Source organism: Thermobia domestica, chromosome 12 (assembly GCF_964235325.1).
Source record: "Thermobia domestica chromosome 12, izTheDome1.hap1.1, whole genome shotgun sequence".
In the NCBI taxonomy this organism is placed as follows: Eukaryota; Metazoa; Arthropoda; class Insecta; order Zygentoma; family Lepismatidae; genus Thermobia; species Thermobia domestica.
This window is the reverse complement of record NC_137465.1, coordinates 130743208-130815296: the sequence shown is the minus strand read 5'-3', so window position 1 is coordinate 130815296 and position 72089 is coordinate 130743208. Positions and strand designations below refer to the sequence as shown.

General features: G+C 35.5%; 1 protein-coding gene across 1 annotated transcript; it reads right to left on the bottom strand.

Moving 5' to 3' along the window:
- Window positions 1–15549: 15549 nt before the first annotated feature.
- LOC145666658 (uncharacterized) lies at window positions 15550–56579 on the bottom strand. The gene is made up of 4 exons (XM_081734115.1): window positions 56443–56579; window positions 52574–52942; window positions 45348–45452; window positions 15550–22361 (listed from the first exon to the last, which is right to left on the bottom strand). The coding sequence occupies exons 2-4, from the start codon at window positions 52870–52872 to the stop codon at window positions 15590–15592; spliced, it is 7176 nt and encodes a 2391-aa protein (XP_081590241.1). The 5' UTR covers window positions 52873–52942; window positions 56443–56579; the 3' UTR covers window positions 15550–15589.
- Between the last annotated feature and the right edge of the window lie 15510 nt (window positions 56580–72089).

The following is a 72089-nucleotide window of genomic DNA, read 5'->3' as shown; positions in this document are numbered from 1 at the left end:
AAGTGGTTGAATTTAGACATATGACGATTGTGAGGTGCAGGTAGCTATAGAGATAATCTATGCATACCAAAGAAACACCACCACAATAAAGGTAAATAATATACAGTGGAGTGGCTAGGGATATTCAAATGTTATAATGTAAATTACTGAAAAATGCAAATTAAAAAACTTTTGCATAAGTAATCCCTGCTTGGAGTGATAATGGTGATCTCCGTCTGAAGCCGCCACTGCCACATATGATAGTCGGTAGAGCAAATAAAAACAAAATATAGCAAAACAAACAAACATCTAAGGGTATGTCTGACAACAGTTACGGTCTTGCAGCTACTTATAAAGAGTTTTAGATGCAATAAGGTTAAAAAAAATAATTTCAATACAAACAGGTAGCAAACTGTTAATCACTCTTTATACTCATAACTGTGTCTTTTGTTCTTTGGGCGTACTTCTCCCTGGGCCCCATTCAGGAAGATGGTCAGATGTACTAGAGACAAGGAGAAATGTTTCCTTGACTCTCACCCCTGAAAATAAAACATAGGGATTAGCATTTGGGTACTTACCAAGCAGGAAAACAGACACCCTCGCTATACTTTTTTCAGATGGAGATTTATTCCGTCTCATAGAACCATAGATGATGGCAGAACACACTCAACACTTTCATATTTACAATGCACTTTATACTACTTTTCTTATTATGGTGCACCCCTCTCACTACTTAGAATCTACACACAATTTCACACTTTTAAAAGATTGGATATGAATATATATATTGACACTAGAGGTCTGTCTGACCTCTTAATAAATCTGCCAAGCAGATACACAAACAAATTTCACTCCTCATGATAACAAGTTCAGCGTCTCTGACTGTTCATTTCAGAGAGGAGGATAAAAAAGAAAGAAAAAAATATACAAAATTTATAGGTAAAAATTCATGATTATCTCAAATCAATGCAGTGTCCTGGTGACTCGATTTTCCTTATTGTCCACTTACTGGTAGTCTATATAAAATAGAGGCTGACACAATGTCGGTGATGGAATCACATCAAAAGCAGTTTCCCACATTACAATTCCACTGAACCGGAAATGTTCTTGAAGAGCAGACCAACTGGATGGTCGCTATGATGAAATAACTGACCCAAGGTATGTCAGTATAGTAGCAATACTAAAATGTCTTGCTAGTATCCTTGTTTAAAGAGTTCAAGGATGGCACTGCCGTAAGCTTGACAGGCCTGGTGTTTTCAACTAGAGATGGGAACAACGATTTTCCATTCCGTAACAGGAATAATGATTAGTGCGACGGCACTGTTGATAAAGCTTCCGCAGAATAGCTACTGCTTGGAACTGCTAACAAAGTCATAGCCAACTAGCTATGGTTTCAAAAAAAATCTTGTCAAAGATTGAAAAAAATGAACATGACGTGGTTAACATGTTTCTGGAAATTCACTGTTCTGCAGCACTGATTGTATTCACTATAAAATTAATAGTTACAAGCACTGTCCACAATCGTTGCCCGATACATGACTATTCATGTATGTATTACACAGGACTCCATGGGAAGAAAACGGTCTTCGCACTGTCCCGGGTTGATACCTCTCAATTCTCGAGAAGTTAAAAACTTCACACACGCTAGTTCGAAGTAAACTCTTCAGCGTCTAAGAAACAACTAGTCCCAACTAAGAACATGAACGGGTTATTAAACTGCACAATTCCAGGAAACTAGCCGACTCGCTCTTCTCAGAATTCTATGACAAAAGGTTTGATGCCTCCGGCAAATATCGTGGGTGGTCTTTACATCCAGCAACACCGAAAGCTAGCTTGTGCCTGCAAAACTAACAGACACCTCTTGGTAGGTGCTGCCATCACTTTTGAGAGCGGCCGGTTCAAAAGCTTCTGCTCAAAACAGAAGTCCATCACAATAGCACTGTAAACATTGGCTATTTTCACCGAAATCAACACTTTGAATGATAGATACACATGATTAAATATACATAAATAAAGTAAACTATATACAGAATACAATGGTAATAATATACGCAACTGTCATCTCTCTGAGTATTTGTAGGAAGTCTCTTTTCCTTTGGATTCCCTCAAAACTGTCTGCTACCAACCCCAGTAGCTATTTTTCAAGAGAGAGAGAGAAGAAACATCTTAGGTTATGATTAATTTTGAAAATATACAAGATCTAAGTGTCTTCAACGATGGGAAACACGTTGACAAATATAGTCATGAATTTTAAACGGTCTTTCCAAGAACTAGTGAGCGTAATACGTTAATATTAATATTTCACACATAAAATAAGTCAAATTAAAATACATGTTTTCAAAAGTGCAGTGCATCATGGGAGAAATACTTAGATCCGCTTGCTATCGGGTAACGAACTTTGGGTGACGCCAAGCCAAGAGCTTGAGAGGCGAGAGATTCTTTTAAAAGGTGTGAAAACACCACCTTTAGAAATTCAAAATCTATCAAGTTGACGCTAAAAATTTTACGACTTTTGAAACAAAGCCTGGAGAGCGTCTGTAAGCAATGTATCCATCTCGTCATTGCTATACAAGAGGAAGTTAGCAGTATACTTCCTATACTGAATGAGTCATCCTTCCTTGGTCATTCAGGGATTTCTTCACTCGTTAGTTGTCATAAACCTCACATGCAGTTTCAGTGCAGACTAACGTCGCCAAGAAGAAAGAAAAAATCTCTGTTCACGCTATCTCCGTAGCCCCAAAGTTCAAACTTCTATACAAGAATCCAATGCATATTGATATGATTTCTCGTTTAATTAATCATATGTAGAATAGTATGTTGACTATATAACTCCATTAACGCATGTAATATATACAATATAAAGTCCCATTAATGAGATGCACGCAAATAATAAATGATTCATAGCCTATAAAGGAATAAAGTACATACATGAAATACAATATACACTAAAATTGTATTAATACTCTCGTATTACGCTCGGTGTTTACCCAATAATATTCATCATAATAAGATAATCATTAACATGAACGCTAATTAATAAGCAATAAATTTGACCACAAATTACCATACATTTAAATATCGATATGCAAATGTGCACTCATCTGCATTTTGATATGCAGATGAAGAAGGCACTCGGCCGTCAACACAATTCATAGCTAAATATTCTTTTATATGCTGACAACAGGTGGCCTACTAAATATGTAGCCTAAGATATATATATATATATATATATATATATATATATATATATATATATATATATATGTATGTATATATATATATATATATATATATATATATATATATATATATATATACAAGTGCGTGACAAGTCCGCGCCCACAATGGGATTTTCATAAAGATAAGGGCTTTATGGAAATCCCACTACCCACCGTATCCGGTCATCGCCATTGAAGACTCCGGCCCTACTGGAAGGTCAGTGTTGTCTCTAATTTAGAATTTATAAATAAAAAAAATTATCCGACCCCTCAGAAACTGAGAAGAGTTACGAGTAAAGTATGGAAAACTAGAATAAAATCAATAAATAGAAATAAATCTAACAGAGATTTGCCAAAAAATAAATTTCGTACTAGTAAGTTGTCTGCCAAATCTTACTAGTAGCTCCCAATCCGCAAGATTTGCTACATGTTGAGGTGTCTTTTAATTTTAATCACTACCTGGGTTAAAAAACTAATCAAAAGAAAATATTTAAGGAGGGAAGGATCGACATCTTGGTACGGAAATACGAGATTCTACTGTAATAAATTTATTATATTATTCAATACTATCCACTTCGGCACCTCTGCGAACAATAATGAACTTGGCTTAATCAGGTGACGTGGGAAAAATTTCAAAGTTGCAGAGTAGTATCGCAAATGTAAGCTGAACGCATATATTTAAACTATACTATGTGGAGAAACGATTATTCTGTTCTGTAATTACTTGAAAACTATCCGGAATCATTTGCTACATTACCACTATTCGCATCGTCAGACCAGATGAGCAGTTAGTATGTACGCTTACTATTAAATGTCGAGCCACGAAGTGAAAATACAATCCGTCATTTTCACACGACACACTATCTTCACACAAAATTCTGACGTAATGGTCAGTGCACGAAACATTTATTTTTATATATATAAATACAAGCAATACTTTGTGGCAAAAACTACAACTAGGCTCATATATACACGGGTGTCCTACTTTTTATTCACACTCACTATATATATAAAATCACTATCTTTATTGTTTATATTTATTCTCATTTATAACATAAATTCCTTTATAGGCACCCTATTCCATCATTCTGCCCTAGACTGTTCAAAGCAGTCTCATTACATATATATTAAAATCAACAAGCCACTACATGAACTACAGTACACTGATCAATACGCGAGAATTTGTATGTACTAATACTAGATTCTTTCAATACAAACCAAAATATATTTACTCTCCACGGCTTCATATTATTTTTATATACAATGAGAATTCAATATCATTGACTATCCTCTTAACTAAATGCAATTATATTTTTAAAAAACGACAACAATGAGATCGTTCACAGAACGTAACGAAGAGAGAGAATTTGAAACTGCAGTCTGACGACAGAATAGTGTTATATAGTCAAACTTTAGTTTAAGGATAAACGCGAAGTTTATTTTTATTAATCATTTAATTATGAAACTACATATTGTACAAAATATGCTTTTCAGAGAAGCTAATTTATAATGTAATTTATAATTAATTTGTTGGTCCATTAGTCATATGGACCAGAACTAATATTTATGCATCAATAAATACAAAAAAGGGTAATTTTCGAGTTGACTAGATTCTTAAGTCTCGGAGGAACAAAACACTAATGGTGAGTAGTTCTTCGCCTGACACGAGATGGCGTTGGTAGTATGAAAACAAACTTTGCACTACTACTTTGTATTCTATTATCGGTTAACTATAAGTAGTATGCTATGGAATAGCACTGTGGAATTACCATAAATTTGCATTATGGACTAATTTATTTATTTGATCCGTCCAAAAGAGAATAATCCAACAACAATACACTGTCCTTAAATAGATTAATTTTACATGCACACACACGCATCACTGCTACCATACTAAATCACACATATACATGCTATATCAGACATCAACTAAAAAAAGTTACACATGCCAACGCATATCACTAGACATATTAATCCATATTATCACACAAACTAACTATATGTAAATCAAACAAATCACTAACATTACCCCATTCTAAATCGGCTCGGGAACTGAAAAGGAAAGAAATAGTCAGAGCCGAATGGCCTTTCTATCAAACTAATTCATTTTTTTTCAATTACAGACGCATATTAATGCCTGGGAGGGACATATTAAAACTATTAAGGAAAAGAAAGATAGGTCCCTCTCCTGAGGGGAAAAGAACCCTTTTTGATTTTTTAAACTCATTTTCGTTGGAAGCTTTTGTCAATTTAGGAATAAATGAGCGTCCCTATGCTAACTTAACTGATCTAATGGTAATTAATTCTACTACAAAGAAACCTACACCTACGGCCATGTTAAAAAATCACATATACTAGTACACATATAGAACTATACGTGGACAGGCTATCGTACCCTAAATGAATTCCAAAGGGTAAAAGGTATATCCTAAATGTTTTAAATCACTTTATCTTAATCTGGGGAGCTCACGACCCCAGATTACCAAGACACTATTGTTTCACTCCTGTGCACAGCAACTTGTTGATGTAAACATGGCGTCCTTGACTTGAGATTCCATATCTCACCGATTTTCTGACTGTTTTAGAGTGAAATTTCGCTCAGTTGAGACTCTCAGATACTTCCCCACTATTTATTCCTTAACTAAAACAACTTTTTACCTTGATAATACTGCTTTTTCCGTTCAAAATCCAAAATTTTTGAGAGTGGAATTAGTGTGGTCTGGCTTCAAGCTCGTCCCAAGTAAATAACTGAAGGAAGACGCATCATAATACTAAGGCGTCAGAAATATAGTTCCAATCAGAGCAAAGAATTTTGGCGGCGGAAAATACAAAGCGAGTGACAAATAGTAAAAGCTGGATGAAACCGGATTTTGGGAGGATATGGTCATCTCAGAGGGACGAAGGGGGTTTAAATTATTCTGCCAAATATCAGATTGGTGGACAAATTCAGAAAATCCTGTCCAATTACTGACCTATGTTTTTGTATCGCATTAAGATGTATAATTTCAATACTCATCCATTTGAAATGCCCATATACAGAGTTTATAATGAAATAATATATAAATAAAGAAATTATTCCCCGAAATGTAATTCTTCCTAGATTATTCCGAAGCTTCCACATTAATTTTGATTTGAATAAAGAACAAATGAAATTAATACATAGACCGAAAATTATACGTTGGAAAATTTACAATATGCGGTACATTCGAAAAGTATTGGGTCCCCCCAAACAAAAATTTCATTACCTTGACTGTAATGGTACATTACAAAGGTTTAAATGTGAAGGAGTCATGTGATATATGACACAAAGCTAGAATTTTAAGAAAACTCAATGGCGTAATCAGATTTGAGATAACTGTAATACTTTGAAGTTATAATTACATGAAACTCAAATTTATCTCTTGTTTCCTGGTGTTGAACCATGTCATTAGCCGAAACTGACCGCAGCGAGATCGTCAAAATGTGGGGTGGTAGAAGTGCATGTGCTGTAGCTCGTGATTTTAATGAAAAGCGTTCTAATCGTGCTCCAGTTTTTCACGTTGCAGTGACACAGTTACTAACCAAGTTCGAAGAGACAGGTACATTCGAGGATAGCCCACAATCAGGTAGACCCAGAATTTCCACTGACGAAGGCACAGCTACGGCAGTGCTCTCTTCGTTTGTTAAGTCTCCACAGAGCAGCACACATAGATTATTATCACTGAGATTTCACGTCAGCGAAACCTCCACTTGAAGAGTGTTACAGACGCATAAGTGGCATCCTTACAAGCTGTAGCTGCAGCAACATCTTTCTGAGGATGGCCCAGATCGGAGAGTGCAATTTTGTGAGTGGGCAATGGAACAATTGCAACGGAACCCAACTTTACAATGCAAATTTTATACACGGTGTGAGCAGGGATCTAGGGGACATATATCATTGGCCTATTTGATATCCCTGGCACCTTAACTGCAGAGCGTTACTTGGACATGTTAGAACAACTCATTCTTCTCTCAGTGTCCTGGATGGCAACTTTCCCTTATTTTATCAACATGATAGGATACCACCTCGTTATAGACTGTAGATTCGTCAGTATTTGGATGAACAACTTTTGTGGTCTATGAATTGGTTGACGTGGCCTGTGGAATGGCCTGTCAGATCACCTGATTTATCACAATTGGACGTTTATCTGTGGGATCACTTAAAGGCAATTATATATATATATATATATATATATATATATATATATATATATATATATATATATATATATATAATATGGTGGCCGTTCACGTGAGACGTACCATAAAGGTTCCCCCTGGGTCTAACAATTATCAATTCTGACTAACTACACTTGCTTTCCTTTACCTGGTAAGGGTTTTTTGACTTACCCTGTACATGCATTATTGTACATGCATTATTGGACATTGGAGATAGTTGGACATGATATTTTAATTCTCTTCCTCCGTATTCCCCCAGATATTACCCCATTAGACCTGTATCTTACTGGGTCATTTCCATGTGGCACATACAATATTTTAAATAACATTTCTTCCATATTGTGTAAAGGCCAGCAATATACATAAAGTATTGGAAAGTTATGGTTGACACTACAAATTTGTTTTATTTTGTATAAGGATAATACAACGTAATATTTAATAAAATAAAAATAATAGGAAATTTAGAACATTCTCTGAATTATTATTTATATGTAAAACATTTTACAACAGATTTGTTAAGCAAATTACAGATAGTACTATTTTAAATATACGATAGGAGAAAATGTTTCACAATTTTAATTATTTCATATAAGAATATTATATATATTTTTCTTTCTACGAACGAATATTACATAGTCCCAATATTACTATGAGGCATTATTTGTTTGCTGGTCGGGTGAATCAGGTAGATGGAATAATGTGAATATTATGCATAAATTCCTGAGAACTGTGAAATACTTTGATAAACTTTCGAATCAAACAATATTAATCGGAGTGTATCCTGTGGATACTACATCCAATCATTTCATTTCATTTTCATCCATAAATCATACATGAAGCTCGAAGCAAGACGAGCGAATGAATCGGACACGCTCGAATAAATGAGATACGAAGAAATAGTTATTACATATATACTAAAAAACAATAACGCTATGGAGTTATGTAAGACAAAATTACACTATACAATCTACAAGCCGCATTTGACAGACAGGTATTCATCTACTAAATAAAAACAATTCTCCATAGATACTTCTTTGTAACTGATTTAAATATATTCATTGACTCAATGTTCAGAATATCTTTAGAGAGGTTCTTATATAATGTTGGACCTAAGTATATGGGACCGTTTTGAAACAATGCTGTATGGTGATTTTGAATGTGGAGATTTTCCCTATATCTAGTATTATGACAGTGAAAGTTTCCTTTATTTGCAAAGGATGTATTATTTTTAACTTAAGAATAACAAGTTGACCTATGTAAACAAATTAAATAAAACATCACAATATTTAATCTAGCTCAGTTTGACTCCTTCGGGTAATGTCTTTCAGGATACATTGCAATGTATTCGGTATAAATCATTGAAAAGTTAAAGGGGAATCTGTGAACTCTCTTTTAATCCTTCTCATGGAACCTAATTGCATTAAGTGAAACATTGAGATAGTTTTGACAATTAATTTAGAACGTTGAATTTGTTCAGTGATGTTCTACGTATTTTATCTGTTATACGTATTGCCTGTTCTATACCATTTTGTACAATTGTAAATATAGGTCTAATTTGCTCCAAAGAATAAGCATAATAAGAAGTATTACAAATTCTTCTAATCAAATCAAAAATAAAAACTATATTATAAAAATTAAAGTGACTTTGTTTGTAACTTAATAACTCTTGAACCATCCGTTCGATCTCGATCAAATTTTCGACATAGATGAGGTTCGGACCTGGGATATTATTTATCATATCACTTTGACGGGTGTAACTTAGGAAAGAGGGAGAAGTAAATATTTAAAAACGATCGAAAATCACCGATATTAGTGTCTAATCCATACTTTGCGGGATCTCTGAGATGAACACTAACATTTCTGATACTATTTAAATTAATGCCACTAAAAACAAAAACAGTACATTTCACCGATAGCAAACGCATGAGATGAGGAGTTGTGTATTTAAATTTTTTATTTTAACTCGGCGAAGTGGCTAATCGATGCTAGTCTATATTATAAAACCGAAAGTAACTGTATTTGTGACTTAATATCTTGGACCACCCAACTGATCTCGATCAAATTTTCAACATAGATGAGGTACGGCCTGGGATGATTTTTATGTATTCACTTTAACGGGAGAACTTAGGGGAGGGGTATATATGTACTACCCGACCGAACTCGGTCAAGTTTTCAATATAGGTGAGGTTCGGCCCTGGGATGGTTTTTATCATTTCACTTTGAATGTGCAACTTAGGGGAGGGAGAAATATTTAAAAATGATCGAAAATGACCGATATTAATGTAGAGTTCATAGTTTTCGAGACCGCTGAGGTGAACAGTGACACTTCCGATGCTGTTTAAATCCAAATTCAGTTCTACAACTTGGAGGAGGGGGAAGTATATAAAAATGATCGAAAATGACCGATATTAGTGTCGAGTCCATAGTTTTCGATGTCTCTGAGATGAATAGTGATACTTTCGATGCCTCTTAAATTCATCCACTAAAAACAAAAACAGCATATTTTACGGGTGCCAAACACATTTGATAAGAATTTGTGCATTTGAAATTTGTATTTTAACCCAGCTAAGCAGATAATCGATGCTAGTTATTTTATAAATGATACATAGCTGAAGAGACGCAGATTGATTATCATACATTTGTATGGATATTCTCAGTATTATAAGTATATAAACATAGTGTTTCCATGGAACTAGCATCATTACGGTTGTTGAGATATCATTACTATATATCTGCTATATGTTTACTCTTTTTTTCTCTTGTAATCTTTTTTAGCTCTTAGCGATATCTCACCTTGAGATACAAAATAATTTCTGGACTGACAGAGAATTGAATTGTAGTTTTCCTTTTTTTTTTTTTTTTTTTTTTTTTAATGGTTGTTACTGTTATATGTGAACATTACTGTAGAACAAACAAATCCAAACAGCAACACATTATCACTTATATGGATCTCATGAACGTTTACCTTTTAATACTTTCTAAATAAGATTATAAATACTAGCATTGTTTCCTTGTGTAATACAAAACCACCTTATTTTAAGTCGCAGAAGTGTAACGAGTGTAATTTTATTCGAAAAACTTAACCATCAACTTTTCTCTCTAAAACTGTTCTCTCATTTATATATGAAAATGAACCAAACAGGGGCTATTTATTTATTTACATTTTGTAAGTCTTTGATGCAAGTATATGTATACGTTAATTGTAGATGTAAGTGAAAACATCTTAAAAGCTAAGCGACAATTCTCCCATAACTTTCATGATCGTACTATTCGTTTTATAACTCGATGTGATATAAAAGGACAGAAGTACTTATCAATTGTTTTTTTAATTCTTTCTGCGACAGAATTACAGCGCCATTGATGAGTATTTCAATTCTTTAATTTGTTATGTGTTGCGTAAAAATGCAAACTTTAACTTATTTTTGGTGTAATACATCTGTCTATTTTTTTAAATAAAAAAACGTTAGTTTTATACATTAAAATAAATTTGTTCTAATGAAGAAATAATTAATAATAAACAAAATAAGTTGTATTCGAATATCACATTAAGTAGCATGAAGCAAAAAGAATATTGAAATAAGACCGAAACTGAGTCTATTTCTATAACAGGTTAAACTGCTTATGCTAGAAACTTCAAATTTGGACTGCGCATAAGATTTGTGTAATAAGGTATCACTAAAGAAAGAATTTTGAAAATTTGACGAGAAAGGGAGAATAGGGGGTGACAGTTATTATATTAGGATGTCCGTACCTCAGAATCTTTCAAGATTAGAGACATGAAATTTTATATATAGATTTATCATTAGAGATAATTCGACATATATTTGAGCGATTCTTTATTATATATTTTACCTAGAAGGACAGAAACTGGACTAGAAGCAAAAAGAAGTAGAAATTGCAATTGTTATTATAAGATGTCTATATCTCGGAATCTCTTGATGGTTAGAGACATGAAATTTGGTATTTTGACCTTTGATTTAAATTAATCAGGACACATGTTTCAGCGTTTCTTTAAATATTTTACCTGGAAGGGAAGAAAAGTGAGTAGGAAGAGGAAGGGAGAGGCTCATAATATGATATTCATATTTCGCAATCTCCTAAAATTAGCGACATGGAAGTTGGTATTTATACTTACTTAAAATAGTTAAACATGTGTTTTAGCGTTTTTAGATGTTTTATCAGAAAAAATAAAGTAAAAGGGGTGAGGTGGTTTACTAAGATACCCATAGGAGCCTAGTGAAAGGCTATATATTATAAATATATGTTAATCTGTGACTCATATTTATGAACTGATTGAATATTAATTGGCTATCATGTATTAACAATAATCAATTACCAGAGAACTATAACACGGAAAGAGTGTATTTTTGTTTGGTTTTATTAGTTACTGTGAACATTATCTATTGATAGTGATCTAACCTTGTCTATTGATTAATCATTGATCAGAACCAATAAGGACAGAAAACTCAACTGTTCTCTTTGCTTTTTCTCTGTATGTTAATTCCTATGTACAATAACATTGAGGTGAACAATGAACTTTCTTCATTTGGGAACTACAGACACTAATGTGTTTTATGTTGATTCATTCTTTTTTTCTCTTTTATGTAACTTTATGTAATACACTGTTATAATCATGAATAATTTGAAAGACCATCCATAACTTCACTTTCCTCACTCACTTAATCTCACGTGTTCGCCATTTCTTGATAAAACCACTGTCCATCGAGCCCAGATGAATCCTGCTTTCAGACTGGGCAATTCTCTGTTGAGGCTAGGACCTGTTAGATTCATTCTTTATCGAATTAACTGAGCTGGAAGGCGGAATTCCGGCATTATTACTGAGGCTCTGGGGAGATTTAGTTTGATTCCTGGCAGATACACTTATTATCTAGTCGACGAAATCATCATTGAAACTTGGAAGCGACGAGATACCGATATAGCTGAAGCGTATGGCCAAAGTATGACTTCTACAAAATCTGAATTTTCTATCTTTCCCTAACCGAAAACCAGTCTCTCTTTCTCGAAGAATTCTTTCTACCATTTTCATTTCATATCTACAAGAAATCTTGTTCGCAGCTCAAAGATCCCAAGAGGATATACCGTCTGATCTTAGTACACGCTCTTCTCAGCCGAATCCTCAAACCTCAAACTGACGGCGTTTGGTTTAAGTTGGAGAATTATATCCTCCTGTTCGAAACAGCTTTGTAACTTCTCCAATTGTCACTATCCTCTTTAATATGGTATTTCTATTTTTATTTACTACAAATGATGGCAAATATTACTCTTTAAGGGAAAATATTACACTCGTAAACTCTCGTCGATATTTATTTATGAAATATGAACAGAGCTGCCTGAGTGGTTTTTGAGAAAATCGCCCACGAAAAACATCCACAAAAGCAAAGTACCGCTTCTATATTTTTACCTGAGAAACGACTTATACTACACAATGAGGTGGTAATAAAATATTGATATATGAAATAGAAACAAAATCGATTGAGTTGTTTTCGAGATAATCGCAATTATTTTTATTTTTACCCTTTAGTAAAATACCCTTAATTTTGGATATATGAAGAAAATTCGGAAAACGTCTCTAGAGAATCTTATAAAAACATTAAGTTTTAACATTTGGTTCCGATAGGTTGAATGTTATGGGCCTCTAGGCGTGTGAGCACATTGAGATCGGGACAAGCGGACGAACAGATGAACTAATATCCAAAATTCACTTTTTTCAGTTTGTAGGAGCCATGAAACGTGTAGATCCGTTGAAATCTCGAATTCGATTGTTTTCACGATCACCAAACTTTCCTCTTTCCTATCGGCGCTCGAAAAAAAAAATGCAAAAACTCATCACTTTCTTTAAAATTTTATAATCATAGCTACCACAATATAAACATACTTTTCGCTTATTTTCACCATCGCCCAGATTATTTTTTTCTTTTTCCTTTTCTTTTCTTTTTCTTTTTTTTTACATAATCAATATGCAAAAAAAAAAAAAAAAAATGCAAACGTATCTTTATACTATTCAGTTCATCGTCGCAAGTGAATTTGGATGACGACATTATACTAGGAAATAGCATATAACTCAGTCATGTATGGATTTGCTATATACAATATGAGATACTATCAATGTTATACTCAAACACATTCGGAAACTAAACAAGTCTTCTCGGGTTAGAAGCCAGGTAAATACTGTTGAATTTTGCAACGCTTCGAGGACTGACATTGGCCTTATCTTCAGGCAAATATGATGGGGGAATAGAGTGCGTTGGACTCTTCTGATTGGTGGTTGAAGTGGCGGCTTCTGATTGGTACTTGAAATGGCGGGGTGTGATTGGTATCCATGTTTGACTCAGTTGGAATTCTGTGTCTCTGTTAAGGTTCGTTTCTTTCTTGCGTGATTGCAACAACTTCTTTTACTCTCCTATTCCAAACTCTGGAGCAGTTTGCTATTATTTTAGTATCTGTGAATAAAATCTTATGTTTCTGATTGATACAGTGTTGGGCAGCCTGGACTTTTCTGATTGGTTCAATCTGATGTAATTGTTGTGTTCTTTGCATTTGGCTTCAATGGTCTTTCCTGTTTGTCTAATATATGCCTTGCCACATTCACATGAAATGCGGTAAATCCTAGGTGTTCGAAAGCCCAGATCGTATTTGGCTGGTTGCAGTAAGTATTTTTTTTTTTAATTTTTGCTGGAGGTTTATGTATTGTTCTGATGTTGCACTTGGCGAATAGTCTGCTAAGCTTTTCAAGTGTTGTCGGTGTAAGGGAGACAGATTGTGTTCTTCCGTTCTTCATTTGTAGCTTCTTCTGTACTTTTTTTCTTATTGTTAATATCCTTTGTTTTGGCTCTTTTCAGGGCCATATTGATATTTCTCATTGAGTATCCATTCTGGACCATGGTGGTGCGAAGGTGATCAAGTTCCCCTGTTAGGCAATCCTTGTCGGAAATGGAAAATGCTGTATGTGCTAAAGTGTTGAGAATCCCAAGCCGTTGAGCTTTGTGATGGAAACTGTTAGCGTGCAGTAAATCTAGATGCGCTGGTTTCTTATATACTCTATGGCCTAGGCTGCCATCCGGTCTTCTGTATACCATGATGTCACGAAATGGGAGACGACTTTCTTGTTCAGCTTCCATGGTAAATTTAATATTGGGATGCTGGTTGTTGACCAATCATATCCGCCATTTCAAGTACCAATCAGAAGCTACCATTTCAACCACCAATCAAAAGAGTCCAATCTCAAGCACATAAAGTATATATTCCACGCACTCTATTGGCCCATCATATTTGCCTGAAGATGAGAACAATGTCAGCCCTCGAAACGTTGCAAACTACAACAGTATTTACCTGGCTGGTGAATATTAAATTATACGGAACAGAAATATGGGTATTTTCGAAAAGAGGAAAAAATTAATTAATAAATAAAAATAAACATTGTATGTGAGTTCTACAAATTTGGTATGTTGAACTAATGTAAAACTTAGGTGATTGGAATGATAAACCAATAAAGAGTGTCAAGATTAAAAGAATAGAAGAATAGAATATGAAATAATTAAAAAGACGTTAGGCTATCGCTGGGAAAGAAATATTACTTTGAGTGATGTGGTAGATGATACGATAGAAAGAAAATAAGGAAGATGGAGAAATATAAAATTAATGGATAGTATTAATGATATAATTCCTACTTCCTTTCTCAAAATCACAGTACATAGAAATTCTAAATACTGATGTAGTAAGCGATCTACCAGTGATGGAAGAAACCTGATCTCGGTAGCTCAAGTATTTTCTCATTAACCTCATGATTTTGTCATAAACTTTGTTGGGTCTAAACGTCCTACTTAATTTTTACATGCTAGAGACGCCGATGGTTTTAAGTTTTCAAGAGAATACAGGACGAGAAATCTACAAAACTTCTTACTTTTGTAATAATTGTTAATATTTTATTAATGTAAATTACCATATTTAGTCAAGAGGAAAAGAAAACTTGCGTTTTATGAATTCCTATGTTTCATCCAGAACCTGGCTCATACAAAATTGTATAAATAATATCTTACATTTCATTTGTTCTATTCATTAATAATCTCTTCTAAAATAATATGTACTAACCATACAATTCACAACTACTAGGAGTTTTTCACATGCACGAAATATATTTTTATGGTTCGAAACTCATAATTTATTTCTTCATACTGTCAAGTCCCTAACCTGTTAGAAAGAACTGTTTCAACATGTCTTATCTTGTCTTTCATTTCATGAAGTTTCTCTTTCTCCATAACCATTCTTATTTTATTAGGAAATTCAAGACTCTCTTCTAATTCATCGTTTCCAAATCTGAAAGGTTCTTCAAATAATTCTGTGGTATTTTCCAACTGAGTAATTTGTTGCGATAGCTTTGCAACTCTTTCTTCTAAACCAGAGGAACGCCAATCACTAGCTGGATCGTTTCCAGAATTGTTTTCATTCTCAGTTCTATTTAAAGACGAATTTTCAAGTTGGAATTGTATTTTGTCTATCATATTTTCTAAACGTTCTTTAAAACCTAAAATTCTATTTTCTGTCAGATTCATTTCCTGTACAAGAGTGTTTACTTTTTTCTCAAATACTTTTTTACTCTCCTCTTTCGAACGTAAACTGTTTCCTAAAATTGCCATCGATGTCTCAGTTCCCTTTTGATTCATATTTAAGAACGTCTTAGAATTGTTGAATAAATTACAAACATTACTTTCCTGTTTTTCACTTGAAATAGTGGCGCTTTCAGCTCTTATTGTCTCATTTTTATTAAATTGGTTTTCCGAATCAGAAGAACCTATTTTATTTCGCCTCTCGGAAATATTTTGTATGGCGTTAGTTGTAGTATCTTCTTTAAGTTTTGAATCTACCGCCAGTATAGTTTTGGAACTGAGATTTTTAATACTGGAAATTGGAGACTGTACTTTGTTTTTAGAGTTGACACATAAAACTTGCTGCCTAGAGGAAGATGAAGTAGGAGAGATTTGTGCATGTTTAGAGTATGAGTTAGTGGCACGTTTCACATCGTTACTTGACTGTGAATCAATATTACGAGCTTCTTTTGATTGTGAACCTGGAATACGTATTTGTTTTCTTCTTAGACTGTAAGGAATGTTTCTTTCACTCTCTTGCCTTGAACGGGATTTCCTAGAACATACCTGTTCTTGTCTTGAAGAAGAGTCACGTACATGCACACTTTCTTTCCTTAAATGTGTACGCTGCTGTTGCTGGTTCGCGTACAAGCTGCTTGAAGATTTTTTGTCTGGTCTCAAGCGGAAACTAGAAGTGCGTCGGTGTTCCTGATTTGAACGCATACTAACAGTGCTTCCTTTTCCATGGCTTGGGCGAAGACCAATTTTCTCTCGACTTGACCGAGAGTGGTTGGCATGTGCATGTCCTGTGTAAAAGCTACTAGTTCGTTGTTCTAGTTTTGAAGGACGAACAGCTGAAGTTTCATACTTTTTTTGATTTGAGTGACTAGGGTTTCTGATAGAAATTACTTTATGATCATCTTTTAAAGGATCTCCTGTCGTGTTCTCGGACTCAGGTTTGAGGCTAGAATCAACAATGAGTTCTTGCTTCTCCGTGGAGTAAACGTCATAATCACTCTTGTCTACTTCAATTGCACCTAAACTTTTAATTGGTTTAAGCACCATAGGGGATTCAGTGCTACAAGGCTGATCATCCTCCTTTATGCTAGATTTAGATTCGACAAGTGAGTTACTAAACAGTTTATTTATACTATTTTGTGCGTTATCCTCTTGCCTTGTCACAGCATTAGTGTAACTTAGTGGATCATTTAATTCATCCACACTTTCCATGGACATAATGCATTTTAGACGCCTTGTAACACTACGCACTCTCCCACGTATCTGATTCTCAGCCATTATTGTGGCCTTTTTAATAATCTTGTTCACTTCCTGTGATACACTAGGTGCCAGTTCATTTCCAACTTTCTTTGTAATTATGGAAGCAATTTCCCTTTGTATTATATTTTCTGAATTCACCAATGCCTCATGAATTGCTTTAGCTTGGGTGTACCCATATGATAACACTTTTCCAAATTCTTCTTCGTTACTAATATCACTTCTTGAATCAAGAGTTTCTGTGTCGTCCTCGCTGCCTTCTTCGCTTTTAAAATCAAGCTGTTTAATTTTCTTCCAAGTTGTCTCATCAATACCTTTATTAACGCGTAAAGTATCTAACGTTTCGTAAAACGATCTATATTTCAAATTGCCGCGGATTGTTTCTTCCGTGCAGCTGCTTCGTATGGAGAGATCTGTCAACTTCGATTCCATTGGTTCCACTCCTCTGTGTCCTAGTGCATCACGTTTACGACTAGTACTCAGGTTTTCTGTTAATGGAAATACAACAAAATTCGAGCCTGACTTTTTTATGACAGGAATATACTCTACTTGCCAATTAAACGATGTTTTACTTTCATTATCTGCAATTTTAAGTAGCTTTTCAGTTTCACCTTTGTATTTACCTAATTCTCTGAGTCGATCGGTAATAAAAGTTAGGCTCTTTGCACCAATGTATTGTAATATTGCATCCGAGAGCACTTCTTTTTTTATAGTTTTACATGGTTTTCTTATATCATCATCTGGTACAGTAAAAGGTCTTTCTGTTTCTATTCCATCTTTAGAATTCTGAGAATTCGATTTTCGTACTTTTATCGTACGCTTTGTTGGCACAAGACAAACCGCTACTAAGCTCGATCTCTGCATTGCTTCTGGTGCTATCTGTAATTTCTGACTACGTCTTTTTCTTTCTTGTTCTAGTTCGTACAGAAGATCCTCATCAATAATATATGCTTTTCTTTCATTTCCAATTGATTTACGAATTTCTTTCAACTTCTGGATTTCATTATATCTGTCATCTCTTTTCATTTCTAGAGAGTCAGTAAATTTAACAGGACGCATTTCGTTTTCTTTGGCTTCGTCTTTCTTTGCAGTATTCTTGTCTGTTTCATAATTTGTTAAAGCTCCAGAGCTTAGTGTTTTTGTAATCATGTTACCTTCTAATGCAATCCTACCTTGTTGTGATATTTCTTGATCTTGTTTTAATACATTGCCATCATTTATCACGGTATCAACTACAGGATCTGTGGGAAAAGCCTGTACTGCTTCTATAGAGACACTTGGATTGATTATAACTGTTGTTGGCTTTCCCCATTCTCTTCGAACTCTCTTTCTCTTTGTTCTAAGTGTTTGTGCATCACTTACTTTACTATTCTTTGCATTTATATGTTGTGACTGTCTTTTTTGCATCGAAGCATCAGTGCCTATCATACGCTCTTTACTCGTTATTTGCATAATATCGGTAATTTGTTTTCTTTGCATCGGTGCATGATATATCGTTGTTTCACTATTTATGTTCTTTGCAAGATTTTCCGCTAAACTATATGTTGTTCTTGTGGTCTTTAATTGAGGATAAGCATGTTCTTTCTCTACTTCACACTCATAGCCCATAGAATTTCTTATATAATTTGCAATTTGAGTAAGACTAACAGATATTTCCAATGCAGAAAAGAAGTTGTCAACACTTCCATCACTCTCCGTTTGTAACATTCCAGAACTAGTTTTATTTTTTTCTTTGACATCTAAAGAAACACCATTGTACATTTCTTCCTGTTTGACGTTCTGTGTATGGTATTCTGAAGGGGTAACTAATTTTTGATATTGTGTTTTTTGTGCATGAGGCTCTAGAAAAGGCGTAGATCTTTCTTGAGAAGAAGTTACAGATTTTTCACCTTCTCTATTCTGTGTGCGTTGCTCGGAAGAAATAGCTGATGTCTTAGATGATGTGGTTTTGCGTTTTGAAGGAGAAACAGACCTCTTGGGTCGAGTGTCCTGCCTGAGGCATTCTGGAGAAGAAGAAACTAATATTTGCTGCTGCTTTGTCTCTCCTGTAAGAGAAACACTTGAGCCCTGATGTGTATTTTGCAAATGATGTTCAGCAATAGAAATAACTGATGTCTTACGTTCTCGATCTTGTTTAATACATTCTGAGGAGGATGTTGATCTAAGATATTTTTTTCCCTTCACATGGCGTTCTTGGGAAGAAGTAGCTGATTTCCGACGTTTTGTGCTTTGCGAACGACATTCAGGAGCAATTTCTCTCTCTCGCTCCTTATGGCTCACTGGAGTAACTGGAGAAGAAATAACTGTTTCCTGTTGTTTGATTTGCAGATTGTTTTCGGAAGAAGAATTATCTAATTTATGGTATGGGTTTTGAGTACTCCGTTCAGAGGAAGTAACAGATTTCTCTGCTCGTATTGGGGAAGGAATACTAGTTTTTTGTTGTTTTTTGCTTTGTGTTTTCTGTACAAAAGATGTGTTCTTTTCTGCTTGCTTTGTTTTCTGTGTTTGATTTGTTGGACAAGAAGTTTTTGTTGGTTGGGCGCTTTCTTCCTCAATAGGACTTGGTAAAAGGTTGCTATCTAAAAATAACTCTTTCACATCCTCTGTATACGTTATTACAGAGTCACAATCTGTTCGTTGTTCATTCGTATCACCAATATAATGAGTCGGAGAGTCATTATCTCTTTTCTCTTTTGTTTCCTTTGTATGACGTTCAACAGAAGTGCTATTTGTTCTCGTCTGTTTCTTGTCATGGGAAAGACATAATTTTGAATTAGTAGGCTTTTTCAAGCTTTGAGTATGATGTGGTAACGAAGCACTAATTGATCTCTGATGTTTTGTGTCTGGTGTACGACATACTGGAGAGCAACTAGATGGCCTATTTTTCACTCCTGTATTCTGTGTTGCAACCTTGTCATCTTTTTCCGTTTTTGCTAAAATCTGATTTTCTTGCAATTCACCTTGAGATAATTGACTTTCGCCTAGTTTCATTATGATTTCATTTGCCAAATCAGTAATGCTAAGGATACGTGTAGCATATTGTTGTATTTCACTTTGAGATATTTCAGCAAATTGCGCTTCTAGTATAGCAATTTCCTTCATAATGTTCTCTTTAATATCTGAATCTTGCTTCTCCACGATGGCACTTTCTTCTTTCTTTTTATTTTTAGACGAATTCTGTTTTCTTTTCGAAACAGTGTGTTGTTTACTACGAGGCGACTTTCGGCGAGAAAAGGATATGAGAGATTGACTTTTTATAGTTTTACCATTTTTTGTGCTTTTGTTTGGTTTGATGGTTCCGCTATGTCTCTTCTCAGAGGTTTTGATAATCTTTTCCTGTGGGCAAACAGTTTCCAGATTGGTTTCTTTTATTACTATCTCTTTCCCTTCATCGTACGTATATGTCAATGCAGCAATTGCACGTGCACTTGTACCCTTTGTAATAGATTTTTTCTCTGCAAGTACATTATTATTATCTATTCTTTGTGTTAACATTATTTTACTTTTACTTGAAGCCTGACCCTTACGTGATTGGTGCTTTCCATTTGTTACAGCTGTTTTGTTTGTATGTTTCTTGACGGAAGAAAACTTTGAATTTGATGCTGCTCGAGAATTTCCCGGTGTTAAAGTTCGCTCTGAATCATCAGACTTTCGTTTAGTTTGATCGAAAGGAAGTTGAAATTTTACATGTTTGTAATCCGGCTTTGGTTTGATGAAAGTGGTTTCCTTTTTAAGTTTCGTAATAATGGAGAACTGGCTTGCATTTGTTGGCAAGCGCTTCTTACTGTTTTGTGTGCTCACTCTCATTGTGGTGGTTTCATTTTGTCTCTTCTCAGAGGTTTTGACGATCTTTCCCTGTGGATCAATAGCTTCCAAATTGGTTTCTCTTATTTCAATCTCTTCCCCCTCATCGAATGTATCTGTCAATATCGCTATTTCGCGTTCACTTGTTTCCTTTGTAACAGATTTTTTCTGGCCTTGTGTTACCTTTGTTTTACTTTTGTTTGAAGCCTGTTCCTTATGTGATTGGTATTTGTCATTTGTTACAGTTGTTTTGTTCGTATGCTTCTTGACGAATACCTTTGAATTTGGAGCTGTCTGAGATTTACCTTGTGTTAATGTTACATATTCGTTGTTAATCTTGGGTTTCGAATACCTTGATAGATTCGTAACTTCCTGAGCTGCTGCTTGATATGTTGAACCATCAAGTGTGCTCTCTTTAGTTTGGTCTGTTACAAATTCATTTGGCTTAACATCTTGGACTTGTGAAACATCGAGTATTGCTACTTGTACAGCTGCATCTGCTAAACCTTTTTCTTCTTTTGAAAGAATCTCACTTTGAACACCTAAAAGATCTAACGTTTGAATTAGGTAATTTTTCCAGCTTGATGTTCCATTTTGGCTATCTTCTTTATCATTGAGTTTTTCAGAATTTTTATCTTCATGATTCACGAGATTCACAACAGTCCCTGCTATTTTTGATTCCTCATTTTTGACTTTCACTTGCCTAACCGCAGTTTGACAAATTTTGTTCCCTTCAGTTCTTAAACACGTTACTGATTGGCCACGTTTATTACTTTCAATTTTCGTATTAGTTACAGATTGGCCACGTTTATTAGCTTCGCTTCTAATACTAGTTGAAAATTGGCCAGTTTTATTGCTTTCAATTTTAGAAGCAGTTACAGATTGAACAGACTTGTTAGCTTCAGTTTTACTAGCAGTTAGAGACTGTTCGGCCTTGTTTTCAGACTTCGTAGGGCTGACATTTTGATAAGTTTTAGTCTCCTCAGCTTTACTTTGTAAGTCTCTTGCTGCTTTAATTATTGAAATGTTTTCAATTGTATCCACTATATTCTTACCAACTCTGCTCATTTGTTTAGTTTTATTTATCTCTTCTGTTTTGTTACTTTTTCCAGATTTCTCAATTTTCTTCGTTTTCTTCTGTGTTGATGTTTTGACGACAGTAGTAGTATTAGGTATATTACCAGATGTAGAACTATTTAATTGATTTGAACTAGTTTCAAGTCGAGCAGAACTTGGAGCTCTTTCCTTTCTCGATGATTTAGGACTATTTACTTTTGCAATATCTCTGAGAAAAGAAAGAAAAAGGCTAGTTTGTAACCATGCAGAAGTGAAGTGATACGAGTTGTCTCCAGAAAGCCAAAGAAGCGTAAGCGACATCTAGTTGGAATTGCTGTGAACTTCTCTAGTGACCCCAAAGTTTTTATTTCGAGTGTCTTGTTTTCTCACGTTACGCTTGCTCATGTGCTACAGAAACTGATTTCTTGTTATTTTCTTTCTTTCTTTTTATTTAATCAACCGACCAGATAAGGTGTGAGGTGTATGAGGACCAATTACACCTAGAAAGCCAAAATATCGAAAACGAACTTCCGAAATATCCGGACTGCAGAGCTTTTGCATGCTAATGTATAGAACCAAATTATACTACTATCCAGTGGCGTATTTACGATTTTGTTTCGAAGGTGCTTTGCTAACTTTTCCTGAAAATGTGAAAATTCTGCAAGCTATTTCATTTACTTTAAAATAGTAAATAAGATTTCGGGATGGGGCTTAAGGCCGGAAGTCCTCCCTTAATACGCTACTGCTAGTGTCTATTGGATGTTGAATAGAACTAAACACGTCAAAACAAATATGATAAGAAACTTAGATGAGAAAGTTAGGAGTTAGTATAGGGAATTTTCTAAACAAATCGAACGAAACTAGAAATTAATCCACATTTGTGTTAACTATGATCTGGTATTATTTACGGATATTTTCTATATACCAGAAATTTTATAACAAATTACCTATAAAAGTAAAGTAAAAGGACAAATACAACGATCTAAAATAATAGATGAATGTTTAGAAATGATAAGTGAGATTGTATTGATGAGTGTTGAGTTTAAACATCAACTGTTTCATTATTTCATAAAATATGTTATATTTTTATTTGAGTGCTTAACGCATATGAATACGCTCAATAGAATTTTTTTCCTTGATGTAGTAAATGTAACAATACATAGAATATATCGGTCATAAGTTCAGGTTTGTGTGTCGCTTACGATACATTGGCTTTCTAGGGCGCTTACTTATAAACATAATATAAATGTATAATAAAAGAAAAAAAGTTACAATTTGACATCAGAACATACCTATCCAATGTTTAAGTTTGTACATTTTCCCTATCACAAATAAATAAAATTAATAAATGAGTACAATACCAAACTCAACACACAATCCCTTAGAATTGTCGATTTTAAAACAAGTTCAGTGTATAGTTTTAGAAAAGGGTAAGAAATTCTATAATATTCTATAAATTCTATAAATTCTATAATTATAGTATTCTATAGTATTAACTTTCTCATTTTATTTTACAAATAACTAATCGAAAACGAAATTAGAGATTCTTAAATCATTAAATCTACTATAGATAGACTCTACAACTTCTTTCTGTATGATTAAATTTCAAACTTTATTTTATTTTCACAATACAGTGTTGTCTCGTAATTCGGATATTTCTAACTTAGAACGTTCCTCAGTTCGAATGATAAAAGTGGATTCGGAATTCGAATGAAGTTATACCTTTGGGAACAGTTATGGAATTAGAGGTTAGTAATGAGGATATAGAGAAATTAATAGATGATCACAATATCTAACAGACACACAGTCTTTATCTCTATGATTATTATACGAATAGACAGCTATTTATATGAATTTAAAAGTGTTTTTTTTTTCACATTGATGATGTCCTGATTAAAATTTTTGTTTAATGTTAAAACTGAGAAAGTTTTAGGTTTATATCTGTATTATAATTTATGAAATACCAAATATATATATTTTTAAATTAATTTGTTTTTTATTTTTTATTTAATTTTATTTTTTATGGAAAAGGATTAAATTCTTACGTAAATCTCGGTTTGAACAATTCAACGTTTGAACGACTTTTTTTTCAAGCCAATAAATATATAGGGTTATGATTAGGAATTATATTTCTGGACTTTCGGCATCTATGGCCATATTAACCTTTTACATATGAAGAATTACGTCCCTCGGTGAGCATATTGTACAGGAAATTGGGGAGGAAGAAAAGAATAAGGAAGGAAGGAAGTGGCCTGGGACTTATATAGGTATCATCACGGCATTTGCCTAGTGTGGATGCGGAAAATCCGGGAAAACCACATTCAGGATGACTGGCCTAAAAAACGCTGTTACACATTTTCGACGTAGTTTCCCCCACCGAGTCTGATCATGCATCCATATTGTATTGCTGTGCAAAAGTAACTGTTCAGTGTTGCAACTCTGTCATGTTTAGAAATAACGAAAACAAAGTTTCAAAGGAACTATATACCTGTTTCCTTACCTTGTCATTATGAGGGAAGATACTGCTTGACATGAAAACTACATTGCATAAAACACGAAATCAACTTAAAAACACAAACCAACTTGTGCTTGTATAAATATAGGATTTCATTAATTATATACATATGGTGTATCTTATCATTTGTTTTTATATTGTGTTTATTTCTTTTAATATTTCTTTCATATTGACTGATTTACTGTTTTATAATTATTATTGTACTGCATTATTCTGTACTAGCTGAAATACCTTTCATCGGACGAGGAAGATAAGGTTTATGCAGTATATCATATTTGAAGATAAAAAAACAAGCGAAATAAATCTATACGAAAAAGAAACGCATTCGGCGTTGTCCGTGTCAATTTCAGTGAAATATACAAATAACAAAGAGCAACGCCTTTGGCGTTATCCTTGTCAATATCGGTGAAATATATAAAAATGAAGAGTAACGCCTTTGGGGTTGTCCCTGTCAATATGAATGAAATAAATAAATACCAAAGGTCAACGCCTTCAGCGATGTATCTATCAATGCCCGGAACAACTGCCATGTCCTTCTTGCCTAAAGTTGAACTCAAGTGTTACTAGGACTGTCACCAACTAACTTAGTGATATTGAAAACTATGGATTTGATACTAATATCGGTCATTTCGAATATGTTATTTTTCACGTCCTCCAATCTCCTATGACGATGGGAGATGAAGTTGGACTTTAACGAGTTGAGAGCGTTATCTTGGCGACCCCATAAACTATGAATTTAACACTAATATAGGTATTTTTGGATATAATATTTTTTTACACCGTTTCCCCAACCCACCATAATAATCTGGGATAAAGTTAAACTTGAGTGGCATCGGGAAAATGTTACGTACATCTCAGCGACCCCGAAAACTATATAAATTTGACTCTAATATTCAGTGTCTCGGGGGATTTATAATCTCCCTTAATCCACAATTTTCCCCCGTGCTGACTTTTTTTAAAAAAAGCAAGCTTCATAGGCGATTAGATCTGGTAAAAAAAATTATCTCTGTGAAAAATTTGGTGGCTTTAGGTCATTCCTTTCTATGCAAAAAGCTATCAACAAACAGATACACACATACACACATTATTTTTATTACTAAAGATAACATATTTCTGCTGTATTATAAAACTAAACTAAATTCCCCAAAGACTTTAGGAGAGAAGTAGAAGTAGATACAGCATGTATGGATTGAGAGCTTCGATTTTATATGAAGCATAAACTTTATTTCATTGTATATCTCGAGTTTACGCAACCACATTCAGGATAGGACTTTTGAAGGCACAATAATTATACGAAAATACAAAAGACAGGACAACGAATAAAGTGGAAGGGTGGCGAATAGTGCAAGTGGAACAGACGATTCTCCAGACATCATCCAAACATGTACTAATTTATTGAAGAAGTGAAGCATGATCAAACACAGAACGAGATTCTAATGAGTATTAGATCATCGGAGTGTAGCTCAGAAAAAAGAAGTGGTATCGAGTGAATGATCGACTTGGTATTTTAAAGGACAGGCTTAAAAACAATGAAATTAGTTTATTTTCATACGAATTGGATGCTTAACTTACCTGTACTTGTTTACTTTTAATGCATATTTAATTTAATCGATAATTTATTTTACATTATATTTTGGGTAATAAAATAAAGTTCATTCTAAAAAAAAAACAAGTTTTTTCTCATTTTCCTTTAGTTTTGCTGATAAAATGATAAAAATTGAACTTTTTCCACAAAATAAAAAATATTCACCATAGCTTAATATATCAATATCAATTATATAGATAGATAGATAAATATATATTTCAGTTTCTAAATTCTTCAGATAGTAAAGAATCTTCTCTCGTAATATCCCACTACTTAAACTTCTGTGAATTTTTTTATTGACCGCCATTTTAGACGTAACGAGGATCCTGTTTTTCGCCTAAAATGACGGCCACAAATCTTATCATTCATCTTTCATAACTGTATGAGACAAATGATTAGGCGACAAACGATGCAGGATCAAGAACAATACATAATTTGAGAGAACAGACATTACAAAAGATCGGTTAAAGAGATTTGCGATTAAAATTCTGCAGTATCAAACATATGTTGTAAAATACAGGTTAATCAGCAAGAGCATCTTAAATTACATTATACAAGGGCAGTTACCTAGGTAGAGATGCCACAGGCGGGATTTAGGACGCAAGTTGCTCCCTTGAGAATGCTTGGAAGACACAATTTTTCATTGAAAATGGTACAATCAAACCGAAGAAAGGCGAATTTGGGGGGGAAATGATAAATTTGGAGGTTTGCACCCAAGCCCTTGGGAGGACGAGCATCCTGTACACAAATATGTATTTATGATATCTACGTGGGTTTCCTTTCTCTGTGACATCTACAGCTTGGAAATCTACTGTTAGATGATACAACAAGCGTGGGTGGAATCTGTGCCATTAATATGCCAAATAAATAAAAATAAATTGAAACATATGTATATAATAAAATATGGGCGTATGCATTAAAAAAAAATCTTATAAAGCGGGAAAGTCTTCATGTGTCTAAATACTAAGGGCAGTCCTGAAAAATACATTAATCTTTAATGCTATTTGAGGCGTCATTTAATTCCTGAAGTTGATTTAGTACAGAAAAAAATTGGAGGCCAGTGACTAATGATATTATTCTTAAATATAGTATAAAAGCAAGGGGAAAAACAAAAATGCATGGATCATGCTAATTCTGTTTGCAAACCATATCAACTTTACTACTGAATGGATTAATATTTTACTTTTCACGATTAACGTTCTGGCTTTTAAAATAACTGAGACGATAAACTGTTTAAAAACTCGATAAGCTCTATAGGATCTTAGACATGGCCTTTCACCATACGTTTTGATGACGTACCCATATAACCAACAATTCTCCCCAATGACAAAAATTATGAGGGCAATATATAGTTTACCATTGGGTAGTTGAACTAATCGCTGGATCGGAATCTAAACCTACATACGTAGGTAGGACTCCCATCTCGGTTTAGCCAGGGCAGTGTCAGATTTACGTGCTCTTCCCCTTTAAAATGGTTCAAAACCCCAGGTGTCCTTTTTTCTCCAAAACAAGTTAATTCATTGTTTCGTGCGATTTTTTAAAAATCTATTTTATTATCCATCTATACTCAATTAATATGAATAATTCAATACTGCATTATCGGTTGATTCGCAGAATTTAAACAAAAAAATAAAAAGAAAAGTATAGGTCTATTGTTAGGAAATTTATTTGTCCCACTGGTAAAGTCTGTGTAATTTTTATAGGACGGCAAATGCTGGAAGTTTTTGTTTACTTATTGTAAGGTATTCCGTATATTTTCGTTGGGAAATTGTTGATAACTCATCATTCGCGAGTTTACATTGTCCAATTATTTTTGCTACTGGATATGTACAATCAGTAATTAAAAGTAAACAATCGTTAGAATCATTTGTATATTATGATGCTCATTGTCTTCATTTAGTGACATAGGGAAGTTTGCCACAAAGTTTCTGCTGTTACTGGAAAAATTCAATACGGGATATATATATAGGACGAAATTATTCATTATGTAGGAGTACCAAAAGATTATTACTGGAGTAAATCCACTTTGTCTTACAACACTGTTGTAAGCCTAGTCATCAAAATTCGAGAAATTCTCTGCTAAGTATGAAATTGTACTGGAACTTTCCGAAACTGAAGAGAACTTTCAAGTTGCTGTGGTTGGTTAACATTATCCTAATACAAAACCCTCTTGAATCTGTTACTACATATTTAAAAGTTATTCGTACTGAACATTCTAAGCAAACCATTCAGTACTATAACCAAATTGTATCACGCTTAATGAAAATTGTTGAGATAATTTCGTGAATAATAAGATGTAATAGGATCTTTCAACAGACTTACAAAAAAATGAATGAAAGAGTTGTCCCAAATATGTGAATTCCTGGACTCTGTAGACTTTGGAAATGTAGCAGATACAGTAGATTTATTGTACAAAGATTGTCGCGAAACACTTTTTGATCCAGTTAACAATAATAACGAAGTAAAGAGATAAGTCAAATTTACTATTAAGTAAGTTAACCCTTTACTCTCTCTTTTTCTACCGTAGAAATAGTCCTTAATATTCCCCCTTCCCCTAAAATTATACTATAAAACTAAAACTTCTATTTCAACATTCTTTTGGCCAGGAAATTTCGGGATCTCAGGATTATTCGCCGACATAAGAGCGCAAAAGGTTACGTATCGTAATTAGATTTGTCCAAATTTATCGATGGTGTAATCGTCACAATTTATGAAACTATAAACCTGATTCTGTTATCTATTTTAGCAACCATGTACACGTTTATATATTTCATTTAGTCCTCGAGGTGGTGGACAAACACCGTGCATGGGTTTTCTCAGAGTTCTCCCGTTTCTTCCCAATTTCTTCATTCCAATATCCCATTCATTCTCATCATCACCGTCTCCTTTAGCCTAAACGGCGTAACTGTGGGATATAAAACTGAAAGATTTTATGTACACTTCATTTAATCCTCAACTGGTGTCATGGTGTTATTTGACGCTGGTTGATAGGTTGTCGAATTTTACATTTTTTTTTAATACAAGTACAAATCAATTGTGAGATCAAAATGGCACTGATGGTGACAAACATTCACAGCGCCAGTTTTAACTTTGGTATTTTAGTAAATCACTATTGTAAAGATGTAACAACAAAATACGACAAACATTAAATTTTAGCCAAACAAAGTCATTCATTCTCTGCTGTCTCCTCTCAATGTTAACATATGAAAGACGCCCGCCCATAAGAAAAAAGTATAAGAAAATACCAAAAGATCATATTTCTTTCCTTGTATTCAGACAAAACTCTTTTAAGACAGAATTACTAACAATAACGTTAAAGAACTTCTTTGTTTTTGTGGTCAAGTGCTGCGCAATCTGAAATTCATTGGAAATATGTTCATTGACGAAAGTTTCCTACTTGCTCGTGTTAGAGTATGTTCAACTTCTCTGATTCGCTTTCTTAAGTCTTCCAAACGTTTATCTTCAAATGTTTCTATCCTTGGTTTATTTGAAGCTCGAATGCTTGGCTCGTCTATCAATTCCCTTTCCATTCTAATTTGTGAGATACGTCTTAGATGTTGTCTAATTCTACTAGTAATGCTTGTGGAATTTTGGTCAATTTCTTCCAGTTCTTCATCTTCTGTTATTATTTGTGTTGAAACTATACTGCTCTGGCGTATTGATGTTGCACTATCTATTTTTGATAGTATGTCATCTTTCATATGTTCTAGTTTGTGCTCAAACCCATGAATCTTAGATCCTGTAGAACTCATATCATGAACTATAGTATCGACTTTCTTTTCAAGTTCTTCAAACAGTTTCTTTCTAGATTGTTTTGCATATGCAAAGAGATCTTTTCGTTCGGGCCTTCCTGCCAAATTTCTTTCGGTCCTTGTTACAGAGAAACTAGTGAAACTGACTGACTTATTACTCTTTTTCTTAGCAGAAATATCATCCTTACTAAGCAATTCTCTTTCCGTATTTGATATTTTTTGAGTTTCTTCTATAGAATTAGCTTCTTTCTTTTCGTTGCTTTGTGTTTCATCATTCTCTTTTTCCATTCTAACCTCATCTGGTGTTCCTTGAATACTGTTTTCTCCTTCTTTAGCTGGTTCTATATTCGGAATTTCTTTTATATTGACGTTCTCGTCTTTCGTGTTTGCTTCTATACTATTGGAAGCATCTGGAAGGACATTTTCTCCTGCTTCAGTTTGTCGTATGCTAGATTTTCGTTCCATAGAGCTGTTCTGTTCGTCTTTAGTTATGACATAGTCTCCTGATCTTTTATCACACATTTCGTTCACTTCGAAATTATCGTTCTCTTTTGTAGAAAGCTTTTCTTCAGTAGCAGCTACTTCTTGCTTAATTTCGGATACCTGTGAGGAACTATTGATATTTGCGGAAGATTCTTCATGTTCTTTTGTATCTTGAAAATTTGTTTTATTTTCATTTGATTTGGAGCTAATTTTAGTCTGTAAATTGTTTTTATTTTTTTTGGAATCCTTTGTGGTGAATTCCTTATATTGATTTAAAGAGTAGACTACGGTTTTCCTTGAAGGCATAATCCCAGCATTATCATCATCAGATAGTAAGTCTTTTAGTTCGAGAGTGAGATTTCGCACTTTGTCACGGATTCGAAATTGCGCATTTTCGGTTGCTGCTCTAATAATTTCGTTAACTTCTTCAGATATGCTAGCTTTTACTCCGTTTTCTGCATGTGTGCTAGGTTTCTCAGCAATTGTGTAAACAATATCCTTTTTCATCTTCCTTCGAGATTGCTGAAGAATTTTGTGTATCTTTTTTGCCTGCAAATAACCGTACGATAACATTCTCGCAAATTCCATTTCGCTATGTGTTTGAGGCTTTAGGGCGCTAAATACGCCAGCGGAATCACTATATGATATTTCCTCATTATATTTAGCATTCAGTTCAATCTTTTCATCATGACTACATTTTACTACTTGGTCATTCCTTTTTGTTTGGCGATACTTCATTCCTTCATGTTCAATTATTTCATCTTCCCATCTGACTGTAGAATCTTCACAAACTTTACTAGTTATAGGTGATTCCGAATATTTCAATGCAGACGTCAAATCATTGACAGTTTTCGAAGTATTTTTATTATTTATTGTCTTGTGATGTTTTCTTCTTTTACTATGGTTAAGTTTTCTCGTTTCAGATTCTTTTGAATAAAAATTATTATTATTTTCAGTTTTATCATCACCTAATATTTTATTATCCATTTCGAAACTTTCACTATTATTTTGTGTCTTTTTATCTTTTTCCATGTGAATGCATAAAATAGTATTGCTTGTGTTTACCTCTTTTGATGCTAGTGACTGAACCCCAATATTTGACATTTGTATTCCTATAGAGCGCTTTCTCAACAACTCATCTGATTGCTTCTTCACGGGTGTTTCCCCTGCTTTGTCCTGCTTTCCTTCTAACTTTCTCTTTGTTCCACGTTTTTTCTTTGTTGTCTTTGACGACTCAACAACTTTATCTTTTGTTGTATCACTTTGCAAGTTCTTTGGTTCTGATTCGTTCTCCGGTTTCTTTTCGATTGAATTAGTAGGAGATGAAGCTTGTTCTTCCTTTTCCATGTTCTTCTTCAAACTTAGCGAATTATTTTTATGGTGTTCTTTTCGAGAAGTTGCTTTTTGTATACGCTTTTCTTTCTTGTATGGTTTGACACCTTCTTCCGTTTCTTTATTAATGGGTGATGATGAACTACAATTAATGTTACTGTAACATTCTTTAAACGCTTCTGCTATGTCTGTATCACTAGAAGGAGGTGATACTCTGGCTAAGTACAAGGGATCTCCAAGAGCTGACACAAAGGTGTCGACACTGTCATCGCTTTGAAGTCCTGGAGGAAACGAGAGAATCCAACTGAATTCTTCTCTGGGACAATTATCTCGAATAAAACTTTGGTTCTGTCCTGTCCCTCTTTTGTCATGTATACGAGCGTACATGTTCCCGGGTATATTTCGTAACTGATCACGTTTACCATTTCTTTCTCTGTGTTGTTTCACTGGCCATATACGCTTGACACGATTTGAACTTTTTATACGATCATCTGATTTGCACATATGCGAACATTTATGTTGATGTTGCTTAATATTGTTTTCGTACGTTGCTATTTCTTTCGTACCTGGACTGTTAGATCTTCGTGATCCTGTAGGACTTAATCTAGCACTTTTTTCATGACGAATATCATTGATGCTCTTCTGATCAATGCGAGGAACACATCTGACTCTGACAGGAGATCTTGGAGACTTCGATCGTTCCGTCTGCTGATTTTTTACACTGTTTACTTGTTCTTCTTTCGTTTTAGATAAATACATTTTTGGATCTTCTCCCCGAACAGGAGATTTGTGAAATTTCGTTGAATCGCTCTCTTCCTTACTTAATGTTTGCACTGTTTCTTCTTTAGTCAAATTGTGTTTTGGTTGTTCTGAAGAAGAATTAACAGGCTGCTGGGCGTTTCTTTCCAAGCTTCTATCTTCACTGGTCAATAAGGTTTGAATTGACGGGCCTAAGGTGTTCAAAATTCTGCTGAAATAATGTTTCCATAATTGCACACCTGATTCATTGTCACTATTTTGCAAATCTTGATCATTACTACCCTGACTTTTTGCAGGGTCAATTGACTTATGTGTTGAAGACTTTTCTATTGACTTGTGCGCTAAAGATTTTTCTGTGGACAATTTATCTTCTGGATCTGAAAGTTCTGTTATTTTTATTACTTTCTCCGATGCTATTGGCGACAGTTGTTGTTTCAATGGCTTTTTTGGCTTTAAAGTGCTTCTAGGAGCAATCGTCTTTAATTGGCGGCCTTTATTGTTAATCCTTTCCAGACGCTTTCTTTTAATGAGATCTCTGGGAAGAAAAGAGGAAGTGGGTGTAGGATATCATAGAGCACTTTCAGCAGTATTACGTAATAATTTACTTTTCTTCCTATTAGCATTATTGCAGTATATTGAAGTCTGAAGTTTCATTATCTCCCTATTGTGTGAAACGAGTAATTCTTATTTGATCGTAAGTTTTAACTTGAAAGTGTCTCTGATAATTTTCATTAAATTTTGATGAAAGTACTTTATTTGGCGGTATGAAAAACCGATTTAGCCAGGTTTTATCTTAGCGACAAATTAAGGGACACCTATAGGAAATTTAATTTCGAAGGCATCTTAATTACAACTGCCAGACGATTCGGACTTTTTTCAGGAATTTTGTCTAAAACACTCGTTTTCGGCGGATGAGAAAACAGTTTAGCTAGGTTTCGAATATGTAGAAACTCATATAGTTACTCTTGTACATTATTTTCAGGACAGTCATGCTTTTCATGGAATTTGGTACAAAAAAGTTTCCAACATACGAGGAATTGATTTAATGAGGTCTCAAATATTGAAAATTAAATTAGTTGCATAGTTGAGAATTTTTCATTACCATTTAGAAGCGTATGTAATAATTTTCTTCAAATTTGATAAAATCCCATCTAACTAGACACAAGACTAGACAAGATACAAGATAACTAGGCCACGATTTTGAGATAAAAAGAACATATAAAGGCATTTGTAACACATTTTTCGGAAGGGAAAAAACAATTAGGTTTTAGCCTTCAGAAACTCATTGGGATATGTAGAAAAATATGTTTAGTTATGCATAAATTTAACTTTGCCAATTTATGAAAACGGTTCTGTCAATTTTCATACATTTTGATGGAAGCTTATTTTCAGATATGCGAAATCAATTTAAGCGGGTCTTAACTTTGGGAAAAGTAATTTAGGAGAGTGTATAGGTAGAATTTTGGAATACTTATATTGTAAAGCATAAGCCATCACAATTCTAACTAAAGAGCAGGTCTTCATTTGCAACTTCACTCAGACAGACCATCAGATCTCGTTATAACTAGTTAAACTGAAGTTTGATCTTCCTAAACCTGTACAGTATATGCTTTTGATATCCTGTTGAGTGTTTGAAACTTAGAGCATGGTTTCTAGTTTCCACAAAAGATTCCTTTGGCATATTGGGAGATTTCAACGAGCGCTCTTAACAACTCATATGGAATAGAGGGTTAGTTTAAGTAGGCTGCAAAATGATAAGAAATATAACAATGTAAGCTAAATGCAGTCCGCAATTCCAACTTTATTAAGCCCCTCTTGGAAGAATTTCTACATTTTTTGTTACTTTAAGAAAAAATACAAAACATTGCTCGATGTGTAATAATGAAAGAACGTTGAATCGTAAAAATGTTCAACATCTATAGGAATTATCTTCAGGCTATCACACAAAATATACACTGGAGGAGAAATGAAGATCCATGGAAATAAACGAAATGTGCTACCTTAGGCTTAATGTTTCGTTTATTCTCTCATGTGATACTTCTGGTTCAGTTGTAGCTCTTTAAGGAAGTCGCATAGGCAAAAATTTCTAATTTAGAGTTATAAGCAAAACGAAGAAAGTTTATGTACTTCACTAATTATTGTATACGTCTTTCTTTCCTTACAAGGGACCATTCCAAATTGGTGAAATCAATTACTGAAAGTGATTGCTAGCACTGAATTCAGTACCAAAAGAAACAGAGAAAAAGAGGGTATTTAGTGGCAGACCGTATACAGAGTGAGAGATAAATGAGGGCAAAGTGCGAAGATAAAACGTAGAAAATGTCTAGAAATGTCTTGTTAATTTTGAAACGAGTAGAGAGATTGAGGTCAAATGTTGGGTATGAGGAATGCATGTTGAGCTCCACTGAATAGATGTAATGTGAACAGTGTTTTAACTGCCAATTGTATGTAACTGGTTAAAAGAAGAGTCATCAGTGTCACAACCGGCAAGGTTTGTAGGAGGGGGTCATTAATATATCAGAACCCTGTATGAAACAGGTGTCTTGGTGCAAGGTACCACGCCGGCATTCATCCAGTGGAACTACTTCTCATTCCGTTACACGTTGCAAACATTCTTCTTGATGTTCCGATTATATCTCTTTCTACCCCTCGTGCATACAACGTGCTAATGGATCGTACTACAGGGTCTCTAGTTCCTCATTCACGTCACCTTTACGACAGTATTGACACTTTGACATAGCGTGGAACGCCTCCTGTTACAGAGCTCATCCGTGGCTAAGCGGTTAGCGTACGCGCCTTTGGCCGGGTTCGATTACCGGCATAAGCTCATGTGGTTCGGATTCCACGTTAATCAGTAGGTCCACGTCTCATATAGCCTCGCTGCTGAAAAGAGACGTTAAACTCAAAATCAAGTCAACTCAGCCTCCTGTTACAGATGTAACTAATTGATTACCATTTTTAACCACATAGGAACAATATCGCATTTCACTTTTCTCTTGCACAGTCTGATTTCAATAGACGGTGTCCATCAAGAGCCATATGTGACATGATCCCTTTCCCATACATTCTTCTTGCGCTAAGTCCAACATGGTAGCTTTTCACATGTCCCTCATGATTCACATTACGCGTATTCAGTGGAGCTTTACATGTATTCCCCATATCCAACGTTTGACCTCAATCCCTCTACTCATTTCAAAATTAACATGGTATTTCTAGACATTTTCAACATTCTATCTTCGCACTTTGCCCTTATTTATCTCCCACTCTGTATAGGTCTGCCACTAAATACCCTCTTTTCTCTGTTTCTTTTGGTGCTGGAAACCAGTGCTAGCAATCATTTTCAGCAATTGAATTCACCAAATCGGAATGGTCCCTTGTTAATTTGTAGTGATACATTTAAAACCTTTACCGAAGCGACTTCTCTCAAGAGCTACTACTGCCTGGAGTCTGTTCTCGGCAGAATACATATGATTCGGATCTCACGCGAAAGTAATTCCATCCTCATATAGTCTTTATATTGAAAATGAACATTATAAATTCCCCTAAAAAAAAAATTAGCCAAGAGATGTTAGTAAAATGTTACGTTCATACCTCGTAATTGAATCCCAAAGTCAGCAATCCTAACTCAAATTTTCCACGTTTTTTCCCTCAATACTGCAATATTATTTTTAGGGGTTACCTTTAAGTACAGCCCATAATAATTGACTTCAAAGTTTCTCCCCATGTTTTGTTTTATTCCCAGTATAAAATGCTCTCACAATTGTCTTGTATCTGGAACTGCCTCAATACAAAATTACTTTAAAAGGATATCTACAGAAGTCCAAATGTTAAAAGTACCACCCTGCCATTTGTTTTGCTGGACTGTGTTAAACGTTCGAAAAGATTAATTCAATATTTATTAGTATTCCATTGATTTATTGATTGATTAATTGTACGTTGAATGAGAACGTCAGTGTCGAAGTAATTTTTACCCATCACGGAAATGACAATGATCAAATAATGATTTTCATAAAAGAACTCCCAAAATAGAACAGTGATGAAACATTGGACTTCTCAAAAAGTTTAAATTTAACTTAAGCTCGAGAAACTGTAGGAAAAAAAAAAAAGATTTACAAAATTAAAACAGATGTCATGATAAAGTTAAATTAATAAATATCAAAATAAAAATATAACAAGAAAACTACTAAAATAGTAGTAACAATATAACAGATCAGACAAAACCTGAAAAGAAAACCCAGAGAGAACGCTAACTATTTCAACCACATGAATAAAAGCGAAAATACGACTATTAAAAAGACGATTTCCCCGAAAACCTGACAAATATTATTAGTCAGTCCTAAACCTTCTCTGAGGTATCAGTATTCAGGACATTCTACAAGAGTGTGATGAATACTCAACAGGACATTAATCTTCAAAATATGGACGATTGGCCTTAAACTAAACAGGTACCTACGAAATCAGAGTGTCATACGCAAGAGCGCCAGGATCACTTTATCTTGACACTTAATACGAGCTCCCGTAAGTATGAACATACCAAGGGCTTACAGCATGAGGACGTATTCATTACGGTCATAAACTTGGACACCGTCCAAAAGAAAGGAGCAGCAACAAACATGATCTTTATCATTTAGCAGAAATATTTCATGACCATAGGCTAACGATGGTTCATTAGTTTCTACATAAATGATAGCAACAGAGCTGGTGCGATGAGCACCAATACCTAGCCAATTTCTCAAGTATCAAGATGCTTCTTAAATGTGGAATGAGCCAATAAGTAAGTAATACAACTATAGTTTAACTTAAACCGGATTCGACTATAATATATTCTCAACAGAACAATATGATTCCTACTTCAAGTGCGGTAGATACACGAAGCAAATTCATACCTCGGAGATAAGGGTACCGGCACTTGAGATTACGAAGATGTGATGCTCATGTTAAGCGGCGATCAAAGACCAAATTCATAAAACTGATTATATCAACAAAAGAAAGGGGAGTTACTAAGATACAAGTCTGTGTCTACAAGGCAAGTTCGTTGGCAGCAGGAGACCACACATAATATTTTTCACCAGAAGACAGAACGCCCAAATCTTTCAACCAGCAAACAAGAAAGTATTAATCTCATTTAAAGCTGTCAAAGAATATCGCAGGGAGTTCCTTAGCGGCGATTAAAAAAAAAAAAAAAAAAAAAAAAAAAAAAAAAAACTAGATCGTCAACATACAGTAGATCGCAGGGAAGAGCTTGGATCAGAGGATTGAAGGCGACAGTAGAGCTTCACGTCATTAAGGTTGAAAAGTCTCCTCCTACCAGATACGATTAAACTGCTGCAACAATGCGAGCTGACTATCGCGCGAGACGTTGCATAACATATCGTAAGATAAACGGTCAAGCTCTAACAAAATATTGGGCTAATCACGTAAAGTAGACAGTAATCAAAAAGAGAGAGAAAAAATGGAACAGTAAACGATTCTCAATATTAGCGTTACGAAAATTAACGGATTCCTTTTGGTAGGAATACGAAATCGATTAAGATTTACAGAATAGTCTGCAGAGTCAAAGATAGAAGAAATATATCTAATCAAAATGTTGGTTATCTCTGTGGAGTTATACTCTAGAACTTCATCTACTGTTAGTAGTATAATGGCCATTGATTAATTGAACTCGATGCCACACAGTAGAAATACGTACTGAGAAACGAGATATAGTCTTCCTAGCTTTGGAACTTTGAGAATTTAACAAGATAACGGGTACAAGCACGCAGAATAAGAAACGATTGGTAATTATTGGCATTGAGATTAAACATAGCAAGTGGGCAGTGACGAGTTCGAATACCCTCACGGTTGCTCGCGGACCACCATGAGGTTTGCCGACATGACCTTTGTCTCCACATTCTACACAGAGTATGGTTAATGCTGTAATTTATGTGCCTGTAGTATCTCTCCAAAAAATGGATGTTTCCAGTCAGCTTCCCAAATATATATTAAACCAGGTAACACCTCAAAATAATTTTGTAACCAGCAGTGACGATTTCTTAATGTTAGCACGTTTACCGCCGATAAACAAATAATTAAACCGTCGTTTATTATGGATATTCCTCAAAATAAACTTTAAAATATTTTTCTTGCTTTCACGATATGCTTGCTCTGTGTTTTAGTTCAAAGCACCAGCACCTTTTAATAGATAAAAAAATCGTTCAAGTATATCGCTATAGCAGGGCAACCAACTATACTATGTGTCAACGCAAGGAGTGGAAGAGCGTTGAGGAGATGCAAGACGTCACATGTAGCAGACAAGTTGACCGCTAAGTATCTGCGAGAACCTCCAGCTTTCTGCTAAATCGCACAGAGGGAAAATCAGTTTGGGTGGTTGACTGGAAAACATTTGGGACTCCATTTCGTAACGGTTTGCGTGAATGCAACGACCTAAAACCTATTGCTTCCGTTAACACAAAATTAAATGTATTTAGTATATTTTATCAAATTCAGTAATTAAATTTTCCAGCATTTGATTTTTTTAAAAATGTAAAAGAAATAACATGGTAATTAAATTGCAATATTTTACGTTTTTTATATGTTGTTTTGACAGTATTTCGGTCCCTTTTTGGATAATACCCTCCAAAATAGAACAGATGAGATACGGTAAGGCGAAATGAAACAAATGATTGATTTATATTTACGTTCTATTTCACCAACGACAGGATATAGGACGAGATCTACGTTTAAAATAGGATTTGACCATTGTAGTGCGTTCGATCTGGGACTTGATGAACCAACAACATTACACTTTGACCACTGGACTAAGAAAACTAGAAAACTAAAAAGGAAAAAGGAAAAGAGAATTTCTGACTGTGGCTTTGTGTTTATTTTGCGTTGTGGTTTTTAGAGCTCCTTTTTATTAGTAAGTTCAAGTTTCAATGTTGAATTCAAATGTTTCTGCGTTAACAAACTCTGGACATCTACAAATTTCGACATAATATATGACTGGTGGGAATCACTTATTTACATGAAGATGTTGTATTCTACCTTTGTAATGACGGTCGGTATTGGTATGGTGATAAGCAACCTGGCTTAAAATTTACTCTCTTGTAAGTATCTTCTTTTGTACCTTATCTCTCATAAGGTATAAACAGAACCCACAAACTTCGTAGTAACTATGGCGGCCAACGACTTACTCTCTCTGTGCTTCAACCGTCCGTTGCTAGAAAATCTTCACCTCGTCAGTGAGCACTAATCGAAGTCCACCTCGATTTTTGCGTTGTCTACCGCACCGTACATTCTAGTCCATATATACCAATTTTAGTTCGTAATTTTAGCGAATTTTCCTGGAGTTCTATATAATTTTAACGGCAACAGTTCTATGTGGTTAATATCTGAACACAGACTTTGATGAAAAGGCATGGAATGAGATAGAGAAGATAATATTTAATCACATCTCTATCATCAACAGTGCTGCGGCCAGTAGAGAAGTGAGGGAGACTGCTATAGTTGAGAAGAATGAGTGATCCAATTACCGTCAACTCACTATTCATCAGTTTGTTCTCCACCATATTAGATTTCAGTGAAATTGAAAGTGGTTTCGAAACAGACGGGGATTTTGATTTCCTCTGAGAGAGGATAAGGTCGTTAAGACGACAACGTATTTGCTTATTTGATTTGATGCCAGCAATATATGACGAGTGACGATGAAGTGCGTTAGTTTGAGAGCACTGCTTCGAATAACACGTGATGTTTTGTAAGTTTCGTTACATTAAGAAACAACTGGTGCTTTGCGTTTATAACCCTAAGATGAAGAAAGCTCAGTTTGTGTGGAAACGTCAGATATCTGGGTTGTAACATACTTCCAAGAAGTGGCGGTAACGAAGGCAAGTGGAACGGTAAGTGAGGTTGAAATGCTTTCTTTTAGGCGACGCTTAGAACTGGCAATGGAAATCCTTCCCATAACTTCAAGACTTCGGGTACGCTTCTCGTTGAAAAGCTGGGCAGTCCCTGATCAATTACACTGATTACTCCTTTAGTTAACAAAATTGGGTTTGATCGCTTTACAGGACAATATACAATGACTTCTCTGACCAGAATTCTCACAAATAGCAGCCGTTGCAAAACACGGCGTGCTGGTGTTCCCGAAATGCTGGTATTCAAAGCAGCAAAGAGGTCTTGGTGCATATCGTTGAAGTTTGAGGCGATAATAAACAACCTTCATAATCTCCAAGAGCATAGGTGGACTCTAAGTAAGAATTAGTAATTGTATTTGAAACAGTTCAGCTGATTTCTTAATTCCATTCGAGCTACTTCAACAACGTGTTGGGCTGATAATTGATTTGATCTTTTCTTCGGTGGAATTGACGAGATCGCGATGTGATACTACTCCACCAATCAGTAGACAGCGAGGTTCTATTGAAACGTGAAGTGGTCCAATGGCGTCCAATACACTCTAATTTTAGTAGCTAGTCTGTCTGTATTTCATTCATTGCTTCTAATAATAGTGCGCTTTATCATAATTTCATGTCCTTTACCTTTCCGATTGTATAGAACACTTTATTAACAACAAAAGGGAACAAACCTTTGACACTATTCGGATAGTTAGAGTCTATATTAGACCTACTACCATATGTTTCTTCAATTACAAGATGTCGGACTAGAGGAGTCGCCATACTTGTCTTTTCCACATTCTCTGTGCAAGTTGATTTTCGGATTTTTGATCAACGAGATGGTAAGCCTAGACTCGAAATTAAAGATTTTATATCCATATAAGGTTGTTTATATGAATGATTTTAAATGAAAAAAAAAAAGTGCAGTCCAGGCAACACCACATAAGAATGTTCATAAGGAGAAGTAACGCTACTGCACTAGCAATCCCATAGGCATGATAATCCTCACCGTAGAATTAGTGGTGTCATCGTAGTTAAGAGGAATGGAAAATGAACCAACCACCATATCCTCGTCAAAATACATGGCGCCAGAAGATGAAGAAGACAAGCGAAAAACAAACAAAAAGACCTGAATGAACAAAAGAAGAGTCCTTACCAAACTGAAACCAAATGGTGTGATTGTGTTTAATGGTTTATTCAGGTATTTTTACTTTTTCAGCTTTTAAATTTTTTTACGCAATACAATAAACAAAACAAGCATTGAAGTCACACACAAGTAGGTAGGTAGGGATACACGTCCACCTCAGTATGACCAAGACATCCATTGATCATTATCATCACAGATTTCCATTCACCATCCGCGACACCGGCAGCGATATTCGCAATGAAAGGACAGGCAAAGAACATGTACACGAAAGGGGTTTAATGATAAATAAAGACGCTCTTTCCCGTGACTATATGAATTGGAAACGTGGACATTTCGGATATCATAGAAGAATAAAATGGAAGAAATTTGAGATGTTTTGCTTGAGAAGATACTGGGCGTGATGGACAGAAAAATGAGGTAACAGAAATGTATTACAAGAAACAAACGACAATTCTTACATTTTGAAATATAATGGTTAGTCATTTAATTCGAAATTTAGAATGAAGTAGAATACTGTAGGAAGGAAGGCTGAAAATTGGACATGAAAAAAAAAAAGTAGCTCAATACGAAGAAATAAACTGTATAAGTTTAAGTAGATAAAGCAATTAACACAGGATAGGCAAGGACTTTGATCTTTCCATGATAATGACCAACCTCTTGATGAGGGGGATAAAAATAGCTTATTCACATTCACCTAGTTTAATGTTTTCATAACACTTGAAAAATATCTGATTTCCTGAAATTTGGTTAAAATTCTAAACTATCGTTATGTTCATCCGCAGGTAGTTGAACTCATTATTACCCTCAAGCTTCAAAAATGAGTAAATTATCAAAGTAAGGTAACAATAATAATAAAATTAATTCCGTTAAAAATAATTAACAATTACACTACATACGAGCAACAACTCGTAGTTCTAATTTGATAATAGTCTATAGAGGAATGTGACGCTACATCAGCATTAAATTACAGTATAAAGAACGACATCAAGTATAAAAGTCGCTCTGTTGATATTTGGTTTTAACTGTATCAAGGACATAAATAAAGTTCTAAAAATTTGGGTTGAACGATGAACTTAAGACTGTATTTAATATTTCTCTTGCCTCTTATGTCACTGGGCTCAAGAACATTTTACGCTCCTCTTATTTGTTCTATGCATTTAAAAAGTTGACGAAAGATGAAACATTCTAGTTTTACACTGGCAGACAACAGCTTCAGCTCTTTCTAGTGCCAATAATATCGTGACCAGAATACTCAATCGCGCTGAGATACCACTTTTGTTTTCAGTATATCTCCATTACATTTCTCTCTCGTGGATTGCCTTTTTATTCCTCTTACAATGCTTTAATCTCGATTTCTTTTTGTAAAATGCTACCCTGGATTCAAGCCCCTATGGTCTGTGCGTAAATACAGGCATAAGTAGACTCATTATGTGTAAAGTAAAACACATGTATGGCTTACCAACTTGTCAAAACATCCAACACCTCTCAAAATGAAAACGTAAGAATTAATTAGGATTAACATAATAATCTGCCTAGGGCAGCTGGCAGGTAGTTTACAGGTTAGTCTATCCTTAATTTGTATCTGTTTGGGAGATGCAAGCAAGGGTATTTTTGTGAAAGGTATTTCTCACCATAGGACTAATTTCAAACGAGTTTGGGTCTGCTTTACATTAAACATTCCAGTTCGTCTTTATGCACATCGAAAAGTAGGACTCATTTTTAAACATTTCGTGCGACAGATTGCGCTGTTGTATTTGAGCAAGTGATTCTTTTGTTTCGTGGTATATTCGTGTGATGATTAGTTTGTAGGGTGTCGTAGATGTCTTCGTTATGTGAAGATCGTGGTATAAATTGGTTATTTCTCATTTTATGATCATTCAGTAGTTAATTTCATGGTGTCCTAGTATGTCTTGTTATGCCAAGGCTGTGATATAAATTTACATGATTTTTTCTCCGTCAGTGAGGTAATAAAGAGACTGATTTTGTTGCAGTTTCTTGAGAAAGATAGCATGATTAATCTACACACAAATTGCAGAAAATGTGGGACTACTGTGAAATTATCAAGGAATATGGGTTGAGTTACCATACCATATTTTTACTATTCCAATCCGAGACATTTTAGTGGCAGGTAAATCTAGACTTACCATATATCAGCATTTATGCGGACATGTCCGCATTTTGAGAGTAAAAATTTCCGTTCGCATACATTTTCCGAAATGCCCTGATCTGTTCGCATTTTCTAAACTCAAGTGTATTGTCACGTCAATTTTAGACACTTTACATGTAAAAGTATATTTGACTATTGTATCCACAAAAGATATTGTTAAAAAATATCAGGTCAACTGAAAATGTGAAAAGATAAAGCTAACGTATGTTGTGAAAGTTTTCTTGTTAATTATTTTTCATATCTTTCAATATATTTTTCATAATGTTTTGAAACTTTAAAGCAAAAACTTATCATTCTCGTGTAGAAAGTTATTTTTCTATAATGAGTTAGCTAGATGGAAGCGTATGTATATTTCGGCATTTAATGATATGGTAACTGGAACATTTTGGTGAGAGGTATATTTTCACTTCTATCGATACAAAGTATCTAGTCAATACAATTGCTCATTTGTATTTCATTTGTTGGGCGCACGAGTAATTATGCTTATGAAAACTATATTAGTTTCCAAGATTATAAATGAACTGATGCTGTAATGTGGCACGCTTTACCAAACATTTAAAAGTATTATAAATAAAAATTACACATGTAACTGTTTATGTAACAGTAGACTTATGTAATTCCAAAAATAATGCTTTAGGATTAGGATTTAGATTTCTGGGCTTTCGGCATCTAAGGCCATTTAGACCGTCACGTTTTGAGGGATGACGTCCCTTGGCGAGCACATTATCAGAACAAAGAGAAGGAAGAAGGGATTGGGGAAGGAAGGAAGCGGCCTGAGACCATTATGTGAGGTACCACCCCGGCATTTGCCTGGTGTGAAGGAGGAAAACCAACAAAAATTTCATTTAGGGGGGCTGGGCTAGAAAAAGAAAAAGAGTTTTACACTTTTTCGACCGAGTCCCCCCACCGGGAATAATGCTTTAGAATACTGCTATGAGGATAGAGCACACATAAAAGGGCTGAAAAGATTCTCACGACTGGAAACCGGGACAAAATTTACACCAGCGGGACACCGGGAATGTTCCGTTCAAAATTGGACTATGGTACCCCTAGATATGGGACAATATTTGTTTCGTTGTAATGGACGAACGATTGGGGTAAAATGTTTTGACTTGTTTCTGCTTTACGGAGAATGTTCTTTGAGAATACAAGGTTAAGTGTGCAGAGAGTTGGTGTTTTGTCAAAAAAGGTAGACACAGTTTTATTGAGCATGGGCTTGGTTTCCGGATCGATCATTTGTTGATTGGAGGTGTGTGTACAAATTGGTTATGAAGAATTCAAAAAATCTGGTTAGTAATGTTATCTATTACATAGAATAATATTATTGTTCGAAGGGGGAGGGTGCTTTCCACTCTCAATACCTAATTTAATTTGTGATTTGCATTTGTTTTTTAAATATCTTGTTTATTTTCACGTTGGCAGCGTGTTCGCCGCATGCTCTTAAGTAGTGACACTATCATTGACTGCGCAAGAATACCAGCTACAATGGGTTATTATTGCTAGAGTGGTTAGTGTAAAGTTGACCCAAAGTTTAATTTAACTTATCACTTGGTTCAGCATAACAAGAAATTTTCAGATAATTCGACATTACAAAGTAAGATACTTACAAGTTTGTCCTTGACTTGTAGTGTTTGGTTATAATATCTTCCAACTGACGTAAATTTTTGTCTTGTAAAACATCCGAGTATTCATTGTAAACAGCTCGTACGTAACTAAAAGAAGAAATTAATACATAAAAGGACAAATATTTTCTGATAGATTCAAAGCATGTTAGTAACCAAAAATATGGTTACTAATATTCTCCACTATTCTAGAACTTATATTTCACCAATTAATTTTGTTGTTTAAAAAACTTAAGAAAGAAAAGAAACAAAGTAAAAAAAAAACATTCTATTCTAATGCTTCTTGTTATCGTGAATGAACAATAATAATATTATGTAATGTCGACATTAATTTACAAAAGTACACTGATCTTTTTATTTAAAAAAAAGAATATAAATATTATATTAATGAATTTTATTTTTCTACGACTAATATATTTCCTGTAGTAATTTATTAGCAGAAGAAAGTACAGACATATTCACCGACGACTTCGCATACAATTGAAAAAGTAGAGGAAAATTATGAGAAAATAGACAGGGAGAAGAGGGGTGCATGTGTAATTGTAATGGGAGATTTTAATGCAATTGAGGGAGAAAAACAGGAAGGTAGTGTTGTAGGAAAATACCATTTAGGCTAAAGAAATGAAAGGGGAGAGGGGCTGGTCGATTTCTGTAGAAAGAATTCATTAGTAACTGGGAACACGTGGTTCAATCAGCACAAGAGAAGAAGACATACATGGAAATCTCCAATAGATGGCGGAAGATATCAGATAGACGGTGTTATGATTCAGGACAGATATCGGAATAGCTTGAGAAACGCGAAGACCCTTCCCAGGACTGACATGTTTCTCTGATTATAACCTCGTGCTAGCCGAAATGGATATTCAAGTTAAAAATATAGGAGAAGAAAAGTAGGCAACAAGATATTGAATACTGAAAAGATGAAAATCGAGGAAGTAAGAAATCTTTCCGTTGAAAAATTCGAAGAAAAATACTCAAACAAGGAAAGAATAAGTGTCAGTAGTAACAGGCAGTGCGAACATATTAAATTTTGCATACAGAAGGTTGCATAAGATGTGGTAGGTTACCGTAAGCACAAAACGGGTAAGAAAGATCAGATGTTGCAGAGAGTGAGAGTAAGGAAGACGTGGAAACAGGTTGATACACAAAAGGGGAGAAAGATGTACAAAAAGTTAAACAACAAGTTGCGAAGAGAAACAGACGAAGCAAGGGAAGGGTTTTAGAAAAGAAAATACGAGAACATAGAAACATTAGAAAGGGTTGGGAAATACAAGGAAATGTACAAGGAAATGAAAACTATGGGCCTTCGGAGGAAACAAGCGGGTATTCCGATAGCAGTAGAACATAAGAAGGGGGAAGGTAGTCAGTGAGAGAATGGAAGTCTTAGCAAGATAGAAAAAAATATTTTAAAGACTTACATGAGAGGAGGAATAGAGCATGTGACCTAGATGTTGAAGAGAAAATGAAGTAGGCGAGGATGATAAAGGGTTTAGTATTCTTCGGAGTGAATTTGAAAAAGCTATATCCGAGATTAGGAATGAAAAGGCAACCGGGATAGATAATATATCAGTTGAATTCATTAAGAATATGAGAGATAAGGACAAGAAAGAATTGTTCCGACTGTACAATGAAATATATGAAACAGGAGAGTGGCCAAAAGACTTCTTGACAACGATCATGATTCCGATGGCTAAGAAATCAAACCTAAAGAGATGTGAAGATTATAGAACTATTAGTCTCATATCTCATGCAGCAAATATTTTGCTTTGAATTCTGAACAGAAGATTGTATGGAGGAATAAATGTTTCCAATCCATTAGTCTTTCTAAAAGAGCTCGCAGATATCGAGCACTGTTCCTTTCATTGATCCAGGATGTACTGTTAGTAATGCTTATAGAATAGATGAAGATCACTGAGTGCTAAAAGAACATTCACTTGTGCTCGTCCCTTTTTGGCGTTTCCTATAATAGTGACTTTGCAACCAGAAAAAGTTATACAAAACGTAGTTTTGTAGTTCTATTTTTAGTAAACAGTTAATATTCAATATATCTGTTACTACATTTTGCAGTTTAGATATCGTGGAAAATGTTTATAATTTATATCGTTGTAAAACCTATATTGTTGCTATTATTCCTCTTATAAATAAAAATAATTCGAAATATTCAAAATTAAAAGAAGATCATCTTTTCATTGCTTTTGCTACTGAAACCATGGGTGTTTTTAGTAAAGAAACAAGTAAATTTTTGACAAATTTGAGGTCAGCTTTAATTAATAAATCAGGGGACCCTAGAAGCAAACATTTCCTGTTCCAACGGGTAAGCCTTGCCATTCAAAGAGGCATAGCAATAAGTGTTTTAAATTCATTCCCATTGACACACAAAATGGATGAAATTTTTATTTAAAATAAATCCCAAAATATTTTGATATAAAAAATTACCGTATTGTAAGTTTGGTTGAGAATTGTCAAGAATTATACATGAATTATTCCCCCCCCCAAAAAAAAATTCAAATCGAATTATTGGGGAGAACAGTCCTCTCAGTTCCAAGATTGGAGGGAACATGTTCCCCTCATCCCCCCGGGATTTGCGCTATTGGCAATACTTCCTTTCTATATTCTCTGCAGTATATTGATTTTCAGTCTCATTTACATCATATTTGAGCTTTTTACGAAAGGGCGAGTCCGGACTTCAAATAAAGATTTTTTGCCAATAAAAATGAGTTCATTTAAAACACGTTAAAAGCAAAAACTTTCTATCGTTACCACAACACCGCGCTGGAGCATTCAAAATTAGAACTAAACGTTATTAAGCTAGAATTTCGTGGATACAAATACCCTCGCTATAGGATGCGTGGGGTTGATATAGTCAAGGAAATTGGAAGTAGCATCAAAACATTAGTACAGTGGACAAAAGCACATGACCCCGAAAAATAGAAGAAATTGAAAAATGAATAAATAAGCCGAATTAATAAACACAAGACAAATATGAATAAAGGAAAATTATGTTTTTAAGAATCTTGTTTTTTTTTTTTTTTTTTAAGTTTTTGTTGCTTTCTAGTACGCAACACAATAAGCAAAACACCGGACTCACAAGCAGTTTGGGATGCTTGCACGTTAGCCTGAGTTGAGTTAATTTTAAGTTTAACGTCCCTTTCTATATGACTATATGAGACTAGACTATATGAGACTAGACCTCTAGACTATATGAGACTAGACCTACTGATTAACGTGGAATCCGAACCACATGAACTCTCCCCGAGAATCAAACTAGGGTCTCCCACGGCAAAGGCGCGTACGCTAACTGCTTAGCCACGAACGTAAACCTGAGTAGAAGGTAAACGCTCAGTGATCATTCACTTTCTAAATTCTAACCAATACCGAACCCTGTAGCCGTATTCGCAGCTGAAAGGACAAACGTAGGTATAGTTACTTTATATCGTTCAACTCACCTTGAGATACCAAATTTTAAAATAGTGCATAATCAATCATCACTGTTATAGTTAATCTTCACGAAGTAACTCAAAAGAACGAATTTTTAATACATTCCGTCTAATACCTTTTAAGACATTGTTGTCTCAACTTTTTCTTCTTCTTTTTGTTCTTTTCTGTTCGCGGTACCCTTAATTATTCTTTTTCTGCATTCCAAACACAGATCATAGGCCTAAGTTTATTAATATTTTACATAAGCCAAATTAGCCACAGTACCGCAGAGCATCGAGGAATGGTCCGATTTAAGTATTATTTTGCCTTTGGAATAATTGGGTAAATGAAATTGACAAGAATAACATGCATATGAATTCTAGAAAAGCTTGTAATAACGAACCTAGTTGGATTTAATTAACACAGAAAAATTTTCAATAGAAAGTTTTCGTTTTTGCAGAGTTAAACTTCAGACTTTTTCAAGCTTATAACTACTTACCTTATAGAGAGTAAACATTTATATTTAAATTTATTGTATTCTGCTGACCAAAAGACTCCCGCAAGCTTAATTGTCTAGAATAATATTACATCTTTAAGTTTACTATACTATAGTGACAAGATATTTCATATATTATTACAATGGCTATGAAGAAAATGGACAATTACATTCTATCAAAAAAGTATCCGGAATTTCTCATTCAAAAAGCCGATGTAAAATCTTCTGTAATTCGTTTTGTCTGTTGTAAGATGGTAGCAATATTCCTGGTTATGGTGTGCAATATAAGTGCGATCGGTCAATTATTTTGTCTACATCTGCTGGTTTTGTAGCTGACCTCAAGTATATCTTGCGATTTTAACAATAAATAAATAAACTTTAAAAAAGTGAGCAAAGAGTTTGTCCGAAATTTTCCCAAAGGAATTTCGTGAGCAGAATTCTTGAAAGTGTTGGAGAAGACCTATGGTGAATCAGTTTTATCCGAAACTCAACCATGCGAGTAGTACAAAACGCACAAAGAACGCGTAGAAGTGTGTGAAGATTTGCCTCGTTTCGGTCGTCCTTCAACGTCTTCGACCGACGAAAACATGAGCACAGTGGAAGTGTAATGAAAGAAATGTCATCGAAGCTTGAGAGATAGAGAGATGGTCCTGGATCTCAACATTTCACACGAAACCATCCTTATTGATAATTTGTGCATGAGATGTGTCGGCACTCAACTTGTTCCGTTGAGCATAATTTTCTTCAAAATAAACATCGGAAACAAGACACTAAAGATATGCTTAACTGGTCCAGATCCAATCCTACATTCATAAAACGCATTGTTAAGACATGAATGTATGTGTTTGACGTACAAAAAGGTTGCTGAATGGAGAGGGAAAATGAAAACCTCATGAAAACCAACAAACCGCGTCAAAGTCGCTCCAAAATCTATGTAATGCTTACTTCTTTTTTCAATTACGTGGTGTTCATTCAGAATTTCTGCCAGAGAGACAAACGGTCAACAAAGAGTCTTTACGTAACCTAGAGAGTCATAAGGCGTTGACATGAAAATATTCGTCGCAAAAGAGCCGAGCTGTGGAACCACGATAACACACCATACACAAGGCGATATTGTAACAGAATTCTTGGCTAAAAATTTAACGAATATTCATAATCAAGCTATGTATTTAGCTGATTTGGACCTAGTAGTCGTTGTTCTGTTTCAAAAACTCGAATTACTATCTTGCGAAAGGCGTTCTGACTTAATTGACTCCATCAAATGAAATTCACTGAATATATATATATATATATATATATATATATATATATTGATGATCAAGTAAATTGTTGGCATACGTGTATTGCTCAAATGGAGTACATTTTGAAGACGACAAAATACATTTCTGCAATTAATTAATATTTAGTGTTTTATTGACAAATTTACGGTACTTTTTTCACAGAATGTATTAGTTTTTAATTTAAAGAACAAAAACTACTGGATGACATTTTAATTAGTCTTTCTCCCCAAGCCTTCGATTCGTCTGTGAATCGCTTGCACGCTAGCGATATGTCTTGACGTCAGATAGGAGGCAGCACAACTTGCGACAAGTATTAGAATTAGTGTAACTGACAGACTATTAGGAACTGGCGTTTTGCTTTTAGAATAAGACTTAAATATCCAAATTGCGACCGCTTGAATATTACGCCTAGTTAGGCCTACATATGCAATCCGTTACATTTCTTGAAATTTGCATTTTTAGCGTTACTCGCAGACTAAAGTGTCTTGCTATTATAATAAGAATAGTGATACAAAGTCAAAACTCTAAGTAGGTACAATCCAATATAAAGTAATAAATCTACGTGAAATTATAAACAATATAGAGTAGGTACGACTGAAAATTCGACTAGCAAGCGTTTTGTACAGGCTATTAAAACCTCTTATTGGTGAAAACTTAAATCACAATCTTTACAAACTCCTTCCGTCCAGACAGTAGACGATTGCTGGCCTGGGCCATAAAGCTTAGATAAAATAAATATATAAACAACCAAAGCAGATAAACCAGACATTATATAATATGTTTTGTTTATTTGCTTTGGTTGTTAATTGCAGTAAGTGAATATATGCGTCATTATTTGCTAGGTTTAAGCTGTATTGAAAGCAGATTTTTTCGGTTGATGTCTAGGTAGCTAGAAGTGACACACAGTGTTTCCCTTACTATCCACACACTACCTGCATTGCCTACTAGTTTGTAACAGAAAACCTAAATAGATTTGTTTCCACTCATCTCAATAAATGTAAGAGATAGGCCTATGTCTTCCAGAACAAATAGAAACAACAGGATAGCGCCTACATTAAGAAATTAATCAATAGAGTACCAATAATCTGTGAGAAAGTTATTATAAATGAAGGTGCTTTTTTTGATGAGACTCGAGTTTAATTTCTCTGTATCGAAAAGCTCAATTTCGACTTTTACATTTTTCCTTAAACATTATTTTATCATATGCGAAAACATTTATTTCAATAATAATAATAATAATAATAATAATAATAATAATAATAATAATAATAATAATAATAATAATAATAATAATAATAATAATAATAATCTATATATATAAAAGAGAACGTACAAAATTTTGTCCGCTCATCACGCTAATACGGCTGAACCAATTTCTTTCATTTTTGGGGGGTTATTAGGATTTGGACCCTAGATGGTTTTTATCATATCACTTTAATTTTTAATTACCAGTGTCTTGAGATAATTGACCATTCAGGTGTCCATAACGTACAAATCCTTTGTTATTAGTTCATCATAGGTAAAAATAAACGTATTTATATGCAACCCGCATGACCGTGAGGATCGGCGGGTTAACATAAATGACAGGCGATATACAGCGGAAAATAGCTTGAATCTTCTGTTTAAAATTTTTTAATTGATTTGCTTATTTTTACAGACACTTTTACAATATGCCAGCACCGGGATGACCGCAGCGAAGCGGGGCGGGTTAACATAAATGACAGGCGATATAATGTTAAGATTTACTGCAATCTTCTATGGTTTTTATCATATCACTTGAAAGCGAAAAAGTAAAAATTATCTAAGTAACAAAGTTTATTGCGTTCCGGGGTGACCGCAGCGAAGCGGGGTGAACGCTGCTAGTAATAATAATAATAATAATTATTATTATTATTATTATTATTATTATTATTATTTGTTTTTCTTAGTGTTTCTAACTTTTGGAAGATAGTGTATAGCTACTTATGTTAAACTCTAGATCATATTTCGTTTAAGTAAAATCTCAAAATTATACTTACTGCCTTTTTGGCATAGCAAGAAGATCGCTATATTCCTTGTGAGACAGCGTTTCCCTCATTTTCATCGGTCTCCTTTTGGAACTGTCCTCAGATGCTGAAGATGGTTTGGTATTAAAAGACGGAGAACGACTACTAGGTGTTGATATTCGTGGAGAGGGACCTGGTGAGGAAGAGATATCCTTCCCTGACTTTTGATAACCTACATTGTTCTGAGTATTTACTGGCCGATCCTTTGATGATTCCGTCACCTCTTCCGTATAGACGTCTTTTCCGCTCAAAATCGAACGAAGCTTCAGCATTCCTCTTCTTTGATTTGATGACCTTTATCACTTAATACTTACAGTGTAGTTTGCTACATAGTGGTATAAGCTACGAATGAAAGAGTACTATTAGAATCATTTCAGTAGTATCCCACATATAGTTAATAATACGAGGTACGTTCGGAAAGTAACTTTTGATTGGCCACTGTGCGTGAAGTACTAGGGGCAGACTACCATCTTTGCACAGACATGCGCGGTAGATCAGTCTGCATCCAGCCGTGGCAGAGTGAAGGTTGTCTGATCACTAGTTCCACTTTTGTAGCGTCTCAAAATGTGTGCTGCAATAGAAAATCCCGCCAAGTGCGAAGTATGAGCTGTTATACACTTTCTCACGGCAAAACAATATTCGGCAGCAGCTACTCATCGGGAACTTTGTGCCGTGTATAGATCAAGTGTGATGAGTGAAGGAGATGTTAGTGAATGGGTTCGTTCATTTAAAAGTGGACGAACAAACATTCATGATGAAGAGAGGAGTGACAAGCCATCAGTGGTTACTGATGAACTAGTTCAGAAAATTGATGGAAAAGTTTGTGAAAATCGGCGTTTCACAATCCCGGAGCTTTCCGATGAATTTCCACAAATTTTCAGGACGTCTTATATGACGTAGTGACACAGAGGTTAGGCTACATGAAGTAGGCACAGACCGAAGATCTTTATGCTGATGGAATTTCTAAGCTAGGGCAGAGAAAGGATAAGTGCTGGAATGCTTATGAAAACTATGTAGAAAAATAGAGCAAATACGTAGTTTTCAGGTGTTGCCTGAACAATAAATTCATCTTATTTACTTTCGTGTTTCTTTTTTACCAAACTTAGGTTACTTTCCGAACGATCCTCGTATTTACAAATTACGATATGATCAAGTTCTTATGGCATCCAATAGCACGCATGCATTAGATATTGCTGTTTATCAGCCATTTTAATCCCTTTAAAGTGTTGCCGTTGGTAATTGGTTGCTGCAACACTTGAAAAGTTTTAGCATTTACTAAGCTAAGCCTCTTCCTGTGTTGCAATTATTCATCAAAAGAGGCATGATTGTGTAAACATAGTAAAAGTATTCTTACAACCGTGATCTACCCCTTCGATAGACACTTGTTTTTCACATGTTGGATTAGGATTCCTTCCCGGCTTGTTTATGGAGCAGGCTATGTCAAACGAGAACGATTCTTGAAGTACAATCATTGAAATAGTCACCTAAAGGGAGAACTGAATCCGAAGCCTGTAATCACACTAGTTCGTTATCACACCAGATATTGCTAAACATAGTAACTCTGGAAGAATTTCGTAGAGGAAAATTAAAGACAAAAGAGAGAAGTAGTAACAGGGAAAAAATTTGGCGGAAAATATACGTATTACCAATAAAAATTTGCTTTCTGAAAAGAGAAGGACCAGGAATATGAGAAATCATAGCGTAAGAAGGGGAAAGTGACGCCATATTTTCTTTGAGTAATGGATTATAATAAAGAGAGAATTCATAAGTTTTTCTTGATCGTATAAATAAATTGAATTATTACGAGAAATATGCACATATGATTTTGAAGATTCACATGCAAGTAGAAATTATCCTGGTGGTATTTCATTTCAGGAACAATGTTTATTACATCGAAAAGGTCCTGGAGACAATAGCGTCAATGATAAATAATTATTGATTTTGCAACCTAGTTGCAGCCATTGGTAACGTTCCATAATTTTTTCTTCCATTTTCTCAAACGCATCTAGTAACTTCAAGGAAGTAACTTTATTCGAATTATCCGGTGCGAGCTCATGTGATTCGGATTCCACGTTAATCAGTAGGTCCCGTCTTATATAGCCTCGCTGCTGAAAAGGGGCGTTAAACTCAAACTCAACTCAACTAATCATTACTATCATTAAATTGCACAACAATAGGTCGTGATAAAAGATTGCTAATAATTCTAAAATAACCCTTAATTTTCAGAATTGCAACAGAGGGAATCAGAGTAGAACAGGATATCAGTTGACTTAGAAAATATTGTATGTTAATTTTATACCAATACATAAATTAATTCAATTTGTAAACAATATTGTGCACGTACAAACAAGCATAAACTTGCATATGGATTTACTTGTTTTATTTAATTAAAAATTAAACTTTTTGAAGAATATAAGGAATTCACATTATATTATATCGAAAATGAAATGAAATGAAATCTTTGAGTTTTACGTCCCACGGTTATGCCGGTTAGGCTAAAGGAGACGGTGATGATGAGTAATGAATGAAATGGTGGAATGAAGAAAGTGGGAGGAAACGGAAGAACCCCGAGAAAACCCACGCACACGGTGTTTGTCCACCACAAAGTGCGTAATTTTCCTCTAGATCGTGCTAGTGTGAATCGTATTATACGGAAGTATGTAGCACAGAGTTTTGGACCCACCAGACCGACACGAGCAGCTGCAAACCGGTATCCTGTGAACAGGACTTTGCCATTATTGCGTTATGTTCAGCGTATGGCAATCTCCCAAAATCCCCACATACAGCGTACAATAGTCAGCAAATGCCGCACATCGCATGCGACAATCAACTGCGGTACACAGGGATTTACGCCTTACAGTTGTTCGCAAGAGCAATGTGTATGCAATGAAAATGTGTCATATGGCTGAACGAAAAAGGAACTGCAAGAGGTTGTATGAATGTCATGTCGTGGGTGATCGGTTGAAGTTTGTTATCACCCTTGATATGAGGCGTAGATTTACATCACATACTGTGGTAAAGTTCGTGCGATTACATACATGTACCTGTTGATGCCAAGGGCCAAAGCACGATCTTCCGCCAGTGCGCAGAGAGTTTCCCAAAAGGGTTCATGTTTGTGACCGGTTTCACGTATAGGGACAAACTGCATTTCCGAAAGATGGAGCCAAACATCAAAACCAATAATGCGTACTCATGTCCTGACTGAAATGTACCAGCGTAATATCTTAGTATTGTACTGACAACACATGAACCAGGTTGAACTACACCAAGACGAGGCATACAGTCACATGACGAAACCATCGCTGGAGTTCTGTTGTCCTACGGAACAGCATACTGGAATTTTGGCAGTCCCTTCTCTGACATCCCTGTCAAAAGTTCAGATGCCAGCCCATTGGACATTTTGATTTCGGACTCCTCAAGCGGCATCTTCTCCATGGTCGAAACCACGCCGTTTCCAGCCTGTGAAAAGCATGTAAAGAAGAGTATAATGCAATACCCATGATCCAGATGCAACACAACTCCTGCAATGCAAACTCCGATGCCGAGCAATAGTCAGTGGAAGTGGCGTACAGATTCAACACAAACGATGATGGAAACACGGCATTTCCTTGGTAAGTGGCACATTCAAATTCGACTCAATATAAATGAATCAACTTGTGTATACCTTAGTGTGTGCGCTACAAGATCATAGTGTTATCGAAAATGTGGATTTCATTTTAAATATATAATTGTAAGAAACATCTATAGTTTATTAAACCGAACTAGAATAAACCAGTATTCCTATAAATTCCATCCATGTAATTATTATATCCTAACAAAAAATTAGGCGTAATGCTACTTACAGATTAATACACAACTTGGTGTCAGGGTTGTTTAGGAGGTCAGGCGGCTGCCTGCCATATGGATAAAAAATTTTTACAGGTGCATTATACTAAAAATTTAGTATTTACAGTGTATTTGCCAAACAATTTATAAATTTCCATAGAATAAAGGCATAGTATTTTCTAGTAACAATTAATACATTACCATTGTTAATTTACCGTTGATTCTCGATTGATTTTAAACCATGACTCCTGTTAATGCTCTATTTCACTATAGACCTACTGCAGAACATTAAAAAATGGTCGTTACCTATGTTATCTTGATAAATATTGTTGAACATTCGTGAGACGACTTAGACGCAGTGCATCTAAGGAAGTTAATTTCTAGATATGCAAAATTAAAGTGCGTGACACCATAGTGTTTGTTCGTCAGAAGGAAAAAAAAAACTACCTAGCTGCACAGACAATAGGGTAAACAGTGGTAAACAAGCTAGTCAACTTCCAACATCGAACGTACGCAGGACCGCAACAAGCCACATAATTTTGGAGTGGCCATAAATATATTAGGTGAGTAGGGAGGAGCACGATTCGTTTAAAATTTTAAACCTCTCTGTCAATGATTACTCAGATCTTATATGCATGGTGACTAAAATTCTCATTATACAGGGTGAGTCAAATCCCGATTTCTATTATTATTATTATTATTATTATTATTATTATTATTATTATTATTATTATTATTATTATTATTATTATTATATTGCTTTTAATGACATGTATGTAAACAGAGATTACACGCGCTGATTGAACAACTCAAAAAGCTTTTTGGGGGAAGCATCATGCGAAAAGAATTCACTCTCAAAAGTAAACAATCTCATTTAGATTTCTCGTGAAGAATGACAGTAATTTGTTAGAATTCTTAAGGAAATATTTGGCTATTAAATTTAAGAAATTCGCACGCATGAGTCGTATCTGATAAAATGTAAAAAAGAAGAAAAAAGAAAGAAAAAAGAAAAAAGAAAAGAAACTCATCTCGAAGAGTAAACTATCTAGTGTGGATATTTTCGTAGGAAGTGATTTTTCCAACATCATAGAGTTATTAATAAAATATTTATTTAGAAATTATGAACAAAATCGTCTGAGTTATTGAGAAAATCATCCGTAAAATCTCACTATGAAGAACAAAATACCGCTATTGGACTTTTCTCGAGGACAAATGGGATGTCGTACTATTCCGGTGTTATTGAAATATTTATTTATGAAATATGAACCAAATTACCTGAATTCATTTTTGAGATAAAATTCAAGCAAAACCACTACTCCTAGTTTTCTTTAGAACAAATACATTACAAATTTTAATAATAATAATAATAATAATAATAATAATAATAATAATAATAATAATAATAATAATAATAATAATAATAATAATAGTAATAATAATAGTAATCTAAGCAATAAAATTTGATGACAAAATTGACATGGTGGAACTCGAACCCGGGTCTGTCTTTTAGTAGCTTCGTACGACACCACTACGCTACAAATCCTTTGTGTAAAGGTGACAAATTAAAGTATTAGTTACGGAGGTAATAAGTTTGCTAAGCATATTTTCGAAAATAAACTAATATTACTGGAAGTCTTGATACAATTTAAATAATTACAAAATAATGTCTGTTCTCGTTTGTTCTTCCTAAGCTGCGGAACTAACATTGGAACCTCAGTCTTTACTTGGGAAACGTTTCGAGACATTTTCCTTAGAAAGGTCTTTTTGCCTTGATTTTGAGTTAAAAAACAAAAAGATGAATAATTCGACTAATGATTGTTTTCTCATACAGGCCTTAGTATCTGGACTAGTCTCACATGAGAGGTCTCCAACTAGCTAATCTTTTTGTACAATATCATGTAAGTGGTCGGCGTATGCAAGTGATTAGTGTGCCGACAGGGACGTACGCAGGGAGTGGGTCCTGGGGGTCCGGACCTCCCCGAAATTTCGATTTTTGTGTAAATTTAGCCTAATTTTAGGGCCATTTTAGGAATTTTAATATAAAATACCCTCATATTGAGTTTGGACCCCTCGAAATAAATTCCTGCGTACGCTACTGTGTGCCGGTATTGGTTTCCTCCAAGGTGACCCGGATTCGAAGTCGTAAATATTCAACATGCTTCAATATCAATCCATTCGCTGTGTGATATGAAATATCTTCTCTTGAAGGAAAGAGATGTTCGATAGATGGGGAATTGAAGTAAGTCCATGAATGGAGACAAAGATTTAAAACCTTATTTCCAGCAGTCGTTCCAGGTTTGATATTTTCAGTTAATCTTAACAATTTCTAACTCATGTATGATCAATGTTTTATTCTTTCTTCTCACATGCAGAATGTAGTGAAATAATACATTATGCACACAACGAATTGTAATATCATTTATATATAGTACTCATTGGACAACACGTTCCAAACAATTGATACTAATCTCAAATTGGAGAAATTTCTGCATGTATCACATCCATGGCAAGTGCCTTTTTCAGTGTTCCATAGCCTTACCAACTATCGTCTCGTAATTAAAATGATAGTTGTAAGTTGGGTTACATATGTACAGGCGTTTTGATAGGAGAAGTACTGGACCTGACCTAATGAAGTCATAGCTGTCAGGGGTGGAGATAGTTTTGCTACTGACTGTAACAGTTTTTAGAACAGATGATAAACAGGATTCAGCAAACTACTTTTTACTTTAATTAATACATTCAGTAAAGATTTGAAGGTGTTACTCAAAATTACATATTTAATATAAAATATCGGCTACATTAGTTACATGATTTGTTTTATTTATATAGGAGGCAACATCAGAAAATAAAGTACTCTAATGCATATCTTTTGTACTGTTGCAGTCAAAAAGCTGCTACGTGGCCGCGACGGAATTCATACCTTGACTGCTTTGTGGTTGCAGAATCTAGTTTTAGTGCTTCACGTGTCATACCTAAGGCGTCCACAAAATGGCTATTCAGTGGTCTATGCGGGTGCAATCTGTTATTCGGTTTTTGTGGGCAACAGAAACAGATAGGTCTAGTTCAAATTCATAAGGAATTGCAGCAAATATAGGGTGCAAATGTGATGACAGTGCAGGGTGTGCGTAAATGGTTGCGTAAGTTTGCTAGATGAGCAGAGGAGCGTGTGTCATTGGACGACAGCACATCTTCTCCCTTCAAGTAAACATTTGTATAGATGATTCACCAAATGCCACTGGTAGAATTGGAAGTATAGTTTGATTTACCACGTGGCACAATGTGAAACATTATACACAAACGTTTAGAATATAGATAAATTGCAGCAGCTTGGTTCCGCGACAACTGACCAACAATCACAAAAGACGACGAAGAAGAAAAACTCGCGTCCTTTTCACACCTCATCCGCTTTAATAAGCATTAGGAGGATTTACTGAGACAAACTATTACTGGAGACGAAACATGAGTGTACCAGTACTGCTCAGAGTCAAAAGCACAATGAAGGACATAGAAGCATCCAGGATTCCCAACAGTCAAAAAGATCAAGACATCACCTAACTCAAACACACTAATAGCAACACTTTTAGGGGGATATTCATAGAGTGTGCTCTGGTTGATTTTTCTACTTCTAATCACACAGTAAATGTTGTAGCATATCAGACAGCCTTCCGGAAGTGGTTGCCAACTATTTTTGCCCATATGCTTACTTCGAAAGTCTGTTGATGACTCTTGACAATTGTCGTGCAAGGGTTTTCATCAGGACATACGTGAATGTTCTGACTATTACAGGGTTATTATAAATAATTGAAGCGATTTCATAAATTCACTGCATTTGAGATAATGTAACAAAACTCAACAATAACGTAGAAAAACTCAAAAAGTTTTGTTTGTTGCAGGTGTACTTCAGATTTCTACCACGAGAGTGCAGCAGTGAGCAGTGAGGCAAGATAGCGACGGGCGCCGAGAAAGCATTTGATCTCATGGCCTCCACTCTCTCCTGACCTAATCCCATGCGTAGACCTTTGTTTCTTGTGTGGGGTTATGTGAGAGATTTAGTGTTCACGCCTCCTCCACCAGCAAACCTGCCAGAACTGCGAGCCAGAACTGTGTGGGAAGAACTTGATTTTCGGCTTGATGTCTGTCGAATCACTAAGGGGGCACATATCGAACATTTGTAATTGTTAACAAAACTTTTTGAGTTTTTCTATGTGTGTGAAAAAAATTATCGCAATATATACAGTCATACAGTTTCTATAGGGCTGTGAAATCGCTCCAATCATTTATAATAACCCTGTATATACACTGTAGTAAAACAGGCTTCATCAGTGAACAATATAGAGTTATGAAACTGAGGACCAGCCACACAGCACTGTAATACACGAAAGTTGAAGTCAGCTTGACTTAGATTTTGTACTTTTTGCGACTTGTAGGGACGCAACTGCTGTTCATGTAGATCTTTCCACAGAGTATTGTTTACTTAACCCATTTCATATGCTATGATTCTTGTACTTGTCGAAGGCTGTTACCTTACACAATCAAGCACCGTTCTTCGATGGCGGAATCCCCGGTGGTTCGTCACTTCACTTGGTCGTGAGGTTGTCACAAATGTTCCGTTTCCCGCAAACACTGGAACAAACGTGTAGTGATTCGGATGTTTCCTATTTGGAAATCTTTCGCGATATAACCAAGTTGCCTCATGACTGTTTCCATTAGTCAATTCATAGCTAAACACAATACTTGCAACCCATTGCACTACTAAAAGTACTTACTGTCATACAAACAACAAACGGAGTAACTAAACTACACTAATCTGTCACCACTAACCAGACACTGTCAACAAGTCTTCGCAGCCGCACGAAACGATACACCTCACAGGCAAGTGATAGCTGATATGGTAGGCAAGTAATCCCTACGAACTACACTATTATAGTAGAGAGGATGTGATTACATTCTCTCTATCATTAGTTCCGACTGGCATGCCATTTACTGGAGGTTTCCTGGCACCCAATATGTTTGTCTTCTTTCAAACAGGAAACGTGTTCACTGCTATGTAATGGTGCTGTTGTATATATATCTTTGGCTTGGAACTTCATTGACACGTGAAACACACTGAGAAAAATCCATTATCCGGACAGCGGTATATTGTACAAATACAAGGAATCGTTATGTTTACTAAGGAAATCTGTACGGAGCGTACTTTATCCATATACTACATAGGTACTGCCTTTTACCCGCTTAGATATTACATCATGTCGCTGCAGGATGTCTGACATCTAACAATCTTCCGTATTTTACATACGTATACGTATGTTAAATACTTCAGCTATATGTTAAATACGTCCATCTGTGTGTGAGATCCAGGCCGCCTATAGACACCTCTTTCTTTCGCCATGGCTGACGTCATTGAACTACCGTCTTTTGCTTGCGAAACGAGGTTGTTTACAAACGGAAAAGAAGAGAGGAAGGAAACAAATGCTTGGGTTAGTACACTAGTTAACTATTACTTTAGTTAAATATTCCATTAATTATATATTCTTTTAGTGTAACTTGCTTTAATATAGTACTAAGTAAGTAATGTAGTTTATGAATACAATTCTTACTATTGTAAAACTCGTTAATGATTGAGGACAATGGAATGGGTGAATCTGAATTTTGAGAAATCTTTGAATATTAATGTTTTGAAACATTTTACATTTCAAGGTAGCAAAATGAATGTTATGTGTTTATTCATTCCGTTTTATATGTGACGATTTATTACTTGGTGCAGATTTACTACAGGGCTGCTTAACATAATTGCTAATAAACCGTTTTCAGCGCGAAAATTCCCTTGTGTAGTGAAGATTTAGGATTTAGATTTCTGGGCTTTCGGCATCAATGGCCTTGTTAGCCCGTCGCATATGAGGGATGACTTCCCTCGGTGATCACACTATCCGGGGAAAGGAAGGGAAGAATGGATTGGGGAAAAATGGGGCCGCGGTGGCTCAGTGGTAGAGCGTTCACCTCTGGTGCTTGGGGTCCCGGGTTCGATCCCAGCTCCCGCCAAGTGAACTTTGTGGTGGACAAACACCGTGTGCGTGGGTTTTCTCGGGGTTCTCCCGTTTCCTCCCACTTTCTTCATTCCACCATTTCATACATTACTCATCATCACCGTCTCCTTTAGCCTAACCGGCATAACCGTGGGACGTAAAACTCAAAGGTTTCATTTTCATTTTTGGATTTGGGAAGGAAGAAAACGGCCTGGGACCTATATGTTAGGTACCACTCCGGCATTTGCCTGCTGTGAATGAGGAAAAGCCAAGGAAACCTCATTCAGGATGGCTGGACTTAAAATCTTTTGATACTTTTTCGACCGAGTTCCCCCACCGGGATCGAACCCGGGACCGTTCGCACCGAAGGCGAGAGCGTTAGCGAATACGCTACGCGGGGCCACTAGTGTAGTTTAGAAAACTCATTTTTACTAGGATATTTGCAAGATTTTTTTTTCTTTTAGTTTAACGCCCCATGATTGTACATCAATGTAAGAGAGAAGGTGACGATGAGATACATGATAATGGTGGAATCAAGAAAATGTAAGGAAACTGGAAAGTCTTAAGAATAACCACACCTACAGTGTTCACCAAAAGCCTATTTGTCGGGAGCAGGAATCGAACCAGGGACCTACCGCGTCAGAGGTAAGCGCTCTCAGAGCTTTCTTTTGTTTAAAGAACTTGTTTACAATGAAATATATATATATATATATATATATATATATATATATATATATATATATATATATATATATATATATATATATATATATATTACGAAGATATTGACATATTTTACAGCCTTACTGAAATTTAAAAAAAAAAGTAGTCAGGGAGAGCTTACTTGTCAGGTTTTTATTTTTTAATTTAATTTATTTTTACTTATTTATTTTTGCTTTGTTATGTTCCCTAGTTAATTAATGTTTGGGTTACTGAAAATTAAAACCTTTTTAGTATTATTGTTATGTCATCACTTTGGAACCAAAACGTTAGATTTTTTTCTTGTGTTTTCATATAGGAAGTTGGTGAGTTTGTGCCTTAGCACTGGTTTGGTTTCTAGAACGTAATTGAAGGTCATGTTGAGTTGAGTCTTGGTGGGTTTGAGTTCGTGAAGTGTCAGGCACTGCTTGTGCCCCTGTCTTCTGTTTGTGATGTTTCCTGGCTTTGGGCTGTGACGTATTTATGTTGAGGAGTACCAACGCAGGCCGCGTGATATACAGGTAGCTACAACACAGCTTCAACAGTTACGAATGCGAGGCCTTTGAATTTCAGCTTTCGTTACGGCGTGACTAATGCAGTATAGTGCTTGGTTGAAATTCTATGGGTGGTAAAAACGGTATGGTAAGAAATACAACGTAATTGTTATTAGTTTAATTAGTGTTTCTTCATAGTATTGTTTCACTATTTCTAGAAGGAATTAAGTATTAACGAAGTAATGAATAAGCAAAAGCACACATTGATTGACGTTTACTATTTCTCATACTCCATTGAGAATGTTTTGATCCTCAGTTGCGCAAACATCCAGTGTGCGTTTATTTTCTTTCTTTTTTGGGGGGTTTACACTGCCTCACAGATGAGCTCCCTCGTGGCTAAGTGGTTAGTGAACACGCCTTTGGCGTGGGACACCCGGGTTCGATTCCCGGCCGGGGGCCGCGGTGGCTCAGTGATAGAGCGTTCACCTCTGGTGCTTGGGGTCCCGGATTCGATCCTAGCCCCGCCAAGTGAACCTTGTGGTGGACAAACACCGTGTGCGTGGGTTTTCTCGGGGTTCTCCCATTTCCTCCCACTTACTTCATTCCACCATTTAATTCATTGCTCATCATCAGCGTCTCCCTTAGCCTAACCGGCATAACTGTGGGACGTAAAACTCAAAGGTTTCATTTCATTTTTTCTTAATCTCTTGCACCGACCGACCGATCTCGATCAAATTTCCAACGTAGATGCGGTTCTGGCCTGGGAGTGTTTTTAGCTATTTACTTTGACAGTAGAACTTAGGGGAGGGGGAGGAGGGGGACAGAAAAAATAAATGACTTAATTTACTTTGAAGTGTAAAAGTGCGAGCGTTTTCTTCTCTCTCTCTCTCTCTCTCTCTCTCTCTCTCTCTGTCTCTCTCTCTCTCTTCACTTCTCCAGTCTCCTCTCACTTTTAGGGCCGCGGTGGCTCAGTGGTAGAGCGTTCACCTCTGGTGCTTGGGGTCACGGATTCGATCCTAGCCCCGCCAAGTGAACCTTGTGGTGGACAAACACCGTGTGCGTGGGTTTTCTCGGGGTTCTCCCATTTCCTCCCACTTACTTCATTCCACCATTTCATTCATTTCTCATAATCACCGTCTCCTTTAGCCTAACCGGCATAAGCGTGGGACGTAAAACTCAAAGATTTCATTTCATTTTTTCCTCTCACTTTGATTTCATGATTTCGCACTCTGATGAAAAGTATTAAATACCGCCAAGAAAAGTACTAATATATAACCTCTCTTTTAGGCGCCCCTCCAACCACGCGCCCGGGACACGTGCTTTGCTTGCTCGCCCATAGCTGCGGCTCTGTGAGCTACATAAGTAACATACAATGCTTACGTAATACTTTGGGTCATAAGTACTATTAAGAAAGGAAGAATTGCATTTTTTTAACTTTGGGAAAGGAGCTACTATGGGATTAAAGATAAGGTAGGAAAGGCAACACATTCCAGTCTATGCTTTCACCCAGCAGACATATTGTTTGGAACCAAAAAAATGTGACTTTTGGAATCTTGTACTTAGGTTCACAGCGGAAGCGACGAAATAACTTGAATCATCCATTGTAGCTCTCCCCGCAGCCAGTTTCTAAAATGTTGGCAATAAGTTTGCGAAACGAGAGGTGACGACTCCAATTTTGGGTGAAAAGTCGCTATAAGAAATAATCGAGAAATTCATTGTCTATAAGCATTGTAAAAGTTGTAGATGTAAACTAAACAATATGTTCTACTCACTGGCGCAAATCCCCGGGGAGGGATGACGGATACATGTCCCCTCCAATCTTGGAACTGAGGGGGACTTCTCCCAAATAATCCGATTTGAAATGTGTTTTTTGGGAGAAATTTGATGATTTTTGTCCGATTGCTACAAAGGAACGTGAGATGTCCCCCAGAATAAGCCTCAAATCTGCAGCCTCCTAACGCTAAAGACAACTCTGATCCTCCACAACATTGTTTTTCAACTTCATAAGTATTTTGGACATCGCCAAAAAAAGTATGGTAACGGTCTTACCCTCCCCTCCCCCCCCAATGTTGAAGACAGATTTGCGCCGCTGGTTCTATTCACATCTTTGTAAACAGGGCGCAACCAATCCTTTAATTCAGGGATCATTTCAGGTTGTTTCGGGTACTTTTGTTCATGTTGTGGTCAAAATAGTTCCGAAATAATTAACACTACAGTACTTACGTTAAGCAATTTTTTGTAAAAGAAAAAGTGCAGAATAATTAAAAGACCCCAGAGGACAAATATAACAAACACCTTCTTCGCCTTTTTTCACGCATCTATAGCTAATCTTGTTGCTATCGGTAATGATGTATTACGTGTGTCTCTCAACGGAAACTCTGCGAACTAAAGGACATCAAGTTTGTAGTTATTCTTCGTTAGAGGGCAAGGGTAACATAACAATGCAGGATTGTGGAGTAGTGAGTACGCTGTATTTCCAAACTCTTCATCACTTGCGCTGATTAAAACAAACAAACAGAAAAAATAACGTAAAAACTTTTTTGAACTAATAATGCTTCTCTACAGATGAACATTTTGTTTGCAGCAAAAAGTCGCTAAATGTGTAAGTAGGTAAATCGTCATTTAAAAATCACCCAAAAAAGTCTCCAATCGGAATTTTTTTTTGTCGTTATCGTAGGGCGACCATACGTCCCGTTTTGACCGGGACAGTCCCGTTTTAGGGGCGTGTCGCGGCCGTCCCGTAAGTAGATGGAAAAAAGTAGTATTCGTCCCGTTTTATGTAAATGAAAGAAGTAAATAACAAACCCAGTACCTTTACTCCTTTTAAAAGTATTAATAATAACAAAGCGGCAAAAATTGAACTGAAAATCCCTATATTAAACATACTCTATAGTTCGCAGTACTGCTCGAAAGGCAGCAGAGGTTTTAGCAGTTGGTTGTGTGTTAAACAAACTTCAACGTGTCTTTCCTTTTTCATAAGTACCCGCTCTGTAACGAAGAGAGAGAGGGGGAACTCTGATATCAAGGCACTGATAAGAACAAAGGTAGATCTAAAAGTCTAGTGTTGCAAGAACCTGTCCCGTTTTTAACTGAAAATTTTATGGTCACCCTACGCTATCGTTGAGGTCGAATTCCCCTTATTTAGCGACTTTACCCAAAATTGGCAACATTGACCCCCACCGAACAACACCCCGTCATCTTGAGCCTAGCCAGCATAATAGTGGGACGTAAAACTTAAAGATTTCATTTCGAACAACACTCCCAGAAACCTACTGTTATACTATTCTCAAACCACCCTTTCGTACAGTTCTCCCTATTCGAAAAAAAAAAAAAAATTGTAAATAGCAGTGTTCATACATAAATATGGAACTCAATTTCCCTGAATTTTGCAGGTTTTCCAGGTATTAATTTCGCAATTTCCAGGTCTAGTGGAAGAAACTAATAGTACGAGAACACATAAATTTTAAGAATACTATATTTATATATTTGAGAATGGCCACCCTTCTCCCCAATGAACGATTGCAATTAAATATTGAGTCACAAGAAAATAAATAATTAAAATAAATAAAATTTAAGTTGAAAAATATTAAGTTGAGAAGCCTACTAAGGGAATTATATAATACTTTTGTTCCATACTTGAATACATTCAAAATATACAAAAAAATATTGGCTTGGGGAAGAAAAAAGGGCCCGCGAGATTTTAACTGATTCTTGTAGTACTCGACGACAGAAATAGATTACTGAAAGAATTTTCAAAATCGGCACAGGCAAACATGAAGAAAATCGCATTTTCAGGTACCGGTTCAAAATGAGAAGAAAAAAGGACCGCGAGATTTTAACTGATTCTTGTAGTACTCGACGAGAGAAATCGATTAGTTCAGGAATGTTCAAAATCGGCAGAGGCAAGCATGAAAAAAAATCCCACTTTCATGTACCGGTTCAAAATGGGGAAGAAAAAAGGGCCCGCGAGATTTTAACTGATTCTTGTAGTACTCGACGACAGAAATAGATTTTGAAAGAATTTTCAAAATCGGCACAGGCAAACATGAAGAAAATCGCATTTTCAGGTACCGGTTCAAAATGGGAAGAAAAAAGGGCCCGCGAGATTTTAACTGATTCTTGTAGTACTCGTCGAGAGAAATCGACTAGTGAAGGAATTTTCAAAATCGGCGCAGGCAAGCATGAAGAAAATCGCATTTTCATGTACCGGTTCAAAATGGGAAGAAAAAAGGACCGCGAGATTTTAACTGATTCTTGTAGTACTCGACGAGAGAAATCGATTAGTGAAGGAATGTTCAAAATCGGCGCAGGCAAGCATGAAGAAAATCGCATTTTCATGTACCGGTTCAAAATGGGGAAGAAAAAAGGGCCCGCGAGATTTTAACTGATTTTTGTAGTACTCGACGACAGAAATAGATTACTGAAAGAATTTTCAAAATCGGCACAGGCAAACATGAAGAAAATCGCATTTTCAGGTACCGGTTCAAAATGGGAAGAAAAAAGGACCGCGAGATTTTAACTGATTCTTGTAGTACTCGTCGAGAGAAATCGACTAGTGAAGGAATTTTCAAAATCGGCGCAGGCAAGCATGAAAAAAAATCGCACTTTCATGTACCGGTTCAAAATGGGGAAGAATAAAGGGCCCGCGAGATTTTAACTGGTTCTTGTAGTACTCGACGGGAGAAATCGATTAGTGAAGGAATTTTCAAAATCGGCGCAGGCAAACATGGAGTAAATGGCATTTTCATGTACCGGTTCAAAATGGGGAAGGAACAAGGTCCCGCGAGTTTGAACCGCTACGATGTATGTTCACGAATGTGCCCGTCTTCTCAAATTTAGTTAATTACTGTGACACTGAAACATGTGACACAGAGTCACATTGTGGATGACTCTGCAATCGGCAACCACTGCACATATACTCCTCCCGCCCCACAGTTTGATTATTTCGATCCATTCCTCACGTGCTAACGGCATGGTTCAACATCTGCAAGAAAGAGGTAAATGTAACGTTCAATTGACAATAGCTTTCCACCAAATTAAGGTGCATGAAATCTGATTGCATATTTGACATACTGAGAAAATTCTAGCCCGTGGCCATATGTATCACATATCCCACCAGTTCATAAAAAATTTGAACACAAAATTACGGTCGTCCGTGTGACGTACTCCCAAAAGGCCTAATGTGTATCACCCACCTCACATTCAATTTAACCACATCCGTGTAGAATTTAGAAAGGAACTTCTTATGATGTATACAGGATGTCTCAAAAGTTCCCTAACATAGGGTAACTCTGTTATCAGAGTTACAACAAAATGTAAGAGGAAAAAAATCTCGAAATATGACGTTTTCAATCTAAAGTGAACACTTTAAAAAAATCGGACGAGATGTTTGTGCTGTATACTCTTTATGCACCCAATTTTAAATGAAAATGCAACGTTGCCATTTACCTGAACCCACAACATAAGTGAATGAAGTTACTGTTTGAAACGGAGGCTGGCCATCAACATGTTAGCGTAAAAGACAGTAACTTCACTCACTTATGTTGTGGGTCCAGGTAAATGGCAACGTTGCATTTTCATTTCACATTGGGCGCATAAAGAGTGTACAGCGCAAACGGGTCATCCGATTTTAAAAATTCCTTCACTTTAGATTGGACACATCATATTTGGAGATGCTTTCCCCTCCGACATTTTGTTATAACTCGGATAATAACAGAGTTACCCTATGTCAGGGGACTTTTGAGACACCCTGTATATCTTATTTAATATATGTTTGATGTCACTATATCTGTAGTATAATTTAGTTTGTTTAAATTTACAATTTAATAAGTAGATTCGGATTTACATGCGTAGGATTTTGTATGCATCTAACTAATGAATTCTTTTATATTCATACTTAACTTAGTGACTTGGCTTTGGACTGCAACTGATTATTGTAACCCATTATTGCTTGAGAAGAAACAAGATATCCGAATCTTCATTTGGAGAAATCAAAGGTCTATTGGAAAGCTGGGAATTACAACCATTAATTTCTACATTTCAAGGTGCGTAAATTATATATTCTGTGTTTATTATTACTATTATTGGGTTTAGAATCAATCAAGCATTTCATGATATTTTAGAGGGATCAAGATGGGTGCCGGATAGATAAGTATTTGAGCGTCAGGCTCTTATTTCTTTTCAATTTAATATTTAATCAATGATTATTTTTCTCCCTCATTATTCCACCAAATCGTATTCCAAGATCATAAATTTTCATTACTCATTTGTGACCGTCAGCCTACATAACATATTCGTAGGACGTAAAACAAAGATTTCGTTATTATTGTTTCTATCTCTTTTCTCCATAGCTGTGAAAAATAATGCCTTCAACATCATAAATTTGTATGCCACTTGCCTGCTTTCGCCTTCAGTCGTCTTACTCTACGGACATCACGAAGCAAAGCAGGTACTTTGCAGTTTTCATAGTTTTGAAAGGATGTGACATAACATAATGATGTTGGTGTTGCGATGTTCAGTACCGTAGATAATTAAACAATGCTAGTAAACAAATCGAGTAGCAATTGTAATTTTTTAGCTTACATGCCTTTCAGACCGGCCATTTTTTTTTTACAACATATTGTTATTTCTACTCTATATGAAATATATTCTGAGGTTGTGTTTTGGGGGACGTGGTAGCTCAGTTGTGGAGCGTTCACCTCTCCTGCGTGAAGTTCCTGGATCGATCCCAGCACGTGCTAAATGGGCTTTGTGTTGGAGAAACACTGTGTGTGATTTTTCTCGGGGTTTTCCCGTTTTCTCACACATTTTCATTCTACTATTCCATTCATTCTCATCATCATCGTCTCCTTGAGCATATCCGGCATAATCGTGGAACGTAAAACTCAAAAATTTCATTTCATTTCATTTCATATAAACTTTGTTGCAAAGTAACCTGATAGCTGAAGATACTTTGCAACACATACAAAAAAGTATTTTCAGCATACGAACATAATGTTTCTGTGCAGTGTTTTCTCTCTTCTATTGATACATTTCACTTCCTACACAAAACTGCATGCAGTCTACAAATATTGAGGTTGGACTTACGGTACCGGTGTCAGTACTTAGTACGAATTATTGATATTTGTAAACAAAATTATGTATTTTCTGGTACCGACATAGGAACCACGTTCTGATAGTTTAGTATGTCCCACAAAAATGGCAACTCAAGAACAGCAAAAATCTTCGAGATCTGATTTGCCTTGGTTGCTCTTTATATCCAAGAATATCATCCCAACCGTAATCAGTGGAAGATTTACGGGATTTGAGGCTTTCAGGCTGAAGCTCACCCAAATTACAGGATTTCTTTTTTTACAAAATTCTGATGTTAGTCATTCCTATGCGTCTACGCTTCAAGCCCTTCAAAAAGTCTAGTCGTTTCTAAATAAAGGAAGTCTTTCTATGTGAAGTCACTCTCAAACTATTTTTCTGAATCCGCCGCTTTTCGTAATTTATTTTCCAACAAGAAATCCATCCCGACATTTACCTGAATAGGAAATTTTCCTAAAGTTAGATGGCAGGAGGTACCCGTAGTAATAATTTCCTATCTGAGGGGTTACGTTTGATCGGTGCAAAGTAGCCCCGATTAGAGGCTGAAACAACCTTCTCCCAGTTTTATTTTTCTATGACTTTAAAACGTTTCACACTTCAATTTCAACTATTGTCTCAAAGTCCCATTATACACAGAGTATTCTACGAAACTGACTTGACTTTGACGAAAATTCTTGTAGGTGATATCTTTCAAATTTTGTCGGCCTTTACAGTGACTGCTTTCCATACCTCTACAACAACAAACCCTTCAGGTAATTAGAACTGATGTTAACCGCCAACCAAATAGTCAATGTTCTATCTTACGGTGACAGTTGAAACTTTCTCTTTACAGTCCATCATTTTACCGACAGAGGACTGTGAAACTTTTGCCGTATTTTGTGCAAAGTTAATCCTAAAGTGCAAAATAATCCCGTCTTATGGTACTTACAGAATATTAGTCAGTAATTTTCACATTAATTTTAAAGGTGACAACAGTTGGAGCCTAGGGCTGTGTGATATTTAAATCGAACGGTTGATATTTTCAAATATCAAAACATCGATATCGAAATTTTTGATCGATATATCCATATTCTTTTCTCTCTTTCGTATTTCTATATTTTCGATTTTTGATATTGTTTATATTTCGATATTGCTGTATTTTTCAATATTTCGAACAAGTTTCGATAGTTTGTCGATATCGATTATCTATATTTAAATTCGGATAACGCAAAGCCCTATCGAACCCTTCGGAAATGAAGTTTTTGGCTATGGACCTGATTAGGGATGCACACGAGACAAGACGAGACATAATTTTTGTTACGAAATTCGAGACGAGACAGAGCCCTTCCAATAGAAACGGATCCAGTTTTCGAGACGATA

What these genes read in the sequence shown, in the direction of transcription:
- LOC145666658 (XM_081734115.1), bottom strand. Translation starts at nt 52,872, where the DNA reads ATGCTGAAGCTTCGTTCGATTTTGAGCGGAAAAGACGTCTATACGGAA. An exon ending in CTTGCTATGCCAAAAAGGCA is followed by an intron (nt 45,453 to 52,573) that starts GTAAGTATAATT and finishes TTCTTCTTTTAG; the next exon opens with TTACGTACGAGCTGTTTACA. An exon ending in TACAAGTCAAGGACAAACTT is followed by an intron (nt 22,362 to 45,347) that starts GTAAGTATCTTA and finishes TTCTTTTCTCAG; the next exon opens with AGATATTGCAAAAGTAAATA.